The 71,145-nt window shown below is 48.2% G+C and overlaps 2 protein-coding genes across 3 annotated transcripts; both read left to right on the forward strand.

Moving 5' to 3' along the window:
- The first annotated feature begins 16,737 nt into the window (after positions 1–16,737).
- On the forward strand, positions 16,738–29,610 carry ATF3 (activating transcription factor 3). Of its 2 annotated transcripts, XM_006073089.4 has the most exons (4): positions 16,738–16,941; positions 23,155–23,398; positions 26,712–26,819; positions 28,174–29,610. In XM_006073089.4, exons 2-4 carry the CDS (start codon positions 23,159–23,161, stop codon positions 28,369–28,371), a joined length of 546 nt encoding a protein of 181 aa, XP_006073151.2. In that variant the 5' UTR covers positions 16,738–16,941; positions 23,155–23,158; the 3' UTR covers positions 28,372–29,610. The 2 variants fall into 2 exon arrangements, with proteins under 2 accessions (XP_006073151.2, XP_025141221.1); XM_025285436.3 differs by lacking the exon at positions 16,738–16,941 and having other exon boundaries at positions 23,137–23,398.
- Positions 29,611–33,608: 3,998 nt separating this feature from the next.
- Positions 33,609–36,691, forward strand: FAM71A (family with sequence similarity 71 member A). Its single transcript, XM_006073093.4, has one exon. The coding sequence runs from the start codon at positions 34,865–34,867 to the stop codon at positions 36,584–36,586; it is 1,722 nt and encodes a 573-aa protein (XP_006073155.4). The 5' UTR covers positions 33,609–34,864; the 3' UTR covers positions 36,587–36,691.
- The last annotated feature ends 34,454 nt before the right edge of the window (positions 36,692–71,145 follow it).

Genomic DNA, 71,145 nt, shown 5'->3' on the forward strand with positions numbered 1-71,145 from the left:
CATTTCCTGTGTCCCCTATCCTGAAAACCAGTGGTCAGATCTAGGGTATTATTAGATTCCTGTTCAGTTCCCTTGATGTGGTATTTGCTTCCTAGTACATCACAGCAAGAGGTCCATGGTGTCTGTCAGTCCCACTTCTAGGGATACCCCTAAGATCAGTGGGTTCAGGTGCTGCCAGCCTGACCCACTCATTGATAATATGGCATTTAAAAATTAGTGATTCCCTCTCAAAAAAGTTAATGTTCTCAAGTGTCTGTAAGTGATCTTAAGCATGCGTATTTATGTCTCTCCAAGTATGTGGTTTTAGTCACCAGGCTCAGCCTAGAGCTGTCGTTTACTTGTTCCGTAGATTCTGAAAGCTCCCCATAGTCCTGCTCACTCTATGATACCGAATAGCCACTCCTGGAACTCTTGAGCTCTCTGATTACACCCAAGCAGCTCTCTATTTCCTGTTAGTCCTTGAGTTGTCTACAAACGGGTACCCACTCAGAGCCACACAGACCTACCTGAAAGAAGTCCTCTCCCAACCGTCTTGATAGCCTGTTCTAATGGCTAAGCTCTCAGGAGAGTAAATGTTCCTTCTGTCTATTCTAGCCCTCTTTCCGGAGTTGAATTCTGTTTCCTCTAGTTTAGGGCTCAGTGGCACTGAAGAGCAGGTGGCCAGCAGACCTTGCAGACGGGAGCTGGGGAAATGATGCCCCGGGCTAAGACCCATCCCAGGTACATGAAGCATCTACATGCTTCACGAATTTAAGGAAAGAATGGCAAGGATTAGAATATGTTTTATTGTAACTTCCCAGCTTGCATTTGTTATTTTTCTTTTAAGTCTGACTGGTTTCTCCATCCACTATCACAATCGTTCTATTTGTTTTCAAGTTGAAAGGATATTTCAATACCATCCCAAGCATCCAGGGATGGTAAGATGAAACAAATGAGCTTCTTGCTCCCAAGGAACTCATAAGTTATTTTTTCAAAGTAAATATCCAGAGAATATTCTTAAACTAAAAAAAAACCCAAACAAACCTTGATAACTTTTCAAAGTTGATGTAGTGCTTATTCTGTGCCCTTAAAAATTAGTAGAAAGCAACAAGCATTAGGCTTAAAAGTCAGTCTGCCTCTTACACATTCTGTCTCATTAGGGAGGAAGGATGGAAGACCAAGGAGGGAGAAGGCAGAGCAGAGACAGTGGGGCAGATTAGCCTCAGATGAGGGTGGCCAGAGGAAGAGGAGAGCTTGAGTCTATAGATAGAAACAGAGCAGGAGCCAGGATGCTAGCTCTAGATCAGCTATCCAAAAGAAATAAAATAAGAACCATGGATGTGAGCCGCATAGATGATTTTTAATTTTTTAGTAGCCACATTAATAAAAGTAAAATTACATGAGTGACATTCATTTCAACAATGCATCTTATTTCACTCAATGTATTTAAAGTATCATTTTGATATTTGGCAAATCTAATACAGTTACGTAAAGTTTAAAAATAAAATAAAATTAAAAAAAAAAAAACTATGACAAACAATAACAAAAAAATAAATAAATAAAAATAAAAACAATGTTAAGTCCCCCCCCAAAAAAAAAAAAAAAAGTATCATTTTGACGTGCAATTAACATAAAAATTAATGTGGTGTTCTACATTCTTTTTTTTTTTTTTGTCCTAAGTCCTCAAAACCCAGTGTGCATTTTACACTTTCAGCACATCTTTATTTGAATTAGTGGTCAATAGCCACCTGCAGCAGGCGGCTATCGTATTGGACAGCAATGCTCTAGATTTTGACAAAATTGCCCAGACTCTTCCTTCAACTTCTTGTCTGTATAACAGAGATAACTCTCCCTGCCCAGATCCCTTCCCAGGGTTGTAGGGGACACACAGGGGCTAATGGGTGCAGGTCCTTCACAGGCCCCCACCTGAGGAGAGAGAAGACAGTGTTGTCGGCACCTGTGAGCAGAATTAACCCATCAACTTATCACTGGGTCATCTGGACTCGGCATGCACTAAACTAAGTGGAAATACGGCAGCACCACAGACATAGGCTTCCCTGATAGCTCAGCTGGTAAAGAATCTGCCTGCAGTGCAGGAGACCCCGGTTCAATTTCTGGGTCGGGAAGACCCCTGGAGAAGGGATAGGCTACCCACTCCAGTACTCTTGGGCTTCCCTTGTGGCTCAGCTGGTGAAGAATTGGCCTGCAATGCAGGAGACCTGAGTTCGATCCCTGGGTTGGGAAGATCCCCGGACAAGGGAATGGCTACCCACTCCAGTATTCTGGCCTGGAGAATTCCTTGGACTGTATGGTCCATGGAGTCGAAAAGAGTCGGACATGACCAAGCAACTTTCACTTCACTTAGATTTCACAACAAAAATCAGAGTAATAAAGATGAGGTAACCAACTGTGGTTTCTCCATCCACTATCACAATCGTTCTATTTGTTTTCAAGTTAAAAGGATATTTCAATACTATCCCAAGCATCCAGGGATGGTAAGATGAAACAAACGAGCTTCTTGCTCCCAAGGAACTCATAAACAGTGAGGGAATACATACAAAAATGTATAAGAACCAAATAGATGTGTTTCCCTGGGATTCTTGTTTGCAGGTGTCAGAAAACCCAATTCCAAATAGCTTACGCAAAAAGGAGGAATTTACTGGCTCAGATAACTGAAAAGTGCTTGGTACCTGTGACTGGAGGCCCACCTAGCTGCAGAGCCTCTCACATTCTCTATCTCCTGCTCCATGTGACAACCCCAGCAACCTCTGGCTCACAGCAGTCCCCCACGCCCGTCACTGACACATTCAAGTCTGGCAGGAAAGGGAGTGAGTTGCGTCAGTCAACCGTTCCCAACAGCTCCTTAGCTCTGATTGGGGTCCTGAGCCGGTTCCTGGACCAGTCACCGTGGTCCCTGGCAAGGGGCGCGGCTTTCCCAGAGGAAAACTGGGAAACCTAAATTGGGGTGGATGGATGTTGAATGGCCAAGAAACAACAATATCGACTAAGAATTATGGGAACACAGAATAAATGTTACCAGGGCTGGCTCCGTGAATATGTGATCTGCCATCCCACTCTTTAAAGGTCCCACGTTTAAAGCTCCGCTGTCACAGTTTGAAATTCTTAATCATTTTTGAACAAGGAGATTCATGCTTTCATTTACATTACAAATTCATAGCTCATCCTGGTTGGGACTAAAAATGCATACATGAGAAAGTGACTTTGGAACTGGATTTTGAAAGATAAAACACAATAGCAATTTTCCAGGCAGAGAGGGCTGGGTTGTGGGGAAAAGGAGGAAATTCCAGGCAGAAGGGTCAGCATAGGCAACAGCATAGTGATGTGAAAGGCTCAGTGAAAAGCTGAAACTGCTAGCCCCTCATGGTTGGGACGGATAGTGCTGGTGGGAGTGACCCCAGCTGAGCTGGAAAGAGGGGCCGAGAAGGACCTGGAATGGCAAGTCAGGAGGTTGGCACTCAATAAGTATTCCTTAAATGAATTAATAGATACAAGCCAAGTGAATTGCAACCTCAGAGAAAACGTATTTTTAAAACCTATATTATTCCAAATGATCCTTACAAAATAACTGCCCAATTTTTCACCTTTTTCTTCTGCTCCAGACTAAAGCTAACTTTTCACTGTGTAATATTAGCAATCTACTGATCCTTATCAACAGCGTGTTAGCAAGGTTAGCATTCCACCTCTGTGACTTCATGATTCAAGTATTTATGAATCAGAGAGATGTTTCTAAGAACGTGTTTTCCAATTGTTTACTTTATAGCAATAATAGTGTGCTTTAATTACAAAGATGACGTTTTTAAATCTAAATAGAACCAGTCTCAATTGTGTGGGAGTGCATTGCTTTGGTGATAAAGGAGAAACACAGACAGTGACTCAGGTAGAACACTGTTTCATTTTCATTTCGTGTTTCCCTTAGTTCTACATGTCAGGACATGTAGCAGAGCCAAAGCAGAGGTGCGCTGTGGGGAATGTGAAAATTAAAACTAAAGCTTTCTATGGAAGAGTGAAAGTACATGGTCCCCATTCGCCCAGCCTCTCCCCTTTCGAGGCCAAAATGAAAGGGGAAAAAAAGGTGTTGGCTTCCTTCCAGCACACAGACAATGAGCTGATAAAGGTCAGTATTTTGTTGCCTAATTCTTTTTAAAAAAAGTGTGACGGAGACAACATTGGTTCTTCTGAATTGAGAATCCTTTTGAGTTTCCACACCAGATTTTAATTTAAATTAAATGTAAGAAGATAAATCAATGTTCAGGTATCTGCTAAGTGCCAAATGTGGTGCCTTTGTCTGCCTTGTTCTTTCTTGTCTTCCTAGCACCTTGAACAATATATGGTATGAAGCAGGCATTTAAGAAATATTTGATGAATAAGTCAATGAATTTATTGCCCACAGTAATCTTATGTGGCAACTTTTCAGATCAGAAAACGGAGGCCAAGATTATGAGCTAGAAATTGAGGGAAAGAGATAATCTGTCTGGGCAGGGGGTGTGCCCCAGGCTGGCAGAGATAACATGAGGCTTCCTTGATGATTAACTTTTATGCAACCAGGTAGATATCTCTTCTGTAGACTTCTTGGTCAACAGAAAATGACATTAAGAGAAAAGGGGCTTTTAAAGTGTCACATCCTCATCTTGGTCATCATCATCGTCATTGACTGTAAACATAGAGCTTAAAATCAGGGAATTGAAGAACAGTTTAAAAAATTCAGAATTTATACCACTATATTTATATAAGTGAGGTAAGAGACCTGGGTTCAGTCCCTGGGTAGGGAAGATCCCCTAGAGAAGGAAATGGCAACTCCCTCCAGTATTTTTGCCTGGAGAATCCCCTGGACAGAGGAGCCTGGCAGCTACATGTAGTCCACGGGGTCACAAAGAGTCGGACACATGCAAGTGAAGGACAGCCCTCCAGATGGGATAAGTTCCACATGAATGAAGAAACTTCAACTTTGCAGTGGAAAGAGGAGACAAGCAGTGACTCCACTTTCAGTCCACATAAGAGCATTATGGTTCATGGATAATTTTTATTTTGGATGAACAACACACAAGAGTGGGTACCACCATCTCCTCGGTTCGTCTGGCCTTCCATCCTGACCAGTTGCGGCTTTCTGATGCCTCCGCCTGCAGCCTCCTCTCCCATCCAGTCCCCCCTGAGTCCTGTACCAGCAGTTTTCCTAAACAGCATTTGCCATGTCCATCCACTGCCGAAAAACCCTGCGACCCACCTCTCCCTCTTTGTCCTGGGACACAATCCGAACTGATTATTACAACGTTCAAGGCTGGTCACAGTCTGTTCCCCCCTCCGCACTAGCTCCCAATCCCCTTCCCCTCCGCACACATGCCTGCTCAACAGCTGCTTCACCATTCTCCAGACCTGCTGTGGGCTTTCACAATTCTGAGTTCTCACTCACGGCATGCACATCTACTGTGTGCCAAGACCGTGTCTGCAACAGTGCAAGGAGCTGGAGATGAATAGACAGGTGAGCAGGGCGCAGTCTCTGACTCCCTGGCACCCGCTGCCTCTGCCTCTGCTTCTCTCTATGCCTGGAATGCTCTCCTCCTCCCCTGTCCAGAAAATGCTCAGCTTCAACATTTGAGCTCAAAAGTCACTTTGTCTATCAGCCTCTGCCAGCTCTCCCAGGCAGAGCTTTCCTGCCCCACTTTAGCCCTTATGACATCAGCTTTACCTGTTGTCAAAGTCTGTCTCTCCGTGAGCTGTGAGCATCTTCCACGAAGGGCAGCAGCACTGTGTATCTGCAGCTCTCATCATACCACCCAGCACATCGTTAAGTATCCATTAAACGTCTGCTGAAATAAACAACTGCTATGTGCTGGATACAGTTTCAGGCATCTTCATTTGCCACCTAAACAAGATTTTAAACTCTTCAAGGGCAAAGGATACTCTGGCATTGCCCTTGTAATCCCAAGATGTCTAAACATACTGCCAAGCACATGATCTGGCAATAGCACAGAATCTGAAGGATTGACTGGTAGGTATACAACTCACCGGAATGACTCACTCCACCCTCAGCAACTCCAGTTTCAAGTACAAGTTCATCATCAGATGATTTCAGTTCATCATATTTTGGGAAACTGAACAAAAGTCTGAAAAGCCCTACTCAGTTTACTCAGTCAATAGCCGGGCTTATGTTTGTGGTTAAAGCAAATTATGGAATAATTGCAAATTTGGCAGACAGGATAGTATCACGAGGGCACAGGGATTTGGAATTTGTCACATGGGAGACTTCTGAGACTTTAGGAGTATGGTAAGGTCAACACTAGAATGTTCCAGGCATTCAACAAGACTTGGGTGGGTGGGTGGGGGGGGGAGGCTTTTCAACAAGAGAGGCAAGGCTAAAGGAAAATGAGCACATTTTAAAACTCTCTAAGATTTGGGGGGTAGTGGAACTTAATAGAAGTTTTGAAGGGAATTAGACCCGTGTTTGAGTCAAGTGCCTAAGATTCAACCTTTCTGAGCTTTGGTTTCCTCATCGATAAAGCTGAAATAATAATACCTGCCTCACGGGGTTAGTACAAGGATGAAAATAAGATACTGGATATTTTTTAAAGTGCTTACCATTGTGTCTGGCGTGTAGTGTGTGCTCAGTATATAGTAATCGCTAAATATGACCTAGCCTCCCATTGATTTTTTTATCTTTTAAAAATCAGTTAGTAAGTCGACCTGACAGATGGCGTTTTTCATCGGGCTCTAGACATTTCTGATGTATCAGGGTTCTTTATGATGTATAGGCTTCAAGAGGAAGGCAAGGGGAGGAAAACAGTGTAGGTCCAAGGTTCTCTCCACCATTCCTGCCTCCCACCCCTCTGCCACTCACCTTTCAGCTCTGGGGATGTTGCACATGGTCAGTCAGGATGCCCCCAAAAGGTTGCCCATCCCTCTGTTCTTTACCTTGACCCCATCTTAGCAAATGGAGCATCTTCTGGGGCAAAGGGCAAGCAGGTAGCTCAGAAGTCTTCTGTTAAGCTTCCTGTCAATGTACGAATTTATGATTCTGCACACTAAGTGAAATAATTCAGAGAAAGACAAATGCCATGTGATATCACTTATATGTGGAATCTAAAATACGACACAAATGAACATGTCTATGGAACAGAAACAGACTCACAGACACAGAGAATGGGCTTGTGGTTGCCAAGGGCAACGGGGAAGGATGAGGCATTTGGGATGAGCAAAGTCAAGCTATCATATATAGGGTGGATAAACAAGGTCCCACTGTATGGTGGCTCAGCTGGTAAAAGAATCTGCCTGCAGTGTGGGAGACCAAGGTTCGATCCCTGGGTTGGGAAGATCCCCTGGAGAAGGGAACAACTCCCAACTCCAGTGCTCTGGCCTGGAGAATCCCGTGGACTGTAAAGTCCATGGGGTCGCAGAGTCAGACACGACTGAGGGACTTTCACTTTCACTTCACCGTGTAGCACAGGGAACTACATTCAGTGTCCCGTGATAAACCCTAAGGGAAAAGAATATGAAAAAGAATATACATAACTGGATCACAACAGCAGATATTCAAACACCGTAAATCAACTGTATTTCAATAAAATAAAAACAATTTATGGTTTGTACAAGAGCCACTTTTCCTCTGTGAGTCCAACATCCCACCGCATCCAGTCTGGACACTGAACCTTGTCAGAGCTCCCCGAGTGTTCCTGTGAGCATTTGCTGAGAGGCAGTTGGCGTCACAGTCAAGCACCCCGACTTGGGAGCCAGCCTAAGTTAGGTGAAAGTCGCTCAGTCATGTCCGACTCTTTGCGACCCATGGATTATACAGTCCACTGAATTCTCCACACCAGAATACTGGCGTGAGGAGCCTTTCCCTTCTCCAGGGGATCTTCCCAACCCAGGGATCGAACCCAGGTCTCCCGCATTGCAGGCAGATTCTTTACCAGCTGAGCCACAAGGGAAGCCCACTTGGGAGCCAGCCTACTTGAGCTCAAATCCTGTTCTACCACTCAATAGCTGTGCAACCTCTGTCAATTATTTACCTTCTCTCTGCTTCAGTTTCCTCATCTACAAAACAGAGATGTCCACAGTAATTACCTAGTAGGGCTGTTATGAGGATGACAGTCACTAACTACATATAAAGGGCTTAGCCCAAAGTCTGGAACACTGTGAGTGCTACACAACAGCCTTTGCTCATATTACTTTATATTTAAGGGCACTTAAGAGAGGGAACTTTTCATACTGTTCATGCGGTTCTCAAGGCAAGTGTACTGAAGTGGTTTGCCATTCCCTTCTCCAGTGGACCACAAAGAATGCTCAAACTACCGCACAATTGCACTCATCTCACACGCTAGTAATGCTTAAAATTCTCCAAGCCAGGCTTCAGCAGTACATGAACCGTGAACTTCCAGATGTTCAAGCTGGTTATAGAAAAGGCAGAGGAACTGGAGATCAAATTGCCAACATCCGCTGGATCATGGAAAAAGCAAGAGAGTTCCAGAAAAACATCTATTTCTGCTTTATTGACTATGCCAAAGCCTTTGACTGTGTGGATCACAATAACTGTGGAAAATTCTTCAAGAGATGGGAATACCAGACCACCTGACCTGCCTCTTGAGAAACCTTCCTTCAGGTCAGGAAGCAACAGTTAGAAGTGGACATGGAACAACAGTCTGGTTCCAAATATGAAAAGGAGTCCGTCAACGCTGTATATTGTTACCCTGCTTATTTAACTTCTATGCAGAGTACATCATGAGAAACACTGGGCTGGAAGAAGCACAAGCTGGAATCAAGATTGCTGGGAGAAATATCAATAACCTCAGATATGCAGATGGGAGAAGGCAATGGCAACCCACTCCAGTACTCTTGCCTGGAAAATCCCATGGACAGAGGAGCCTGGTAGGCTGCAGTCCATGGGGTAGCTAAGAGTCGGACACGACTGAGCGACTTCCCTTTCAATTTTCACTTTCATGCATTGGAGAAGGAAATGGCAACCCACTCCAGTGTTCTTGCCCGGAGAATCCCAGAGACTTGGGACCCTTGTGGGCTGCCATCTATGGGGGTGCACAGAGTCTGACATGACTGAAGCAACTTAGCAGCAGCAGCAGATATGCAGATGACACCACTCTTATGGCAGAAAGTGAAGAGGAACTAAAAAGCCTCTTGATGAAAGTGAAAGAGGAGAGTGAAAAAGTTGGCTTAAAGCTCAACATTCAGAAAACGAAGATCATGGCATCTGGTCCCATCATTTCATGGGAAATAGATGGGGAAACAGTAGAAACAGTGGCTGATTTTATTTTGGGGGGCTTCAAAATCACTGCAGATGGTGACTGCAGCCATGAAATTAAAAGACACTTACTCCTTGGAAGGAAAGTTATGACCAACCTAGATAGCATATTCAAAAGCAGAGACATTATTTTGCCAACAAAGGTCCGTCTAGTCAAGGCTATGGTTTTTCCTGTGGTCATGTGTGAGAGTTGAACTGTGAAGAAGGCTGAGCGCCGAAGAATTGATGCTTTTGAACTGTGGTGTTGGAGAAGACTCTTGAGAGTCCCTTGGACTGCAAGGAGATCCAACCAGTCCATCCTAAAGGAGATCAGTCCTGGGTGTTCATTGGAAGGACTGATGCTAAAGCTGAAACTCCAATACTTTTGCCACCTCATGTGAAGAGTTGACTCATTGGAAAAGACTCTGACACTGGGAGGGATTGGGGGCAGGAGGAGAAGGGGATGACAGAGGATGAGATGGCTGGATGGCATCACCGACTCGATGGAGATGAATTTGAGTAAACTCTGGGGGTTGGTGATGGACAGGGGGACCTGACGTGCTGCGATTCATGCGGTCTCAAAGAGTCGGACACGACTGAGTGACTGAACTGAACTGAACTGAACTGAAGAGAGGGAACAAATCCCCCCCAGGGTCCTAGGAGTTTAATTTTTGGTAACCTATTCCAAGCCCAAAATGTATTTGATGTCTTTTTCCTTTCCTTAAAAATTCTTCTGTGACATATTTAAATTCAACATACCCACATTTGTTTCATATAAAAGAATATTTAAGGCACATATTAATTAAGACAGATGCCCTCCAGCAAGATGCCCTCTATCTACTGCCTGGCTCTGGTGCCCAAAAGTGAAGCCACGAATAAGTTCACGCCAGTTTGATGCAAGCCGATGATGTCCAGTCTTCTTGGCGCTGCTGTTTTGTAGTTTGGAAAATCAGTGTCACCAGACTCCAGGGACCTGCTCCAGTGGCCGCCTACCTGGCATCACCCATGTTTCCCATGCTGCCGAGCTGGCATAGATTTTACACCGGAGCTGAGGTGTGATCTGTGCCATAGGGAGCAATTGCCCGGAAGGCACAGTTGCTCCAGCTGTTCTGCCTCTGTGCCACTCACCCGTGCCACAGACCCGATTGTCTATTTTAAGGTGGATACACAGAAAATAAAGGAGGCTGGCAAAGAAGTGAGCGTGTGTGCATGTCAAGTCGTTTCAGTCGTGTCTGACTCTTTACGACCCCATGGAACATAGCCTGCCAGACTCCTCTGTCCATGGGATTCTCCAGGCAAGAATACTGGAGTGGGTTGCCATGCCATCCTTCAGGGGATCTTCCCGACCCAGGGATTGAACCTGCGTCTCTTACATCTCCTGCATTGGCAGCTGGGTTCTTTACCACAAGTACCACCTGGGAAGCCCAAAGTAGTGAGTGGAAAGATTAAAGGAGATGCTTCATGGGAAAAGTTCCTGCAGGAGTTTTTTGTTTGCATGCTTAAGAACCACGAAAAACGCACTGGTAATCACGATCATTCGGGATCCTTCCATCTTCCACTATGCCCTGTGTAGCTCTTGAAGATAGAAATGAAGACCCTTCTCTAACTTCGTGCAAGCCACCTGGATAGTGATGGAATCTGACACCTCTCCCCCTAATAAAGATTTAAATCTACTGCTAAATGTGTACAGCACTCTAGCAGCACTCTGCTAAAGGTAGGGGAATGACTAAATAAATCATATCACCACCACCGGCCATTAAAAATCATGGTAACAAGAGTTAGCATTATGGTAACAAGACAGGAGTGACCTCTGGGAGGTAGAGAGAGGCAGGCGTAATCAGGAATGGTGCCATGGGGCTTCAAGGACTTGATCTGGTGGGCTACTTCTTTACTCAAATGATAGGTCCTTGAAGTTTTACTATTAAAATGAGTACACATGTTCTGTAATCATCTGTATGTGTGCTACATTTCACAATAAAATGAACACTTTTGAAAAGAAATAATTATGGTAATGAAGACCATATTCAATTCAGAGTAATAAGCAAAAGAGCAAATTTCAACATTGCTTGCAATCCCAATCACAATTCTGTTTTTAAAAATCATAGGCATGAGAAAGAAGACCAGAGGGAAACACACCAAAATGCTAATAATGCTGAGATGATGGGTAATCTTTTTCTGTTGCTCATTTCCCAAATTTTCATAATGATTAAAAAAAATTATACTAAATCCTCCAAAGGAATCTTTAAAAGTACGATTTTTAAAATTATTTTCAAATGACTTTCACAGCTATTATCTCACTGCTTCTTTTGTAAAATATTTATTTATTTACTTTTGGCTGTGCTGGGTCTTCACTGCTGTGCAGGCTTTTCTCTAGTGGTGGCAAGAGGGGCTGTTCTCTAGTTGAGGTGCAAGGGCTTCTCGTTTCGATGTCTTCTGTGATTGCGAAGCACAGGCTCTAGAGCATCAGGGCTTCAGTAGCTGCAGCACATGGGCTCAGCTGTCCTGCCGCACGTGGGATCTTCCTAGCCCAGGGGTCAAACTCATGTTTCCTGCATTGGCAAGCGGATTCTTTACCACTGTGTCACCGGAGAAGCTGTATCTCACTACTTCTCGAAACAGTTTGGAGGGAGTCACTATTAAAGAGTCAATGAGTGTGTGTTAAGTCGCTTCAGTCATGTCTGACTCTGTGCTACCCCATAGACTGTAACTCACCAGGCTCCTCTGTCCATGGGATTCTCCAGGCAGAATACTGGAGCAGGTTGCCATTTCCTCCTTCAGCTGATAATTAATATGAAATAAATTTTACAGACCGGAACATGGAAGAAGCATTTATGGCTTGCACTAAGTTACGCCATTGGCTGGAGGGGAAACTTCGACTGGGTCCCAGGTCTCCTGAGTCCTGATAATCCCTTGACTTCGGGGACTCAGGTGTCCTGGGGCTCCAGGATCCCCACTCTTAGGTGCAAAAAGCTGCTACCTAGGCTTTGGTCCTGTGGTCCAAAGTGGGTGTCTATGGCACAGAAGCTGGACTACACACCAGAAGGTCCCCAAAGATGCAATCTCTGCCTTGGGTACTCCTCTCACAGCTCCTCCTACCTAGCAAGGCACCAAGTTCATGGGTAAAACTCTTTGGAAATACTCCTTGGAAATGTTAAGAGAGAGAAGGAGAAGGAGGAGAAAGGAAGGAAAATGTGTGGATGGAAAGTGGGGATTGCTCTCACTGTTTTCTTTGTGGTGTCCTATCCCCGCTCCCCTGATGATGGTCATTTCCTGGATGTAGCTCAACTTCATCAACAATTCTGCCACTGACTAGGCAGACAGAAGGGCTTCCCTAGTAGCTCAACTGGTAAAGAATCTGCCTGCAAGGCAGGAGACCCCAGTTCAATTCCTGGGTTGGGAAGATACCATGGAGAAGGCATAGCATAGGCTACCCTCTCCAGAATTCTTGAGCTTCCCTGGTAGCTCAGATGGTAAAAGAATCTGCCTGCAATGTTGAGACCTGGGTTCGATCCCTGGGTCGGGAAGTTCCCCTGGAGCAGGGCATGGCCACCCACTCCAGTACTCTTACGTGCAGAATCCCATGGACAGAGGGGCCTGGTGGGCTGCAGCCCACGGGGCCGCAAAGACTCGGACACGACTGAAGTGACTGAGCACACACACAGAATGGGCTCTGGGACTCAGGGGTTTCCCCAGAATGCCTCCCTTGATTGGTAATTAATGATTCCCCTACTGAAGACTGGCTGTGTGCCCCATCTTCAGGGAATCCTTATGTGTTAGATGCCATTATGAGGGCCGTTCTTCAGCTGAGGAAACTTAGGCAGAGAGTGAAATGACTTATCCAAGATGACACAGCTGAAGAAGTGTCACAAGATAATGGGCTGAATCCCGAATCAAAGCGCCACCTGCCACATTTCAGAGCCCATGATATGATGCCTCCTCGTGTTTCCGGAGGGAGAAGACTCATATTAGTAATTCCCCATGCAAATCCACTTGATAGAAAGTGTGGGTTTTGGAAAGCAGAAGAGAGAAGAACAGAATTCCCTTCCTGAGGTGCAGAAGTGGGCTGGGCCAGAAGGAACGGGCTCCAAGTGCTCTTTCCCTGGCGTTTCACTTGGCTCTCTAGAGCTGCGAGCGGATATAATCTGGAGGTTTGAAGAAGAATAATAGAGGGTGGGGGAAGGAGTGGGAAGGGACTATTCCCTGGACTAAGAGGAAGGGCTAAAACCTTTAAATATATCTTGAACTTTACCCCCCCCCCCCTTTTGGCTCCCTACAAATGTTTTGATGTTTAGATTCGGTTGCCACAGTGGGCTGTTTTTAGCTGCCTAGTTCCATCCCCTCCCCTTTTAACTTTTTCCCTTTCCTTTTGCACTTGCCCCAACATGAAGCTTCCAATTCTTATCTCACTCAGCAAAACATACTGGGGCTGGTTCTGAATGTGGATTTCCCAGGCGTTTTTTCCAGCGTAAAACCTCAGCAGTATTCAAGTCTCTGCTTAACCCTCTTTCATTGAGGATTAACCCCTGAAATAACTCTACCAAGGCTTCCTTCTCAGGGAGGGGACAGACATTCTTTGCCTTGTGCAGAGAAGCCCTGTGGTCTGGGAATCCTCTCCTGCCCCTCCCTTAGATGATACACGGGTTGGGGTTCAAAAGTCAGGGTAAACTGAGGACGCACCGAACTCAGGAATCGATCACCCCACCGGGGCACACACCCTGGGGCTGTCCCCTTCCCTGGCTCTTTCCCCGCTGTCTCTCTCCGACCTGGCAGGTTTCACAGTCCTCCTGGGGGCTGGGGGCAGGGAGGCACGCAGCAGTCGTTTTTGTTTTCCTTGGATAAGAGCTTCATTGACTAGGGGGTGGACTGACTTCTCTGTCAAGATTCTTATCGCTTTTCAAGTTTCCGTGGGAGGGCGACGCTCAGACTTCCGCGAACAGCTGACAGCGTTTCTACCCAGGTGTGACTTGGGTATTCAGAACCAAGAATGATTAGAATGAAGCAGGTTAAGGAGAGAAGCGGGAGGTACCATGGTAATAAAAAATAAACCGACCAGGGGTTGTGGACTTCTCTGGCTTAATTACCCTTCTGTGGTATTGTGTTGCGGAGGCTGGTCTGGCTGTTTGTTTACCTACGCTCCAAGCTGAATTTCCTCTTAACGACAGGACATAAACCTCCACACATCTGGCTTGGATGTATTAATGGATTCCTAGTTTAAAATGTAAACCGGTTAAAGATTTCTGTAGGCATTTCACAAAGGGGAAAAAAAAACTAGTCGGGTAGCCTTCACGTGTTCTCCCCCATCTCCTTGTTTCGCTTTATAAGGGTGGTGTTTACTCGAGGGCAGTGGACGAGCATCTAGAAAAGATATGTAGAGACGCTCAAATAACTTTCATGCAAATTTGCAAACGCCCTTCCTCCTGCTCTCGCGGTGTTCTATGGGTTGTTAGGACACGCCCGGGGTTTACCTGGCTGCCCCGGGTCTACCTGCCGGTGCGTGGGCAGGAGGGCGGGGTGAAGAGGCGTGGAGCGGGGTGTGAGGACATGGAGGTGGGGCCGGGAAGTCCGTTACCAGGGTGAAAAGTAAAGCAAAAACAACGGCCCCACGCTTCCCGCGCGACTTCGCTGCAAATTCGCTGAGGTCCTAGGCGGCATCCCCTAGGACCCTGCGTAGGACCTCCAGGCTACCCGACGGGCCGGGGGCGGGGGCGGGGGTGGGGGACGACTTCCCAGGCCGCTCTCCGCGGGGTCCTGGGCCCCGAAGCTTGGGGGGCGGGTGTGTGTCCCGATGAGGCTTGGGTTCTGGGGAGAGGAATCAGGGTGCTGGGGACTCAGCTTTACCTATAGCTCTGAGGGTATCTATCCCAGGCCGCTGGGCAATCGGAGAGGCTTGGGGAGACAGGCCGAGCACTCGAGGGTGCGGGACTGTGTGTGTGTACGGGAGGGAAACAGACACAGAGAGGCCCTTCCATGACGGCTGTTAACAGCCGAGTTGGGCGGGGCTGTGGGAGAGATCTGGGCTCCTAGAGCCTTCTAGTTCCTACCCCAAATTGCCACACTAGGACCCTGGACCGTCTCTCTCTCTCTCTAAAGGCAGGTGGAAGCAGGTACCCCTAAACCCCACGGGCGCGCGGGTCTCCCTCTCCCACAGGTGCCAAACAGAGCTGGCCACAGTCGCGTCCACCCACATTCGTCAATGAGCAGTTGAGACGGTCTCTGGTCCTAGACAGCTGGGCTCGGGGAATCGGAACTGGGAGCTCGATTTTAAGATTCAGATCCAGTTCTGATGAAGACTCGGCTCGAGTCTGGGCCGCGAGATCCCGCCCTTCCCGCCACACGACTTTAGGGAGAAAAGGATTTCTACTACGGGGCCTAATTTGCTATACGGTTAATGCGTCTCCAGCCCGGGCGGTCCGGTCCCCGCGCGATCCTCTCTGGGCGCAGGAAAACATGCGAAAGCCGAAGGTGTATTTTCCAGCAACACTGCCAGAAAGCCGGGCGACCCCCGCCCGGCCCGGCCCGCGGAGACCAAAGCACCTTCTCTTTACTTCTCCTCCTAGTCTCTAGGCTTCAATCTTACTTTTAGCCCTTCTCTGAGTTGACTCTGATTTTTTCCAGGTCGCTCATCTTTTCTCGGGCTTGTTCGTTTCACTGTCAATTTCAAACGCTTTGTGGCTGTTAAAAAAAATTCTCTCCCTGCCGCTCGCCCTGGCCTCAGCGTCGGGTTCCCAAGCCGCCGGGAGGCGGTTCCGCGTGTGCGCCTATGTGGGGTGTGCTCGAGCCCGGGGCGTGGGCGCACCGTGCCCTCCGATCGCTGACAAGTCTTCTCACGGTCCCGGCCACAGAGGTCACCCTCGGCGGTAACGGCGTGGATTCACCGTAGGGTGCCTCTGAGCTCTTCTCCCACACTGGGGAAATGACACTCCTCTTCGTACCCCGTCCCCTACTTGAAAAGGAGGCTTTTGACGGGGAAGCGGAAGGGGAGGGGGGGTGTGTGTGTACTTTCCCGAAGCTCCAGAAAATGACCACGCATTTTAGAGAAAGGTCGTTTCTAGCTTCCCAGTCTCACCTAGTCTGGGCAGCGTCCAGGACCCACCTCTCCAACCTCACCCCCAACCCCCCACCTCCCCAGCCTAGCGGAGGGAGAGATGCCAGCGCGGTGGAGTCATGCCGCTGGCTTGGGCACCATTGGCTCATGCCTGGAGTACGCACATCTGGCGGCCAGCCCGGGCGGCTCCGGTCCTGATATGGAGCGAGAGGGCGGGCGGGTGCGTGCGTCCCAGGAGAACACGCCGCGGCCGGCTCCTCCCCGAGCTTGCATCACCGGTCCCCTTTTTCCCCTCCTCCTCGTTGGCCCCTCCCCCCACCCCCCGCTCACCCCTCCCGCCCTCCGGCCCAGCCTAGTTCTGCTGGTTCGCCGGGGAAGCTATTAATAGCATTACGTCAGCCTGGGATTGCTAACCCAGAGTATACGGGCGCGCCGCCAGCCCGAGGGCTATAAAACGGGTGATGCAACGCGCTGCCAGCCACAGTCGCACGCAGAGAGGCGCGCACTGCACAGCGCTCACCCTGCGCCGCCGCCCCAGCGGACCCGCCAGCCCGCGCGCCGGTCGTGAGCCCCTCTGTGCTCGACAGCCGACCCCGCAGCCAGCCAGCCAGCCCGACCCCACCCCGACCCTGCCCGCCCTCCGGACCCTGGCCGCCCCGAGTGGATACAGGAGGTGAGCGCGGCGAGAGTGGCTTGTTTTGATTATCTTTGCGCCCCTCTAGTAACCAGTCCCCGACCCCCGCGCCCACCCCCCCGGCACTTGCCCCGCAGCCTCCAGCTTAGAAAGAACTCTGGCTGAATCTCTCTCCCAGCCACCGCTGCTCTTCCGCGCTTTAGAAACTTTCTCGCAAAGAACTTTCTCTTTTGACTTGGGGCGCGAAACGTTCCTGGTAACTGAGAGGTCGTCCGCCGGCGTCGGAGCACAGCTCCTCGCCGCCCTCGCGTTTACTTACTCCCGGGGCGATCGAGGTGCTCAGATCGGTGGGTGCTCAGAGTGGCCGAGCCAATCAGGCTCGCCAGCCGGCTCCATCCCTGGCTCGGTGCGCCGGCACTTGCTACTCCCGAGCCCAGCTTTCCCGGGAGGCCGGGGCTCGCGGAGCGGCTGCCCCAGGGGCGGAACGGAATGAATGGGGAAGGAATGGGCGAGCCGGGGTCGCGGGCGCTGCCGCTGGGGGTCGCCCTGCCCACCCCGGAGCGCTGGGCGGCAGGACCGCGCCGGTAGCCGGCGGCGAAAGTTAGTTAGGATAAGTTTTAAGAGGTGGCGCGCGCTCCTGTCGCTGCCCTGGGGCAGAAGGCGGAGAGAGAGCACCGGGGACATGTGCCGGAGACTTCTTGACCCAAGTTTCTCACACGCTTTTCTCTCGTACCTGTGAGTCCAGTTCTGGGCTCTTCCTCTGGTGGCTCGCGGATTTCTCTGCTTTTCATCCTAAGAGACCCACCGTTGGGGGTGGAGGGAGGGAGCGAGAGTGCGAAGCCAGTTGAGATATTTGAGAGACAGGATCTGTGATCCAGGAGCCGGGACCTGAAACTTGCACTGCCCTTAGTGGCTTGGAGCCTCAGCATCCCCAGCGGGGAGGTGTGGACATATAGAGGCTCCTGGCCGCTCCGCCTGTTTGCAAGCACAAGGTGCTGGTTGGGCCGGATAACCATTATGGGCCTTTCTGGACAAAGGTTTTCAGATTCTAGAGTGGTGTTAACTGAAAGAAAAGCGACCCAGGAGGGGACCTGAATGATGGGGCTTGGATGTAGCTGGCCGGCCTCTGAGGCAGTGAGGAGAAAGGGACTTCTGTACGGGGCATCTCTTCCCTTTCCAAGGTGCTTTCCAGTGGACGGTTCTCCTTCTCTGCTCCCCACTGCCCCCCCCCCCCACCCCATTTTCATCTCATCAAATTACTTCCTTTCCTCCTAACAGTTTTCTTTCCCCTAATTACCAAATCACAGTAAGCTGCCTTTCCTATGAAGGAGTTGCTCACCCCTTAATAGAGCCAGAAAAAAATAAACTGGGCACTAGAAAATGTGGGTGCCCTCTGAATGCATCTATTTCAGTGTGGGTGACAGTCACATCTGTTTGGGAGCCTCCTGCTCTTTCAGTTTGAATGAAGGAGAAATTGGTATGACTGTCCCCTTGTTTTGCAGTTCCCATTTGTTGTAGAATAACACTGCAACAGGTAAGCTGTTGCTGTAAGGATTATCTGAATGAAGACCCGGGTGGGTTGCAGTTGTTACTGTCTAGATGGTTTCAGAGACAGCACTGCAGGAAGCACACCAGGCACACAGTGTAAATAAAATACAGCACCCAGCACCTGTGGCAGCCTCTGGATCCTTCCTGTCTTAACCCCACCATTCTCTCTCTCCCCTTGGTCTTTTCTCTCCATTTTTCTCTTTTTTACCCCCATACTCCTTCCCTGTCTTAATCCCATCAAAGCCTCCTCTCTTGTGGGCATAGGCTCCTTGGACTGTTGACTGTTCATATACCTGGCCATTGGCTCTCTTCTCCTTTGCCATTGCCTTCTTGGGGATGGAGCAAAATGAACAGCAGGTGTGTGGTCAACAGTTTGGCCTGGGCTGGGCCACTCACCAGCTTTATGGTGACCTTGGGCAAGTCACTTTACCTTTCTGGACCCCATTTTACTCAGTTGCAAAATGAAGATCTGACCTAAATGACTCTAGTTTTGGATGTTGTATCCCATTGTACAGAGCTCATGATTTCTTCCTTTTTCAGTTGGGCTAGGCAGGGGACAGGGTCGGTGGTTCCAAGTGTTACTCGGCCCGGGGAGGAGGAAGTATGCAGCCAGGACACCACAGAAACCAGAAATGGCTTCATGTGTGAGAGCTGGCTATTTCTCAAGTACTTAAGACCAGTGGAGACGAGCTGGTGCCAGCAAAGAGTGGGGTGGAATTGATCTGTCAAGAGCCCTGAGGTCAATCAGAGTGCAAAAGAAGCTGTGACTGAGCTGAGTTTCTTGAGGGCTCCAGTTAACTTCTGATTAATAGGACCTAGTTTCATTAACAGGAAATTAGGAGCCTCCGCCCCCACACCCCTGAAATGGGGGAAAATGGATCCCATCACAGTAATAATGGCTTCCCAGGATGTGTGTAAATCCACCTTTGTGTTTGATCTTCCCGACAGCCCTGTAAAGGGACTGGGGCAGGCAGTACTGGTCTCTCTTTACAGACAAGATGACCGAGGTCCAGGAAGCATGTCACTGAGAGCTCAGCGTGTGAGTGGTAGTATAGATGCCTGCAAGCATTGTCTCTGTCCTGATGCCTAGTCTTCCACCTACACCTGGAGTGTCTATGTACCTCCTTCCAGTGGACTAGGAGAAAGACCAAGATAGGAAGTTAGTGAAAGAACTGGCTCCCTGCTATGTTTTACAAGTAGTGCTTAGTGGAAAAAAGATGAAAATTAAAAGTGAAAATTCAATGTAGTAGCAGCTACTAGGAAATAAAATCTGGGAGCTGAATTTCTGGTTAGAGACATAGATGAGTAAAGTTTCACTTTCTTGAAAATGATGAAACTACTGATGATATGACACGATTTTTGACTAGAGATAATGATGCAGAAGCCAAATGCAGGTTCTTTGTAACAAGTCTGGACAATTTTAAGATCAATATAGAAAGTCAGCTCAGAAAATCCTCTGAAATGTTTTTCTCCAAACAGAGATATTCAAAAGTCTCAACTTTCTGAAAAAACTGAAGCTTTACCTTCATTTTTCTTCTCAAGGACATAGCCTTGAGTCTAGGCTTATCACACTTTTAAGAGAATGAGGCAACAAATAACGAGAAAGTATCTCAGTTCAGGTCAGTCGCTCAGTTGTGTCCTACTCTTTGTGACCCCATGGACTGCAGCACGCCAGGCTTCCCTGTCCATCACCAACTCCTAGAGTTTACTCAAACTCATGTCGGTGATGCCATCCAACCATCTCATCCTCTGTCGTCCCCTTCTCCTCCCACCTTCAATCTTTCCCAGCATCAGGGCCACCCAAGACGGACGGGTCATGGTGGAGGGTTCTGACAAATGTGGTCCACTGGAGAAGGGAATGGCAAACCACGTCTATATTCTTGCTTTGAGAACCCCGTGAACAGTATGAAAAGGCGAAAAGATAGGACACTGAAAGAAAGTATCTCAAGAAACTGAATATTAGTCGAGTCCAGGAAAAGCCCATTTATCTACAGATACCATTGCTTTACTTTCTGAAAAGCTTTTAAACATTTTCACAACCAGTTTGCATCTTCAAGTAAGCCCACACAATGCTTTTCATAAAAACATTGCATACCACTGGCATTCTTCCGTTTCTTTCATCAGGACTGCTGACTTTACACTAAGATGGGGAGAAAAAATCCCAAAGAGCAGATGCCAAGCCCTGAAAGCTCATTAATAAACTTGGGAGGTGAAATGGAACTACACTCAACTGCAGTGGAATTCAAACTGCCTCTGTAGAAGCGAGCCGTGCAGTTCTCCAGACAAAGGCCAGCCCAGTGGTAGCTCTGAATTCCATTCCTGAACTATTGGGCTTTTAATAAAGTTGGAAAGGTAGGGAAAACACAAATGCCTGGGAGGATCTTAAGTCTTTCTGGCTTTGGAAAGCTGGCTTCTCAGAGTTTAGTACCTGCCAGAAAAGTCTCCTCCCAACATCCTAAGATTATGGGATTAAATTGATAGGAGAGCATCAGTTCTGATTCACCACATATGGCTTTGGGGAGAGAATTGGTCAATTCATACATTTCCTGGGTTTCTTTGAATAGTCAGCAATGGTGGTGTTTGTTGACCTGGAATTCTTGCCTCCATCTGTGGATCTTGGATCCACTGGGGGATGTAGAGGTCAGAGTGTTCTATTCATTAAGTGTTTGAGATCAGAGAGAGTGACCAGCCACCCATCTACCTGGACCCCCTCAGAGCCAGCCCTGGGCTGGAAAGATCCCTGGGAGGCCCGGTAATAACGTATTTCCTAGTTGCGTTATGTTTTTCCAGGGCATATTCAGGTATTCTTTCGTCAACACCTTGCCCAATTCTCTGGGAAAATAGGGTGATTGTTACTAGCCTTCTTTCTCACAGAGGAGAGAGAAGGCTCTGGGAGGTATAATGATGACAGAGGAGGAAATGGGCCCCTAGTCTTGACATTCTGACCCCAGTCTGGGAATTTTGTGGATAAAAGATGCCCTAACACGTACTCCCTGAATGCGGGGGGCAGCCCAAGTGTGCACCCAGGCAGAGAAAGCTCAGCAATTCATCTCAGAGTTCAAGCTTTCCATAGCCCTTTGTTTTGTCTCCTTGTCTATCCCTTCAGCTCCAGTGCCCTCACCCCCTCCCCACACCTGCTCCCAACCCCCAAGAAAACTGTGCTCTGGCTTTTTGTTTGTTTTTGCAACATAGAGAATCCTATTCTATATTCTGTAAAGTGGGGGCATGAGTTTCGGAGTCCGACTTCATTCTAAATCCTGATGCTGCCGCCTACTAGCTCTGTGACTTTGGCCAAATTATTTAGCTTGTCTAAATGTTAGTCACTTCGTCTCTACAGTGGGACTGGGACCTAAGTGGGTTCTTATGAAGGTGAAGTGAGATAATGCACGTAAGGTTTCTGGTATGAAGGAGGCACTTGTGAAACGTTCGCCGCTTGCCAAAGGGCTTCTCATCTGGTGGGATGTGGCTAATGACCGCAGCTTCCCACATGGAGAGAGGTACTCCAAGGGGACCGCCCACCCTGACAATTCCCACATTCATCCCCCCTGGAGAAGTGACTGCAGGGGTGAGGGGCTTGGCCACTCCTGGGGGGAGTATACGGCAGGGAGAGATTTACAGAGGGCTGTTCCAAACTGGAACCATGAAACCATTATTATCTCTGCTCCCTCCCCACACCTTTTCCCTTGGGGTTCCCTGGGCTGTAGAATGATAGAGATAGATGGGACCTCAGAGGCCATTTGATTTGACCGCCTCTCACCAATTTCACGTATTCAGTCGGATGGTCTCTAGCGGTCGGCAGGCATTGGGAGCAGCCAGAGCCAGGGTCAGGTTCTGGAAAGATCCACAGCGGGACTCTGCGCCGGTGCGGCAGGAGCTCCCAGACTGTCAGATGGAGGCTGAGCTCAGGTCTCACACCACTCCCTAATGCCAGATCCAGTCCCAGCCCCCTGTGCCCCCAGCCCACGCCCCTCCAACCATCATAGGGCTGAACACTTCCTCAAAAAAAAAAAAAAATCCATATTCTGTGCACCTCACTTTTCTTTACTCTGAGGTCTTTTGCTTCACCAACCTTAACCTTGAGGGGTGACCTGAATTCCCACACCCAGTCCCTCTTAAACTGGGGTGAAGAAACCCACCTGCGACTGTGACTGTCCTCATTCTCACTGACTCGGCTCTGACTTCCCAAGGGAGAGGCTTCAGAGATAGATTTCCTAAACTCAAGGGTCCCCACTCCTTGCTTTTACTTACCACTCACAGATAGATTCTACTTGATTTCAGATACCCTCTGAGTTTCTCTTTATAAAAGAGACTGCAAATGGGGTTACATAGAGTCTCTTCTGATTTTTTTTTTTTATGCTCTTCCTCTTTCAGACTGTTTGAGGCTACATTTGCATATATGCACACCAGCCAACACTAATAGCTCCTGTGAATTCAGAATAGCCTGAAACGCCACTCTCTATAAACTTCAACCAGGCATTTTATTCACATCACTGAGCTGGGTTTTTTAAGAACCTGTTTTACTTAAGACAGGATGGCACAAAATGAAAACAAAGCAGAAGCTGAGGGCTGCTGGGACCTTCCTCTAGAGGTGGGGAGGTGGGACTTGGGTATTGGAGGTCTCAGGCGCGGGGGTGAGGGTGGGGGGGACTTGATCCCGAACCCCCAGATCCCTGAAGTAGTTTGGGTTTCCATGTGTCTTTTCAGCAAAATGATGCTTCAACACCCAGGCCAGGTCTCTGCCTCGGAAGTCAGTGCCTCTGCCATCGTCCCCTGCCTGTCCCCTCCTGGGTCACTGGTGTTTGAGGATTTTGCTAACCTGACACCCTTTGTCAAGGAAGAGCTGAGGTTCGCCATCCAGAGCAAGCACCTCTGCCACCGGATGTCCTCGGCGCTGGACTCCGTCACCGTCAGCGGCAGGCCCCTCGAGATGTCAGTCACCAAAGCCGAGGTGGGTCCTCCCAGGGGTGCCCGTTCTTCCTGCACTTACTTGTCGCGCAGCTCGCCTGCGCCAGGCATGCTGCCGGCAGGGGGCCACGGTTGGATATTGGGTCTGGAGTTTAGAGAAGAGTCAGGGTTAGAGAGAGTGTTGGAAGCCATCAGAGTGTGGAGAGTATGGAAAGCCATGAATCTGTACGAGATCACCTTCTGCGCCCAGTTGTTTTGAAGAAGCAGAGAGTGCGGTGATGGTTTTCAACACCACAAGAACCCAGACTGTGGAACGAGGACCAGCCAGCCATGCTCACCACCTTGGTACAGGTTCTGACCGAAGTTTACTTCTGTCTGTGGCGCCTGTGTGGTTCTCCACTTGGCAACCTTTTATAAGACGCCTGGAGTAATAGGCATGCTGAGAAGTTTGAGAGGTGGTTGCTGGCGATGCTGGGGGCGAGGGGGGTGGCTCTCAAGGACTTCAGAGCTGAGTTCTCCACTGTTATGTTGGCCTTGCCCTCCTGGATGCAAGATGGGAGTGTTTCTGGCTCACTTATCTGACATGATCACTGCCTTTGGGCAAGAGGTAGTGGACCTAGCCAGAAAAGAACTGAGTTTAAAAGGAAGTTGTGGGGAGGGGGGTGAAATCTTTTATGATTCTAAAAAGGGAGGTGGAGGGGGTAATAATGTCTCCTCCATAGAATTGATCCAAGGGGTTAAATAAGATGGCATTTGTTAAGAGTCTAACAGAGGGCCTGGCTGAGAGTTAGCATCCAGTGAATGGGAGGCAGGATGATGCTGTATGAAGCTGTATTCATAAGACATCATTAGGGGCATTGGCTGTACCCTAATTAACCTCAGAGGAGGTCACTGGTGCCCAGTCCAACACTGAACAGTGTATGGTGAAACATGGGACCCTCAAGGAAAAAAAAAAAAAAAAAATCTTGTCTAAGTAAATATCTTAAAATAACAGAGGCAGCTATACTCCAACAAAAATTAGTTTATAAAAATACCTTGAGATAACAGGATGCCCTGGAAGTAGTGGGGCCCATGGAAAGAAGGAAAGCATTTCAGAAGGATGTGTGGAGGGCTCTTCTGAGGAAGAAGCAGGCCTCTTGCTTCATGGAAACATTCCTTAAAGCCACTCATCCACTCTGCTTCTGTGTTCATCCAGTGATCTTCAGATCTGTGATCAGTTTAACAAGTAGGCTTTTCTACAGGGAACAGGTTGCACCTAATGGTCTAATTGAGTGTTCTGGTCTCCTTGGTGGTGACTATAATTCACAACCCTGCAGGCATCCTGTGTGTCTGGGCAGTGCGAGCCTCCTCCCCAGATCCCGGTCCCCTCTGAGAAGGCAGCTTGGGGTGACCAGGCAGCTGTGACCCAGAGAGGATGTGGGATAAGGAGACACACTCCTGGCTTTACATCTGGTTTTGCAGCCTGCTTGTCTGGTCGCCATGAGCTGGTGACTCCTGGGCCTCCTTGAGCACAATACTCTTGGCCACTCTTTGCCTTACTTCCCTGTCCATAAAAGTGAGGGATTGGGACTTGCCTGGTGGTCTAGTGGTTAGGAAGTCACCTGCCAATGCAGGGGACATGAGTTCGATCCCTGGTCATGCTGTGGAGCAACTAGACTCAAAAACTGAGTGCCTGGAGCCCCTGCTCTGCAACAAGAGTAGCCCACACACTGCAACATTAACCCCTGCTCTGTGCAACTAGAGAAAGCCCGCTTGCAGCAACAAAAACCCAGCACAGCCAAAAATAAATAAATGAATAAATTCTTTTTAAAAAGTGGGGGGGTTGAACTACATGGCCCTTAGAAAGGCTTTCCCATGTCTGACAGTGTGTGACTCTTGAGATTTGCTCTACTTTCCAGTACTTCCTCTTATGAGAAAACTTTGAGTCCTTCCTCTACAAAAATATCTGCAGAGTTAGTTGCAAAGGAGATACTAGAGTGGCTGATTTCTTGATGAAGACATCTATGATGAAGTTACTGATGATAACTGAAGCCTTCCATAGCACTGACCATAAGCTAAACCTTGTGCAGGGGACTTTATTGACATTAATTTGACCCTCATCACAACCCTATGAGGGAGGTAAGATGATCCCATTTTATAAATGAGGAAACTGAAGCTCAGAAGAGCGTAATAACTTGCACAAGGGCTCACACCTGATAGGCAGTGAAGCTGAGATTCAAAGGCAGTTTAGTCTAAACCCAGCGTCTGCCTGTGTGGTTCTAGGATCTAAGACATAAAGGGTAGAAGTGCCTCTCATGTGTTTCCCCCTTGGGCTTGGTTTCCCTATGTTCCGAAGCCTCCACCTCAGCCTAAGCTAAGTCAGTGTCATCTAACCCAGAGTCAGATATGAGGTGATCATGGTGGTCCAGAATCTCTTCCATTTGAGGTGGGACTCCCATGCCCTTTCCAGCTGTCTGGAGCAGTGACAAGTGACATGGAGGCCTGACATTAGTAGCCTAAACCATCACCCACTCTGCCCACTGTGAGTTCACTCCAGCTGGACTCTAGTCTCTGAGTCAGTCCAGCAACTGGACTTTGCTGATTCCCCATCAGTCCTCAGACAAAGTCAGAGTGATTGTCCATGGATGACCAGATCCTAAAGCTGGACGGGATTTTCTTCTCCGAGGATCCCAGGGCTGACTCAGGGTGGGGCTCAGATGGAGAGATCAATATCATCATCAATAGTTGGATGAGTCAATGGACGGTTCTAGTTCTCCACCCACAGGTGGCACCAAGCCATGGGCTGATGATGCCTCTTTGATTGAGGAATGGGCTTGGGTTCCTGTTCTCTAGGAGTTGCGTGGGCTTCCTCTGAATTTAGGAAGGAGGTGCTATGATGATGCTCCAGGTGACGATGGAGATGGATAGAATGTGAATAAAAGAGGCAGGGGGAATGGGTGGCGAGGTGATGCTCCTGAGGTCATTCTAGGGGAAAGGTCATACTTACTGAACAAAATCTGTTTCTTGCTCTAGTTGATTATAGTTATTACCAGTAGTTATCACTTTGAGTATCGAACTCCAATTTTAAAATCCAAATAAATGCTTTTTAAAGGTAAAATTTTAGTTTACTAGTATTGCCAATATAATTTTAACAATTCTTTGATTTCCGTTATTCATTCTTAAGTGTGTGTGCGTGTGCGTGCATGTGTGAGTATGTGCACGTGTGTTAAGGTTTCATGCAAAAGTCTAGAGCTTTACTTCTGGATTCTTCAGGCCTGCCCTGGTTTGTCAGTTTTAGCTGGAAATAAAAGGCAGTGTATTTGAGGTGGGTTGAATTTCTGGCCTCCCTTTAAGCTTGTGCCTCTTGAATTTTACAGGTAGCCCCTGAAGAAGATGAAAGGAAAAAGAGGCGACGGGAAAGAAATAAGATTGCAGCTGCCAAGTGCCGCAACAAGAAGAAGGAGAAGACAGAGTGCCTGCAGAAAGTGAGTGCCTGTTTGCCTCGCCCCTCCCGTCGCTCACACCTGGCCCCTCCGACCTCACGCCCCATGGGGAGAGGAGTTTGAAAGACTACACCCAGAAGTGCTTTCCCAGGAAGGACATTGTAGCTGGTGGCAGAAATGCCAGTTGCAGAACGAGGAAGTAGTAAAGCTGTTAGTAAGATAAATGTCTCTGGATGTATAAGATGCAGGTGTATGAATTAAAAACGACAGGATCATCTGATGCCCACACTCATCCTCAGTTAGTCCATACATGTCCAGAAGCTTCCAGGCTGTCGGATAAGTCCGTCCAGTTCAAGGGGCTTTGCTGGCCCATTTTCCTGAGAAAAGGAAGCTGCCAGCTTTCATTTGGCTCACTGTGAAAAGCCTTTAATTAACGTCTTCCAACAAGTTATCTCCTTGCCCCGGAGGCAGAGGTTGCATTTGTTTGCATTCTTATCTGGTTCTTAACTCTGCAGCCCTTCTCCTTGGTGCAGCTGATGGTCTGTGCTCCCAGCTGCGTTCAACAGGCTCCCCTTCCAGAAAGGAGAAACGCCTGTGGGAGGGGTGTCTCCGTGCAGGTGGAGCAGGGCCCTGGCTCGGTCCTTGCAGCGGCTGTGTCCCCCTTCCCCAGGTGAGGACAGGCCAGGGCAGAGTCTTCACTCGGGTTCCCTAGGTCCCAGGTTCCTCAGGTTGCATTAAGGCGGGGGTCAATGAAAACTAAGACATTTTGTTTATTTCTACATACGTTCTTTCTGTGGAGATGAGCTTCTCAGTGAAATCAGACTATAAACATATAAGACTATAAACACCATTGAGTCTGGATTTCCTTCCAATCCCCAAGGTCCTTTCAGGTCCAGACGACCTGCCTACAGGCTATTTGATTCTTAGAAAGGAGGTCTCTGCTGTTGGTTCTACTGCTGTTCCATTACTATTAGGATCACAGCCTGCCTCCACCTTGAGTGGAGACTCAAGGATATCTCTGAAGGAGCTCTGAGTTCAAAGGCTTCTCCAAGCTCCGGACTCTCTCAAACCTAATGCTGCTCTCCCAGCTTTGTGGGGCTTCATAGCAGGGTGCCAACGGCATTCCCCTGCAGGCCATTCCCCACTTGATGAGCCCCGATGTGTTCCAGCTGTTGCCCCTGCCATCCAGGGGCCACCAGCAGGCCACCCCTATCTCACTGGACCTTGGTTCCTTCCCTTGTTTCTTTTTTGGCTGCACCAGGCAGCTTGTGGGACTTTTGTTCCCCAACCATCTATCAAACCCAGGCCCCAGCAGTGGAAGCAGAGTCCTAACCCCTGGACCACCAGGGAAGTTCCCTTGGCTCCTTTCCTAATACTTCTATTGCTTGTGCCCCAGGAGTCGGAGAAGCTGGAGAGTGTGAATGCTGAGCTGAAGGCACAGATTGAGGAGCTCAAGAACGAGAAGCAGCATTTGATATACATGCTCAACCTGCACCGGCCCACGTGTATTGTCCGGGCTCAGAATGGGCGGACTCCGGAAGATGAGAGGAACCTTTTTATCCAACAGATAAAGGAGGGAACATTGCAGAGCTAAGCAGCCGTGGTATGGGGCGACTGGGGAGTCCTCATCGAATCCTCCTTTTATATCCGAAACCCTGAAGCCATTGGAGATCTGACTTCCTATGCACCTCTTGAATCCCAGCAGCCAAGAACCATCAAGGCGGGAGTGCCCTCCATGACTCAGCCGGGCCTTTCCACTCCACTCCAGAGTGGACTTTGGACCGGGGCAAGGGCATCTTTTGCCTCCACTCCAGGATTTAAGGCTTAACATCCCGGCCATCCTTGGATTCTCCAGATGACTCCCAGTTAGGGTCCTGCCTCCCTCGCATCTGGATTCTGCAAAATTCAGAACTCCCACCGTTAGGATCCATGCAGAAGAAGTGTCTGTGACCTTGGGTGGGTGGGGTGGGGCCACCTCCTCTGCTGCTGCCGCCACTGTCACTTGTAGGGGACATGCAGTGAGAATGGCATCTTGTGAAGTTGTGCAATGGCCAGGGTTGTGCTTTCTAGCAAATACGCTGTTCTGTACAGGAACTGCTGTGTGCAAGGCATTCGTTTCAAAACTAGGCATTGTGCTCTACTGATGTGCCGCACGACACTGCTGTGACTTAGCTCAAGCTCTGCAAGTTTGGGGGGCTGTCGCCACATGCAGTGTCTTGCTAAGTGTTCAGGTGGCCAGAAGGGCTTGCCAGCCCTGGGAGGAGAGAACTGGGCCGGGCAGTGCTGAGTGCAGTTTTGTGCCAACAGAAAAGACGTCTTCCGCTTGGCTCTCAGGCGTTAATGCGGGCCCTCTATTGCAAACTCAGTTATAAGGTCACAGGAAGAAAGCAGAAACACGAGTCCAGCTTCCAAAGGCTTAGGAGTCTCTGCTCAGTGACTTAGGTCAGGAATTTTTTTCTAGGCCGGAAGAGCCAAAGAATATTCCACTTTTCCTGTTCTTGCGATTGAAAACCACATTCAGTGGACACGCATTTGAAGCCACATGATGCCCAGGCTTTAGCATTATTAGATGTTAATGGCATTGTTTCTGTCATGCAGATGTTTGTAGAAATCTGGCCCAGAGCATTTATAGCTGTGAGAAAGTCTACTCACACTGGCCAGAAGGTCTCTGGCTACTATCTGTTTAAATTCTGATGTTTCTGTGAAATCCTCAGAGTGTTTAATCCTACTCAGTAGTATCATTACAATTTTCTGTAAGAGAAAATATTATTTATCCTAGTATTCTTAACTTGTCAATATAATAAATATTGGAACCAAGACATGGTGAACTAAAGTGTGGTGCTGGTTTCTGTTCTTTTAAATCAGTTGTTCCTTGAGCGCTAACCATTCTCCTCCCTTCCCCTTTGGAGATGGTGATGTAGGGGGTGATTTGAGCTTTGACTATTCTTCAGGTGTTCTTTGTTCTCTGGGGTGCCACTAGGTGGGCTTTTTGACTTTCAATCCTGTTCCTCAATTTCTGGTTTCTAATGCTCAATCTCTCATTGACAAACACTAGGACACAGCAGCAAGTATATCCTTTAGACTTTTGGTACTAAGACAGAAATTTTATATAAAATCTGAATACCTGAACTTGCTGTTTCTCTGAATATACAAAGGCCTAAAATGTACACCTGTTGTTCAACTTGAATCTTACAATCTGTGGTAGAATTCGTGAAGGCTTCACTTGAATTACATTTCTTGTAATGTCCAAATGTGTGTCTCAGTGTTGCAAATAAGCATTTCAAATTTTGGAAAAGGACAGTGGGGAGGAAGAGAGAGTATAATTTCGGACAGGATAAGTGTGATAATTCAGAGGAAATAGTCCACCTAATCTTCTGGAATCTCTGGAGCACGTGACTCCTTTAGGTCTCCAACAGAATCACGGTCCTTTGCTCTTGCCCTGTGCGCACACCTGACACTCACAGCCTGGGAATAAAAATTGGCTCCTCTGTCATCAGCGCCGTTTTACAGAGCGATCCTGACTTTGTTGACTGTTCGTGCATGTGGATGGAGCCTGCTCCTTTGAACTCATCTTTGTTTCCTTTAAACTATCACCTGAGACACAGGTATCCTAATTTTGCTGTTTTAACTACATCTCAGGGGCAACTCCTAATCTGTACAGAGCATCTGGTGGAAGTACCATTCACCGCTTCTTTCAGGAGATGATCTGTTTTCTTTATCTTGGTGGAGGGGGAAGAATTTCCTTGCATTAACCTTCTGCTTGTGCCACCAATCAGCCGTTAGGAAACTCAAGACAGTTTTAAAGCTGCCACGGACGACAATGAATTAGAGCGGAAGGAAGGGGGAGGCGGCTGTTGCAAGAAAAAGTGATCTGAGAAGCGTGCTGTAAATCATCAGTGGAACTATAAGTTCTTTGAACAAGTGCATTAAAAATAGTTTTGTTGTCTGTCACCAAGTTTATGTTTCCACTTAAAAAAAAGGGGGGGTAATATGTATTTACCATCAAGTTGCGTAGTTCATCTTGTTTCACACTCAGCAGGTAGGGGAGGGGAGGTTTCTGAGAGGATGAACGGACGGGACCTCTGCTGGAGTCAGACGCCTGGTTGACAAGGTCTTTTTCTCGGGCCGTCACCTGCAGGGGTGGTAATGTCACACTGGCCGGCATGGAGAGCCCACCCTGCCCCGTCTCCTCTCTCATCCTGTCCCCATGTCTTTCCCTGAGATCTGGCCTGACACTTGCTTCCAAGTATAAGAGCCATAAGGGGTCTGGCCCAGGACAGGGTTTCTGGGATCAAAGCTTCCACTTTCTGCCAGCAGCTAAAATGCTAACTATTTTCCATCTTTATCCTAATTTCTCCCACGGGCTTTGAATAAATCTGAAACCCAAACCCACAGTAAGCTTTTCCTGTCTTCCGCATCCCCTGCTCTTCGGTGGGGTCCAAGTAGTTTCTCAGTGGAGTAGTGTTTTCGTGGATTTGCCTGAGGAAAAACCTCCGAGGAGGCCAGGTTCGCCCAGTGAGGATCCTTCTCAGTTCTTACCATGGCTCTAACCACAGAAGCTTCTCTGTCTTACCGAAAACTGCTGTCAGGAAGGAATTCACACCGAGGCTTAAAGGGCCAGCTGAGACTGATGTTAATAATAGCTGACATTTACTGAGAAATGCTACTCAATACTTTACATTATCTCATTTAATTCTCACAGCAACTATTATCTCCATTTTACAGATGAGGAAGTGGAGAGCTAAATAGTGTGCCCAAGGTCACACAGGTGACCTTTCTAAAGCTGAAAGCTATGTTTTTTAACTATAAAGCTTCTGAGCGGAAGTGTGTGTGTGTGTATGTGGTAAAATACACATGAAATTCGCAACTGTAATTTTAAAGTGTACAGTTCAGTGGCATTCACAATACCGTGTAACCATCACCACGATCAAGTTCCAGAACTTTTCATCACCCCCCAAAAAAATCCAATACTTCTCATTCTCCCCTCTTTCCAGCCCTAGGGAACCACTGACCTAATATCTGTCTCTATAGACTTGTCTCTCCTGGATATTTCATGGAAATAGAATCATTATAATACGTGATCTCTTTCACTGAGCATGTTTTCAAGGTTCATCCATGTCGTAAAATGTATCAGTACTTCATTCCTTTCTTTGGCTGAATAAGTATTCCATGGCATAGACAGACTACATTTTATTTATCCAATCATCTGTTGATGGGCATCTGTGTGTATTTCAATGGAAAGATAGCCCTTATCCTCAAGGCATGACTCCCTAAGGTGGGAGTTCAGGCATTGCATCAAACTTCGGATAAGAGAGTTGGGAGCAGGGGCCTTTCTCAGAACTTTCAAGCCACAATTTAGAAATCACTTATTCTGTGACTAGCTCTGTGAGAGTGGCAGTGAGGCAGAGTGTCTAACAGTACGTGTTCCCTGTAGGTGTCAAGGCTTCCAAACAATTTCTGCCCAGTAAAGAGAGATTACCCTCTAGGAGGGCACCTAGCAGACCTTTGGAACTGGAGCTTACATTTCAGGCTACCCATCCCCCAATTCACCATGGGAGGAAGTGTGCTGAGAGCAAAGATGTAGGTTTCCACGCAGGGGCTGTTTGCACAAGCATAAAGAAGGGCAATGCCAAAGAATGTTCAAATTCCTGCACAACTGCACTCATCTCACATGCTAGCAAAGTAATCCTCAAAATTCTCCAAGCCAGGCTTCAACAGTACGTGAACCGTGAAGTTCCTGATGTTCAAGCTGGATTTAGAAAAGGCAGAGGAACCAGAGATCAAATTGCCAACATCCGTTGGCTCATCGAAAAAGCAAGAGAGTTCCAGAAAAACATCTACTTCTGCTTTATTGATTATGCCAAAACCCTTTACTGTATAGATCACAAAAAACTGTGGCAAATTTTTCAAGAGATGGGAATACCAGACCACCTTACCTGCCTCCTGAGAAATCTGTATGCAGGTCAAGAAGCAACAGTTAGAATTGGACATGGAACAACAGACTGGTTCCAAATTGGGAAAGGAGTACATCAGGCTGTATATTGTCACCCTGCTTATTGACTTATATGCAGAGTACATCATGTGAAATTCCGGGCTGGATGAAGCACAGACTGGAATCAAGATTGCTGGGAGAAATATCAATAACCTCAGATATGCAGATGACACCACCCATATGGCAGAACATGAAGAGGAACTAAAGAGCCTCTTGATGAAAGTGAAAGAGGAGAGTGAAAAATCTGACTTAAAACTCAACATTCAAATAACTAAGGTCATGGCATCCTGTCCCATCACTTCATGGCAAATAGATGGGGAAACCATGGAAACAGTGACAGACTTTATTTTCTTGGGCTCCAAAATCACTGCAGAGGGGGATTGTAGCCATGAAATTAAAAGACACTTGCTCCTTGGAAGAAAAGCTATGACCAAGCTAGACAGTATGTTAAAAAGCAGGGACATTACTTTGCCAACAAAGGTCCATCTAGTCAAAGCTATGGTTTTTCCAGTAGTCATGTATGGATGTGAGAGTTGGACTATAAAGAAAGCTAAGTGCCGAAGAATTGATGCTTTTGAACTGTGGTGTTGGAAAAGACTCTTGAGAGTCCCTTGGACTTCAAGGAGATCAAACCAGTCAATCCTAAAGGAAATGAGTCCTGAATATTCATTGGAAGGACTAATGCTGAAGCTGAAAACCCAATACTTTGGCCACCTGATGTGAAGAACTGACTCACTGGAAAAGACCCTGATGCTGGGAAAGATTGAAGGCAGGAGGATAAGGGGATGACAGAGGATGAGATGGTTGGATGGCATCATTGACTTTATGGGCATGAGTTTGAATAAGCTCTAGGAGTTGGTGAAGGACAGGGAAGCCTGGCGTGTTGCAGTCCATGGGGTCGTAAAGAGTCAGACACGACTGAGTGACTGAACTGAAAGTGGGGAGGATCTGAGGCAATCTTTCAGATAATTCAATCCCAAAACCAGCCCATGTGCTGCCTTGGGTTCTCCCCATAATATATATACACACATAGAATTATGCAAATTCTAAAAACAGGTCTTCTCGTAAAGGTAGTTAAATCAGTCCAGTGTGAATACATGTGGCGGGCCCAAGCATTCTTTGTGAGGCTAAGTACTATACAGCATTCAGAACAAAGATTCTAAACAACCTTTAGAATCAGGTAGACCTGCATTCAAATACTGCCTCTGCTACCATCAGATCTAAGAGATGGCAACTCAGCTTCTTCACCTGTGAACTGGGAACAGTAGCAGCAGTACCAAACTCAGTGGACTCTTACGAGCATACGTGAAGAACACTGCATGGGTTTGGAGAAGCAATTTTTAATGTTCTTATTAAAATCACCATCAACATTTACTAAGATTTTATAAATGGACAGACTAAGGACTGAGACTGCCAATTCTACATTGTTCGATACAATTAAACCATGAGCTCGAATGGCTCAAATGCATCCCATCCTCTGACATTCCTATAGGCTTCATCCAGTTGCTGAATTTGGGGGAGGGTAAAAGAGAACCAGATAAAACTTTCCCATTTGTAGATATTTTTATTTTGGTACCTGCCTGAGTCCCTGGCAGGGTGGACCTGTCCTCTGTGCGGGGCAATGGGGTGGCCCTGCCTGGAGGGGGTGGCTGAGGGATGGGACAAAGGCGTGTGTGAACAGTGGCAGGTCACAAAGGGCAGCCAGGATAAATATGGCTGCACAGGGGGTTTAGGCTGAGAGAGTGGTCACTTCTTTCACTAGGACTGCAGTTTCACAGCCTCTCGCAGAGACAAAAAGCCAGAAGCAGAAGTGAGGTGAGGTTGAGGGGGTGCCTACCATACCTCTGCAACACCCTTGAAGAGACTCAGCCTGGGGTCCAGGCGCCCTGCAGCATCCTCACGGCAATCACCCACACCCTTACCCCCACCCCTGCCTCTGGGAGGCTCTGTGGGGTGTGGTGGGGTTGGGGGACCTGCCGTGGAGCCGTCTGCGTGACACAGGAGACCGCGGCTCCCTCTTCTGCCAAGGAGGCCAAGGAAAGGAAGACCTAGGGGCCCGCCTCGCCAGAGCAGCTTGTTGTGATCACAGCCAGCCATGAGCCGGGAGTCTCTGCTACCGTATCACACGGCCCAGAGCGGCGCCGGAGCAGGCCTGTTCAACACCACCATGGGCAAACTGCAGCGGCAACTGCACAAGGGTGAGTACGACATATTCAAGTATGCCCCGATCTTCGAGAGCGACTTTATCCAAATCACCAAGAGGGGAGAAGTGATCGACGTGCACAACCGCGTCCGCATGGTGACCGTGGGCATCGCATCCACCAGCCCCCTCCTCCCCCTCCCAGACGTCATGCTACTGGCCCGGCCGGCCACCAAGGCCAAGAGCCGCAAGGCTGCAAAGACCTTAGAGCTCACCAGGCTCCTTCCCTTGAAGTTCGTGAGGATCTCCATTCATGACCGTGAGAAACAACAGCTGCGCCTGAAGTTCGCCACCGGCCGCTCCTGCTACTTGCATCTGTGCCCCCCGCTGGACTCTCGGGAAGACCTCTTCACCTATTGGGAGAAGCTCGTCTACCTCCTCCGGCCGCCGGTGGACAGTCAGAGCAGCACCTACGCCATTCCAGCCGGGGACATGATCTGCATGCCCATGTTAGAGGAGGACAGGAGGAGCCTGACAGCCATGGATTTCCAAGGCCGGGGCGATCAGGACCAGGTAAGCGTCAGGAGCCTCCACGTGGGCTCCGAGGTGGCCGGGGCCACCTCTGCAGCTTTTGCCGGCGGGGAGGGCCTCCCACTGGACTTCTACAATCCCGATCCTGTGCCCAATGGGGCCATGGCAAACACCAAACCCAGGGAGCTTGATGAAGAGTCAGCAGCAGGGGCAATGATGCAGGTGGCTGCAGCAGATGCCACAGAGGGCGATCTGAACATGACCAAGTTCCATGCCTCTGAAGAGCAGAGCATGGCCATTGAAGTCACCGTCACCAAGGGCCCAGAAGGAAACAAAAGCAACATAGCCATGGGAGGCACTGCCAAAACCTCCCTGAGGACCAGGAAAAGGGCCTTGGCACATGGTACCAAAAACTTGGAGTACCCTTCCAGCACGTCCACCAGCCTCTCCCCAGAAGCCAGCATGTCTATGGTTGGAGTGGAGGCCACCAGGAAGACCACCAAAGGAAAAACCTATCAGGAGGATGAGGGGACCCTCATCTCAGCCTTGCCACAGGAAGACCAAGAGAGTGAACAGGAAGACAGGCCCCAGAGAGTGTCCCAGGCCCGCAGGGGAAGAAGGGAGAGGAGGGAACACCGGCAGAAGGAGCGCGTGCTCAGGGGCTCGCATCCCCGCAGGTCAGCCGAAGGCCGCCACAAGACTGTGGGGGACAAAGTGATCCGGAAGACAGCCGACCGGTCCTCAGGCGGCCGGAGAGCTACGAGGGATGACAAAAAGGAGAAAGGCCACGGCAGCCCGGGGGACAGCAAGCGGGGCACTGTGCACAAAGGTGTCAGCCATGCTCCCATCACCAAGGAGTCCAGGACCTCGCACAAATCGGCCAGGAGCTTGTCTACGGGGAGTTCATTCTCCACCAACAAGAGACTCAGCAGGATCAGCTCTTTCCTGAGGAATGTTCGAGCCAATCTCACTACAAAGACGGTGGCCTTGTCACACGATAAAGATGTGGACATCTTGGCGAAGGCAGTGGAAAGGAAAAGAATGGAGGCCATCATGGAGACGGCAGAGAGTGGCCAGGGGCTGGAAATCACTGGGAGTGTGACATCCGAGGCCACGGAGACAGTGACCGTTGCAGCTCATCAATAGGACCTAGAGCTGGAAGCTGCAAAGGGGACCAGGGCTCAGGGAAATATCCCTGGCAAGTGTATGCCAGCTTCCTTACCGCGGTTTAAATAAAAGAACCATACAACCTGAGAATGGCCTGCAGCGTTCTCTCTGCATTTCCAGGTCCCGAAGCCTGACCGTGACATCACAGTGGATTCTGTGATGTCAGCTGAGCCGCAGCCTGAGACTGGTCCAGTCGAGGGCAGCCCCACCTCACACACATGCCCAGTGCCAACGGCAGTGGCCCATCCGGCCTCCACTCCTTTCTGGCTTTGCTGCTCAGGGCCATGGCTGAAAGTCAGACTGTGGCCTGGGAAACTCTCCTTCACCATCTCCCTATCCTTTCTATAAATGTTTATTACTCCTGCAGGTCTGTAAACAAATTGAGAACAGAACTCCCATCCCTTCTGGCTGTTCAGTGGACAGAAATAAGGTGCAGCAGTGTTTGCTGGCAGTCAGAACAGTGAGCACTCTCATCTAGACTTAGCCACTCCCCTCCCAGGTATATACCCAGGAGGAACACACGTGTTCTAAGAAACAACTATGAGCATGTTTATAGCAAAAGAATTTAATAGCAAAACACTGGAAACAGCCCAAATTTCCATCAACAGGATTAATACTGTAGGATAGGAAAAGAGTGGGATATTCAATAGTGAGAAATGGAGCTATACACATTATCACTGATCAACTTCTCATGATTTTTAAAGACATAAAAGAATGGGATGTAATCTACTTACAGAACCATTCAGAAATAAGATCAATGTATTGCATAAGGGGTAGGTTTCATAAAACTGTACCAAAAGTGAGGGAATAGTAAATGCAAAATTCAGGACAGTTTTCTCTAGGGTGGACAGGCTAGATCAAGGAGGTGGGTCCAAGGCTGTCAGTGTTGCTGGGAACTGTTCTGTCTTAAGCAAGACAGTGGGTACACAGGTGTGTTTTTCACATTGTACTATCTCTGAAGTCGGATCACTACAATCACTGCGGCAGTTGTGCAATTATTGCCAATGCGTTTCCCTTATGTTTTCACTTTCATATATGCACAAAAGTGATCTGTCTGAAATGCCTGGTCTCTTCACATTGCATTTATTTAAGGTAAATTACAAGAAGTCTGGTTATTAGAAAAAGAAAGAACGATGTGCCTATTTTACAGATGAGAACACTGAGGCTCGGAGAAGGTAACCTGCTCCAGTCGCACAACAGGATCTTTGCAGAACAGTGATCTACCAGCCCACTTTTTTATGCAAAGTCCTGTCTAAAGTATGGGAAGGAGGCAAGCAAACAAGCCTTAGACAGAACCAGCACAGGAATCTGAGGCACCAGCATTCTTACCACTGTGTTCCAAAACCACAGAGAGGAGCATCAATTTTACTGGGTTGAGAAGTGGGGGCTTGGGGACATGCTGTGAATCAGTTGTTGAACTTCAGTAAACCCACAGCTGGCCTTATCTCCACGGCTGTGTCTGGCTCCCAAGCTTCTGGCCTCTGGCGTGACCTGCATTGCAGCCGTAAACAGGCTCCTGCCTGGAATTCCAGGGTCCACTCCTGAATGGAGCTGCCTCTTTCTGCAATCCAGTCCTTCTGAGCTGCTAATTAAACTCTTGAATGCCAGGCTCGGAAGGGTTTCTCCATACACAAGCTTCAGGGACTTTTTTCTTCCTGGGGTTCCAACACCAAATCCTTAAATCTCATATGAGGGAGATTATTTGTTAGGCGACAGCTTCCTTGTTGACTGGACCTTCAGTCTGTGACTTCCACAGATAGCAGCGTGGGGAGTGGGGAGAGGGGAGGTCTCTTCTGTTTGCGGGGGGATGGTAGACTCTTGGTGATGGTGGGGCCACCGATGAGAAAGGGAGACAGCCTGAGACCTACGCACACGCACTGCATTCCCCGCCAAAACAAGTTTCCTGACCCCAGCATGAGTCAAGTTTTTCTTAAGAAAGAAAGGACACGCCATGCCAAAGATTAGATACAAGTTGACCCTGTAAGGAAAACAACCTCAGAATCATTAACCCAGGGCTTCTGAGAAGACTAGGAGCTGCTGGAGGGGACAGAATTAATGGTTTACCCTTCACCAGCTTTCCCCTGGACTCAAGGTGGAGAAACTACAAAAAAGATCACATCCACATTCCTTTGATCTTATGATTTCCACACAGGCGTGCGCAGGTAAACACTAGTCTGGAGGAAGAAAACGCAACAAAACCACGTGCGTAGCCCTTAACTGTTTATTAGGTTCTTTCACGTACGTGCCCCCTTCCGAAGCCCACATCTCTTCATTTTTCAGATCAGCAAAGTGGAAGTTCAGGAGTATTTAAAGGACTTGTTCAAGGTGGGAGGTAATGGTGCAGAGAGCCAGCTACCTAGGTGCTACAGCTTTCAGGCAACGTGCCACCCCGCTCCCATAGGGAGGTCCAGAGACGGGGAAGGAGGCCAGACAAGCCACAAGGAATTATCACAACTCTGAGCAACAGACACAATGAGAGAGGTGTGTTTGGGGGACAGGATCTATTCAGAAGAGGGGTGCTGGGGCATGGGAAGAGCTGGGGCTTAGGGCAGGCCTCGCAGGGGCACTGGCAGCTTTGAGGATGAACAGGGCTCCGCCAGGTGGAAGAAGGATGAGGAGAAAAGGTAAAGGTGGGGGAGGCTGGGAGAGAGGTGGGTAGACCATCAGGCCACGGGAAAGATTGCGGGCAAAGTACAAAGGCTTGCAATGTCACTTGTGTTGAGCAACCACAAGTATTTCAGTGCAGCTGGTTGGAGGGCGAGAGAGGAGGGTGGTGAGGCTGGAGAATCGGGCCGCTGGGTCTTGGGGAGTCCTGGGGTACTGTCTGAGTGGCTGAGACTTGGGGGACCACTGAAAAGCCATGCCTGGTGAGAGTTACATCTCTCTGGCTCCTGGGTGGAAAGCGGATGGGCAGGGGGCAGTCTGGAGACAGGAAATCCTCCAGGAAGCCATTGCATTCATCCAGGCCAGAGTCGGGGAGCCCCGAACTTGGGGGGCAGAAGCAGGCAGTGTGGGCAGAAGTGGGCAGGCAGGAGGTGTTGAAGAGACGGAACGGGACAATTTCCTAGCCCACATCCTGAAAGACAGGGAGCTCATGGTGTAGGTCTGGCTCTCATTTAAAGGAAGAGGAACTGACAAGAGTGGAGGTGACTTCCCCCTGTGGCCGCGATCAGTAGAGGGGGTGCCCAGAAGAGAGGCTCATGGGAAAGCAAAGAGTACTGGGTTAAGATAGAAGACAACAGCTTACAGATGGCTACAGGTAAAACATCAGGATGAGGCAGCCAAGAGGGATGGTGGGGCTTCAGCACTTGGAGACCCTGGAGCCAGGAGACCCCCTAAGGCTTCATCAGGGAAGAGCTGCCCACGAGTGACCTCCTCCCCTGGGCGAAGAGGCACCTCCAGAGAGCCCCTTGTGGCCACTTGATGGTATTGCAGGCTGGCTCCTGAATGAGGGGAACCAGGACTGAGGCTGAGTCACTGGGACCCTTTCCCTTTGTACAACACAGTTAGCCTAATGCCAATCCCAGAGCTGTGAGCTGGAGGAGGTGAGGGGGCCTGGGCAATGAAGATGTGTCTCATCCAGGCAGCATGGCTCCAGGCCCCTGGCAGTGGAGGGGCTCTGCTGTGTGCTTGGTCACCTAGTCATGTCTGACTTTTTGCGACCCGATGGGCTGTAGCCCGCCAGGCTCCTCTGTCCATGGGATTCTCTAGCCGAGATTACTGGAGGGCGTTGCCATTCCCTTTCTCCAGGGGATTTTCCCGACCCAAGGATTGAACCCAGGTCTCCCAACTCCAGTCAGATTCTTTACTGTCTGAGCCACCGGGGAAGCCCAAGAACACTGGAGAGGGTACCCTATCCCTTCTCCAGGGGATCTTCCTGACCCAGGAATCAACCCTGGGTCTCCTGCATTGCAGGTGGATTCTTTACCAGCTGAGCTACCAGGGAAGCCCAGTGGAGGGGCAGAGTATGAAATGGCTGAAAGACAGGTCTGAGAGGCTGGGGATTTGGACTCATGGGGACAATGAGTGACCACCAAAAACAGGGGTGGAGTTAGTGTCAGGTCCCTCTGCAGCCTGGAAGTCATTTGAGAAATAATTATTGATCACCTACTGTGGGCAGGATAGGAAATCAGAGACCACAAGGATGTTCACAAAGACACACACACTTATAAACACAAATCACAGGATGGTAGTGGCCTCAACGTATAGAAAGAGGCTTTATGAGAAACTCCTGTATAGCACAGGGACCTCTACTCAACGTTCTGTGGAGACCTAAAGGGGAAGGACATCCAAAAAAGAGGGGATATATGCATATGTGTAGGTGATTCACCTCACTGTACAGCAGAAACTAACACAACATTGTAAAGCAAGTATCAGTTCAGTCACTCAGTCGTGTCCGACTCTTGGCCACCCCATGGACTGCAACACGCCAAGCTTCCCTGTCCATCACCAACTCCCAGAGCTTGCTCAAACGCATGTCCATCAAGTCGGTGATGCCATCCAACCATCTCATTCTCTCTCATCCCCTTCTCCTCCTGCCTTCCATCTTTCCCAGCATCAGGGCAACTGTACTCCAATAAAATTTTTTTTAAAAAAAGAATGAAAGAAAGAGGCTTCATGGAGAAGGGGAGGACTTAGCAGAGAGATGACAGGCTGAGCACACTGGTGGAGGGAATAGTGTGATGGAGAGAAAGAATCCTAAAGGAAGTCAGTCCTGAATATTCACGCTGAAGCTGAAATTCCAATACTTTGGCCACCTAATGTGAAGAACCAACTCACTGGAAAAGACCCTGATGCTGGAAAAGATTGAAGGCGGGAGGAGAAGGGGATGACAGAGGATGAGATGGTTGGATGGCATCACCGACTTGATGGCCATGAGTTTGAGCAAGCTCTGGGAGTTGGTGATGGACAGGGAAGCCTGGCGTGCTGCAGTCCATGGGGTCACAAAGAGTCGGACACGATTGAATGATTGAACTGAACTGAGAGAGGAGGACTGAAGAGATGTTCACAGATGACAGACAAGTACAGCGTGCCCAGGGTGTGATGTGCTTGGGAGAGAGGGTGAGGTGTGGGATGAGGGTGCAGTGGAAAATGAGGCTGGAAATAGAAGTGAGGTCGCAGCGTAGAGGAGAACCCAGAATGTCGCTCAACCCCTCTGAACCCCATGATATTCATTACTGCAAATGGGACCTGAAGTGCAGGGGTGAGGGCTATGCAGAGCTGGTTTCTCCAGGAGCAGAAGGGCCATGGAAGCCCAGACTCTCCCCCTTTGCCAGTTCAGAGCATGTGAAATGAATAATGGAAGCCAATGGCTTCCCACACACTCTCTAGAGGATGTTACCCCCGACAGGTGTGCTGAGGTACTGATACCCCTTCTCCTGGGAGCACGTGGAGGACCAGGCCAGTTGGCTTCAGCCGCCAGGAGCCCCACCTGCTACCCCAGTGTGCCATTCCAATGTTGTCATCTTCTACACATGCCATGGCCTGTGAAAGGCTGGGAGACATCTTTCTAGATAAGCATGCACATGTAAGTGAAATAGCTTGAGTGTGGACTGTGAGTGCAGCAGCCAGGAGCTGCTGAGATGTACCCCCTGAGAGCTGGCCTGCTCCCCACAGCTTTGGTTGATGTTCACCATGTCACCCCTCTTTCCTCTTCGCACTGACGCTGTCACATTCCCAGGACCCTGCCATAACACAATGCTGGTTCTAGGAGGAATTAGAAAAACAGTAACAAATACACTGCTTTTCATAAAACTTCTTATAAAGCTAAATTAGCGTTTTGAAGATCTATCCTTTGCTTTGAGATCATGTCCTGCCTCCTTGTTTTTTAACATTTTATTTTGAAGTGCAGTTGAGCTTTACACAACATGAGTTTGAATTGCCCAGGTCAACTCAATTTTTTACTGAATACATACTATAGTACAACACGATCCACAGTTGGTTGAACCCGCAGATATGTAACTGTGGATTCAAAGGGCTGACTGTAAAGTTATATGCGGATTTTCACCTGGAAAGGGAGAGTGGGATTCCTAACCCCTATTGTTCAAGGATCAATTTATAACATTCATACAAAAAAGTATGTCGTCGTAAGCATTCCACTCGGTGAGGCTTCATAGATGAACAATCCCATGAAACTACCACCTGGTGAAGAATCAGAGCATCTACCTAACCCTGGACATGCTACCCTGCAGTCCCTCAAGGGTAACCACTACCCTAGCTTCTAACTCCATAGATGAATGTCATCTGCTTTTCAACTTTACATCAGTGGAATCACATACTGTGTACTCTTTGCATCTGGTTTCCTTCCCTCCACATCATATTTATGAGGTTTGTCCATGACTTTGCTGGCAATCATCCATTTATTTTCACTGCTATACAGTATTCCATTGTGTGACCATAATTTACTCATTCTGTGTTGATCTGAGTTATGATTAGTTTTGAGCTATTGAAAATAGTGCTACTATGAACATTTATATACAGATCTTTTGGTAAAAATATAAACTTCTGTTGGGCATAAACTTAGGAATGGAATTGAATATATGCGTATGTTCAGCTTTTGATTATACTGCCAAGCTATTTTCCTTCCAAAATGACTATGAAAATAACAATTTCCACCAGAAATGTATGAAAATCCTGGTTGTTCCATATCCTTGCCAATGTTGGATACTTTTTATTGCTTTCATTTTAGCCATTCGGGTGGGATATAATGCCTTTTATCCCTTTTTCATGATAAAAATATACTTAACAATATATAATATGGTGACCTACAGAAAATGGTAGTTTTGTTGTAATGTCCTTAATAGGTAAAATTCAAAGTTGGTTTACAAATTAATTTTGAAATTTCACACATCTCTGGACTCTTAAAAGTCTTGTTCAGACATGTAAAAGGATTTTTCCCAAAGGATTTTTCATTTTGAGGGGGTTTATTTATTATGTATTTATTTACATTTGGCTGTGCTGGGTCTTCATTGCCACCTGTGGGCTTTCTCTAGTTGCAGCAAGCAGGGCTACTCTTCACTGTGGTGCAGCTACTCTTCTCATTGTGGTGGCTTCTCGTTGCAGAGCACAGGCTCCAGGCTGTAGGGGCTTCAGTAGTTGTGACCCGTGGGCTCAGAAGTTGCAGTCTGCAGGCTCTAGAGTGCAGGCTCAATAGTTGTGGTGCACACACTTAGTCGCTCCATGGCATGTGGCATCTTCCTGAACCAGGGACTGAACCTATGTCCCATGCATTGGCAGGTGGATTCTTAACCACTGGACCACCAGGGAAGTCCGGGACTTTGCATTTTTAAACATCTCCTATCATCTCATTCTAGTACCTTTTGCCTTATAACAAACTACCCCAAATCTTTGTGGCTTGAAACAACAGTCATTTTCTTATATCTCATAGATTCTTCTACATGAGGAGTATGGGCAGGGCTCAGCAGGGTGAATCTTCTACTTCTTGTGATATCAAGTGAGCTTGACAAGTAGTCTGGCCTGGAGAGTAAAAGGTAGCACCATTCACAAGCTGGTCAATGGGAATGCCTACATGTGGCCTCTCCAGCATGATGGTCTCGGGTAGTCAGATGGCTTCCCTCAGATCAAGTGCCCAAGATACCCAAGTGGAAGCTACTTCTGAATGAGCCTCAGAAACAACCCAGCCTAACTTCTACTACATCCTGTGGTTACAACCAAGTCATAAGGCAGGCCAGGTCTAAAGGGAGAGCAACCAGACTCCACCTCTTGATAAGGAAATGGGAAGCTCACAGTGAAAAAGAACATGGGGGTGGCAATATCACCGTGGCCCTCTTTGGGAATTAGAGTTTGCCACTCCCACCCCACGCCCATCCCAACAAAGTAAACCTGCTCCTCAGGCACATCCTGCCTGAGGAGCCCTGAGGCCACTGTGGTGAGACCACCTATCCCCTCCTCTTATGCTCTTCCCCCTGCCCCATTTTCACTTGATTGTCTTACCCCCTTCTCTTCCTTTCCCCTTTCAGTTACTGAAACTCACAAGGACTCCTGCTGGACCTTTCCTAGTCCCTTCCTCCCTATCTCTCTGCACATGCCTTAAAGCTCTTTGGCCTCTGAGGGACAGATTACTGGAGCACCTAGAGCCACAGCAGGTCAAGCCCAGAAGGAGCTTGGCTAATCCCATGTGCGCTTTACAGATGAGGAAGTTGAGGCCTAGAGAGGAAAGGGACTTTCCCAAGATCCAACTTCAAGTAAATAGCAGAGTTCTGGCTAGCACAGCACAAAAGATAGCCTACAATGGGTCTCAAAGAATGGCAACACTTGCTTTCCATTTCGGACTTCCTGAAACTAAAGTCGCTGGTTTTCTGTTTCACATTCAGTGCCTTACCATCACAATGTCCTTTTTGCCTCTTGGTTCAGGAGTGAAATCAATGCTGGCAGGTCTCTGTGCCCAGAGAGAGCTGTCCCAGCCCTGGCCTGGGTCTCAGTCTTTAGAGATTAATGGGGAAGGGGGGATCACAGATACAGCATGTTGGGATCCACACAACCAGCTTCCCTCCAACCACCGCCTTGTACTCCAGACGTAAGTAGCCCTTTTTGATCCCAAAGTCCAAGAATTCCCTGAATTCAAGCATCAACTAGCAGCCAGTTTTGAAATTTTCTAGGCACCCAGGATCTAACTTAGGCTGACGATGACTGAAGTCAGGCTGAGGATAAATCAGAAATGACATAAAACAAGAAGCCTCAACTCTTAAGGCCAGGCCTGAGAGATAGCAACTCTGTTACACTACAGTCAATTTCCTCTGTTCACTCCAGACAAGAAGAGTCTGGGGCCTGGAGTATGGATCCCAGGCAGGACCACCAGATATCCCATAGCATATTAGCAGCTGGATATTGAGAGAAGAGCAAGAGCTGGGGAAAAAAAGGGGGCTGGCACACTGCTCTGGCTTCTGAATAGTAATGACATGGAGAACAGCCAGCTAGAGACTTTTTGTAACCCACCAGTCCAGTGCTTTGGGCCACAGAGAGCAGCTCTGTGAGTCAGTGAGAAACTGAGAGTGAGAATGGGTGTGCTGTCAGGGAAGTCACCTTAGGCAACACCTAATGACCTAAGTCACTTTAGGTCAACAGTGAGTCACCCCCAAGGCCATTTGTGTGCCTAGAACGGAGGGAGAAATGGTATCTGTGCAGTATTCTGTCAAGAAGTGTCAGTCACTCAGTCGTGTCCAACTCTTTGCAACCCCATGGCCTGTAGCCCGCCAGGCTCTTCTGTCTATGGAATTCTCCAGGCAAGAATACTGGAGTGAGTTGCCATTTTCTTCTCCAGGGGAACTTCTCAACTCAGGAGTCAAACCCAGGTCTCCCACATTCCAGGCAGATTCTTTAGTGTCTGAACCACCAAGGAAGCCCGTTGAGAAGAAGGATTAAACTAATCCTTTTAATTGGTACAACCTGTAACCTCCTTTAGGGAGGTGGCCAGTCTTACTGTTTCTGGGTCCCCAGGTACAGCACAGAGCTTGGCTCATATGAAGGGCCCCAGAAATGTTTGTTATAAAGATTTACAGTCACCACTCCATTCATTTATTGTTGTTTTTCAGTCACCCAGTCATATCCAACTCTTTGCAGCATGTCAGGCTTCTATGTCCATCACCATCTACCAGAGGTTGGTCAAACTCATGTCCATTGAGTCGGTGATGCCATCCAACCATCTCATCCTCTGTTGTCCCCTTCTCCTCCTGCCTTCAATCTTTGCCAGCATCAGGGTCTTTTCCAATGATTCATCTCTTCGCATCAGGTGGCCAAACTATTGGAGCTTCAGCTTCAGCATCAGTCCTTCCAATGAATATTCAGGGCTGATCTCCTTTAGGATGGACTGGTTTGACCTCCTTGTTGTCCAAGGGACTCTCAAGAGTCTTCTCCAACACCATAGTTTAAAATCATTCATTATTTTCCTGCATCCAAGCACAACGGTGACCTTCCATAGTCCTTCCACCCATCCTCCCAGCAGCTCTCTGCCAACTCTCACTGATGGGAGGCCCAGGACATGGAGAGACACCACTAATATTGTGGTGTCTGAGATGCCAGACCCTGCCCAGGGGCCCTCTACTAAGAGTGGTAGGCACAAGTCATGGAGGGTCCCATGTCTTTCTTTTTTGCTGGGGTCCCTTTCTCCAGTCCATGTCTCCTTCCTGCCAAACAAATAGAAACAGTTTCCTTTCCTCCATACCCACCTCCTGGAGAGAAAAAAAGGGAACCATCATCAGCTAACAGTGTCATTTCCAAGCCCGTGGTTGACCAGAGCCCGTGCCTGGCCCGCGTCCACATGGTCTGCTGCTGTGGCTGGGTAGAACTTTTAGGAGCAGCTGCTGCCCTGGGCATAAGGCCAAGAAACTGGGAACCCACTCCATGTTTCCCTCCAAGTTCTGTAATCTTTCTCGTTGCATCTTACTTGGGGCTTCCACGGATAATAATGGTAGGATTGCTTGAGTCCTTCCTCTCTGGCAGCTGCTGTTCGAAGGACTCTAGGGATTATTGTGTTTAGTTCTTTATCCACAACTCTATGAAGTAGGCAATATTATTCCCATCTTTCAGATGAAGAAACTGAAGCACAGATGAGTTCAAATAACTTACCGAAGATCCCCAGTGGTGGAGCCAGGCTTAAATTCCCAGGAGTCTGATCCTGGACTCCACCATGGGCTAACTCCATGGAATGTATGGCCTTGAAGATACCAGACCCTCCACTGTGGAGTGGCCAGCCTAGAGCCAGCAGTCAGTGAGCTCTGTGGCTTAGAACAATCCCTGGTGCTTAGAACAGTGGGTACTACACCAGGGACCAGCCTCCCCCGGGCTCTGGGGACAGTTCATCTCCCTCATTCCTCTGTCACTGACAGCACCCTTTACTCAGGCTCAGGAGTGTTGGGGGCCCCTGGGGAGGTGAGTGGGTGGGGTAGCATGTTCCTTCTAGAAAAACAACCCCAAATCCTGTCCTGCTGTCGTCTGCATTTTCAGGCTGTGACACCTCCAGCCCTCAAGGGATGACTTTCCAGACCCCAGCAAGAAACCCCAGTCCAACGAGAAGACTCCTGAGAGTCCCCTGGACTGCAAAGAGATCCAACCAGCCAATCCTAAAAGAAATCAGTCCTGAATATTCATTGGAAGGACAGATGCTGAAGCTGAAACGCCAATACTTTGGCCACCTGATGCGAAGAACTGACTCATTGGAAAAGACCCTGATGCTGGGAAGGATTGAAGATGGGAGGAGAAGGGGACGACAGAAGATGAGATGGTTGGATGGCATCACTGACTTGATAGACATGAGTTTGAGTAAGCTCCAAGAGTTGGTGATGGACAGGGAGGCCTGGCGTGCTGCAGTCCATGGGGTTGCAAAGAGTCGGACATGACTGAGCGACTGAACTGAACTGAACACCTTTCTGGCAAGAGAGGAGGGAAATGGCCCCTGGGAAAGCCGCCCAGCCACATGCTCTTAGGACCGTTCACTTGCTACATAACAAAAGTCCCCCATGAACCATTCTGACTGGCCAGGCAGCACTTGCCACCAACCTGCCTGCATTCACTCACCCACTCTTGCTCCTTCTTCCTCTCCTCTTCGTCCCCTCCCCATGGGCTGGCTCCATCTCCACTGAGAAGCTCTGTCTCTCTGCTCCCAATTCCTGCCCACAGCTTCATTCCCTTCTGCCTTTATTCATATCTGAGAATCCCTCCTCCCACTGGCCAGCCACTCGCGTTATGTGACTTGAATCCCCTCCCTTGGACACCAACACGTTTGGGAATGAAGCTTCAAGGTCCAGGAAACAAGAAAAACACTGATAGAGCTCTCGGTGGGCCCAAGATGAGGATCTGCAGACCTGCGAGATGACAGGACTTCCTGCTACAAGTCAGGGCTGCTGAATTCTCTCAGGGGAGGTGGCTGCCTTTGCCCTCCTCTGCTCCAGGGGAGTCCTTCTGCATTGATTCCCTGGGTTGCTTTCGGTGGCATGCTAATTTATGCAAACCAAATGCAAATGAATATAGAAAGCTATGTGACCCTGGATTTACTGGAAATCAGCGGCTCCCTGACGAGAAGATGAGAAAACCGTAGGGAAATTTTGGAATCTACTTCCCAAGGGAAAATTAAAAATAGAGTGTCCTGAGTTGGGGTTTGGGGAGGGGTGCAGCTGGAAGTCATTCGGAGGAAGGAGCAGTCTGGGTTACAAAGTGACCCAGCAAAAGTCAAAGGAAGAGAAAGCATCTAGCTGCCAAGCCTTCCCCGCCTCTCCTCTCTTGGCTGCAAGCTCTGGTTCAGCCCCATGCCCTGCCAAAACCACTCGATGCTGGAGGGCATGGCACCCAGGGCATTACAGCATCTTTGAAATGAGGCATTATTTACATCCCACTCCCCCTGACAACAGTCTGATATTCTCCTCTCTTCTTGCATCTCCTACGTTGACCTTCTTCTACTTGTCCTCGTTGGGTATGGCTGGTCAAGTGAACAGAATGTTCTGGAATCTGGCCAGGGGGGTTAGGCAGCAGTCTGGATGTTCCTATAAAAAAGGCCTCAGAGGATAGCTCTGGGATAGGTCAACTCAGGCACAAAGCCTTAGGTACCTCATTTACAGGGAGAGGGAGACCCCTCCAAGAAAGGACAGGAGAGAAGAAAGTGGCCCCAGAAGCAACAGCTTCCATTCTTCTGGCCCTAGGCTGGGATGTGCTGAGTAACTCCAAAAGGTAGAAACCGACGTCTTCTTGAAAGATTTCAAGATTTTTTTCCAAAATCTTTCCACCAGACTGCTAAGCTTCATGAGAATGTTTTCCCGTATATTAACATAACTGTTTGATGCTGCCATAGAAGTCATTTTCTTCTGGTTCTTTCCTCCAGGTAATTAGAGTACAAATGCTTCTGGTTGTGAAGGTAATACTCCAGCAAATTCTTAACACATGTTGTGAAAAGACCTTAAAACAAGATTCAGGGACCACCTCACTGCTTCCCTGAAAGGAGATAACCCAAACTGAACCCTCCACTCCAGGAGACAGGAGCTGTGTTCTCTGTGTGCCCCTAACTAGGTAGGAAGTTTGCTGAAGGCCAGCTTTCAACCATTCAGTATTTGGGGTTACTCAGAGAAAAGAAAACATGCTCTTCCGTATATTTAAAGGGGAAGACCACAGTGTGTATCAAGCATGTTATGTGCATCTTTTAAGCCTTCAACTGTCCCAGTGGACATGCATCACTCCCATTGTACAGATGAGGAAACGAAGGCTAAAAGTTCCAGGATTTGTCTAAGGTCACACAGCTGATGAATGGTTTTGGCAGAACTTTCTACTGCTCATGGGTATCCATTTTCTCTTTTTATTTCTGCTGCTGCTGCTGCTAAGTCGCTTCAGTCGTGTCCGACTCCGTGCGACCCCATAGACAGCAGCCCACCAGGCTCCCCCGTCCCTGGAATTCTCCAGGCAAGAACACTGGAGTGGGTTGCCATTTCCTTCTCCAGTGCATGAAAGTGAAAAGAGAAAGTGAAGTCGCTCAGTCGTGTCCAACTCTTCGCGACCCCATAGACTGAAGCCTACCAGGCTCCTCTGTCCATGGGATTTTCCAGGCAAGAGTACTGGAGTGGGGTCCAGGTAAGTCTTAAACTATTTTCCTTGGTCATCTTGCAATTAGGCTGACCACATCACTGAATTCTGGCCAGTGAAATAGGGACAGAAATGATTTTGCCACTTCTGGTCCTTGGTCTATCATGCCCTTTCCCATCACTATCTGGATGACCCAGGGCACTGGGAAGCTGTGAAAATGGGAGGAATTTGCTCCCTGTGTGACTACATGGAGCAGAGCACCCTTCGCCCTGCCCTCTGGCTTGGGCGAGGTAAACATTTGCTGTGTTGATCCACTGAGAGCTTAGTTTGTCCTGACAGCACAGGCAAGGTTAAGATCTGAAGCCCAGTCCAGCAGATTCTAAAGACTCTCTGCTCTCATTAAGCCATACTGCCACAAGTCCTGCAGAAATAACAAAAATCCAACTATAAAATATTACCTAATCACCTCTCTCCCGCCATGTTTCTCCCACTACCAAGAGCAAGATTCTTGTTTTGTTTATTATTATTCAACACTTTGCTTATTATTATTCTTGTTTGTTTATTATTCAGCTGTATCAGGTCTTGGCCGTGGCACGTGCTATCTTTCGTTGCAGCCCATGGACCCTCTGGTTGTGGCACGTGGGGCCTTAGTTCCTTGATCCGGGACCAAACCCGAGTCCCCTGCCTTGCAAAGTAGATTCTCAACCACCGGACCACCAGCAGAAGTCCCAAGAACTAGATTCCTAAAGACTTTAGAGGAAACTGGGTAAGCCAATACATAAATTCAAGCAGGCAACTGACAAATATTTGTTGACGGCATACTACCTGCCAAGCTGAGACACAATTATTAAGGTCATGAGCTCTGCCCTCTGCGCTCCTGGATGGGAGTGGGTCAGAGGACAGGGTGGGAGGTAGGCATAAGCCCATTCATTTTTTAGCAATGATGAGGTTAATGAATCCTTGATTCTCCCTTTGCGTTAATGAGCTGCCTGGGGAGTATCTGATTTTATATTTGAGAATAGACTTTCAACTGAGAAACATCTTTCAAATTCGAAATACATTATTTTCCTGAAGTTTCACATTTTACAGATGGGCAGACTGAGACTCAGAGAAGCTTAGATAGGGCCCCAGGCCACAGAGGTAGCAGTTAAATTTGAACTCAGCTTTGTCTGATTCCAAAGTCCTTGTTCATTGCACTCTGCCTTGTTTCTTAAGCCGGGCGCTCTTCAGAATCACCAGGGGAATAGTTCAAATACAGATTCCTGGGCTTGGCGCCAGACTCCCAAGTCACTGACCCGGGGCTGGCCTCAGCATTCTCTCTTCACACGCACATCCCAGACAAAAGCGAAGACCAGCCAAGCTGGGGGCTGGTCCTCTGTGCCTTGCAATGGGGAAGACCAAGAGGGTACATGGATGCCTAGGGAGTGGGGTGAAGGAAATAGACAAGGGCCTTCTATGGCTTCGTCCAGGGCTGGCCCTGCTCACAGTCGAGATCCTGGCCGGGAGACCCGGAGAACAATGAGCAAAATCAGGAAAAGGCCATTCTTCTCGGCCGTTTTCCTTGCGCCTCTGCCGCAGGGAGGCCCGCTGCTGCACAGTCATCTCTGGACCTTTTTTTTTTTTTTTTTTTTTAACTTCCCCTGGGATGAAGAAAGAAAGGTCTGTCAAGGTTCAGAAAATGCTAGTCATTCTCCTGATTCAGAAAACTGCCTTGATTTAGTGCTCATTGCATCCAGGACTGTGCTCTGAGAGGTGCTGGAACGAAACTGACTGCCATGCCATCATGGAAGCCAATTCATGAAGAAAGGAGCCAAAAATGGCAGGCAGGTATTGTTTAGTGGTGAGGACCTGAATTGTTGCCTGAAGAAACACTGTAGCATATTTGCGTACATCAGTAGGCACTACAGGAGCTCTGCGGCCAATTTTCGAGCGCTTATTTTGTACAGGTTCACAATCCCCTATCCATAGGTTGACCCTATCATTTACCATCCAAACTGGGCAGTTGTGAAAGTGAAACCTGGGAGAGCTGTTAAAAATGTCACCAGGACAAGGGTAAACCAGAATGTCCCAAGCACACTGGAATGTGTCCAAAACCCTGAGGCCAAATGGGTTTCAGATTGAGACTTTTCAAAGATTTAATAGATAATACTGTACATCTCTGTGTCCGTGTGTGTGTGTGTGTGTGTACCACCTGCGTGTGAGTGTGCATGCTTCAGTTGTGTCCAACTCTTTGCAACCCTATGAACTGTAGCCCCCCAGGCTCCGCTGTCCATGGGATTCTCCAGGCAAGAATTCTGGACCACTCTAGGCCCTCCTCCAGGGGATTTTCCCAACCCATTTCTTATGTCTCCTGCACTGGCAAGCCAGTTCTTTACCACTAGCACTACCTAGGAAGCCCCTACACATACAAATACCCTAGAGGGCTCTAGGGCAGCTCCTCATGATCAAGCATTATATTCCTGCAGCAAATATATGAATATTCACAAGTGGGATAAATAGATATGGATACTTGAGGTCAAATTTTGCCGTCTAATGATGCATGAAAAACTCTTGTTTTCAGAAAAATTTGGAGATTTTTTTCAAATCGTGGAAATGGCTTGTGGAACTGTACCAAGAACTCTAAGTACCTTTCATGGTGTGACCAAGACGCTAGCTGCTGCAGTGGAAAGGCCCTCCCCTTCTTTGATAGTGGATAAGTGGACCCCTGGCCATTTGGATTTTCCCAGTGTTCCTTGCAGCTAGGTGTGGTCATGTGACTGAGATCTGGCTGATGAGGTTTCCAAGTGGAAAGATGTGATCAGGACTTAATGCACACGTACAGGTACAGATGCACCGGTTGTTGATAGAGGGCATCCATTCTGATTAGTCAAAATCCATGTTGTAAACACTTTGAAAATTACTTCTGGTGTGAAACTTCTAGGAAGTCTCTTTAAAGAGATGGGTGTGCTCTTCTCCCCTCCTCCCTCCTGCCCGGAGTGTGGACAGATGGTTGGACTATGAGTATCCACTCCACTTTGGACCACGAAGCTGAAGGCCACACTCTGGAAAGGAAGAACCAGAAAGTAGGAAGGATTTTGGGTTCAGATAACTCCCTGGATGGCCTACCACTGGAATTTTTATGTGAGAGAATAAAATCTTATTGACTTGTCACAATTTCTTTATATTTTCTTGTTCAGTCACTAAGTCATGTCAGACTCTTTGTGATCCCATGGACTGCAGCATGGCAGGCTTCCCTGTCCTTCACTATTTCCCAGAGTTTGCTCAAGTTCATGCCCATCAAGTTAACGATGCTATATAACCATTTCATCCTCTGCCACCCTCTTCTCCTTTTGCCTCTGATCTTTCCCAGAATCAGGGTCTTTTCCAATGAGTTGGCTCTTTGCATCAGGTGGCTAAAGTATTGGAGCTTTAGCTTCAACATCAGTCCTTTCACTGAATATTCAGGGTTGATTTCCTTTAGGATTGACTGCTTTGAGCTTCTTGCAGTCCAAGGGACTCTCAAGAATCTTTTCTGCACCACAATTCGAAAGCATCAATTCTTTGGCTATCAGCCTTCCTTATGGTCCAGCTCTCACAACCGTACATGACTACTGGAAAAACCATAGCTTTGACTATATGGACCTTTGTCAGCAAAGTGATGTCTTTGCTTTTCAATACACTGTCTAGGTTTACCATAGCTTTCCTTCCAAGGAGCAAGCATCTTATAATTTTATTGCTCCTCTGTCCATGGAATTCTCCAGGCAAGAATACTAGAGTGGGTAGCCATCCCCTTCTCCAGGGGATCCTCTCAATGCAGGGATCAAACCCAGGTCTCCCTCATTGCAGGCAGATTCTTTACCGTTCAAGTCACCAGGGAAGCCCAGCTTTCAAAGAGGCCTTTTAATCCCTATATCTTAGCTGGGCTGTCTGGTTTTGTGTTGGCTGTGCTGTCTGCAACTCCTCTTTCCTATTGGATGAGCATCTCCCATTGCACAAGGTCTTGGTAAATGGCTGCTTTGAAGACTGAACAGGCCAGGTGGTCCTTCTCTGTACCCAGGTGTCCTGGTTGAATCCCAGCCTGATTCAATATGATCCTTTGGCTAAGACTTCGGTTTTGAACAAGTGATGCAGAGTGCAGAGGTGCTAGAATTCTTTCCCAGTGGTGAGGGGTCCAAACTAGGCCATTCTGGCTGAGAAGCATTTATTTCAAAAGTCTTCTGCTATTTTCGGCCTATTTCCTCAAGGCCCCACCCTACATTTTGCTCCCAATCAATTCCGCTTTTGGTTGCAACAACCAGACAACTGTTTCTTGCTGCTGAAAGCCTTCCCCCAGTTGGACAGGCTACAACCATCAGTAGCCCACCAAACAGCTGTTCCAACCCTTTCTTGCTAACGGAATCTCATGTTTTCATGTGTTCATCAACGAGGCTCAAGTGGACAAATCATGATTGGTCAGTCCCGTTCCTTTGTCCTGTGATTGGTTTAAAATTAGACCAGGGACCTAGGTCTGACCAGGGAACCAAGAAGAAGTTGCTAGTAGCTTCTGAGAAAGGTTTTCCTCACTGAATGCATCATTACCCCTTTTCTTCCTGCTTGAGAAGCTGCTACATGAGAAAGGAAGCTTGGAACCACTGCAGCCGTCTTACCACCATGAGGGAAGACAGTGGCAACTGTGAAGAAGACAGAGAAGGTGGAAGAGCTTGAGTCCTCGATTATCTCTCAGAGACATCACCCCAATCCCAGAACCGCCTCATCTGATCTGCTGGTTTGTCATGATGAATGAGTCCCATCATTTAGTTCTTTATTCCAAAAGTTTTGTTATTTGCAACTGAAGCATCCTGATATACTGATTTACTGAATTTCACTGTTTTCAAAATTATTAATCACATGTTGTTGAAGTTAGAAGAAAACCTGGGCAATCAACTAGCTTTGAGTTGCTTTGAGCTGCTTTGTGATAGACGAACCTGAAGCAGATATAGAGACGGAACCAGAAGGAGAAGCTGGGCCACCTGAGTCTTACCCCTCAGCAGGTGCTCCAGCACCCCAAGGAGACTGAGTGTTCAGGGCAGGACAGTGGTGGGAGCATCTTTTCTGTAACATCTTACAGAAAAACCCAAATGAAGTTTCTGGCCAACCCAATAATTAGTTTTGTGAGCACAAACTTAAAGCAATTATATTTAAAATTAATGACTTTAAAAGGATTGGATACTAAATCAGATTCTCAGGATTTTTTTCCCGTTTGTTCAGTTTTGTAGTTTTTACTCTCAGAAAATAAAATTCTCGAAATCATGCAGCTCCTTGTTTTGTGTTTGAGTGATTCATTCCTGTTTTACCTACTTTCTGATCACTTGTATATTTGTTGTGTAATAAACCACCTAGAACTTACTGTCTTAAAAAAAATAATAGCTTACTAGCTACAGCCCAGGATTGAGCTGCATTACCTTCCATTTTCTGACTCAAATTCCCAGCTTTTTTAAATTTTCTAATCAAGACTTCTTTTCTGGTTGAGTCACAGGCAGAAATCAGAAGCAAAATCAGGATGTCAGGTGCAGAGGTGGGGACAGGTCAGGGGAGCCACTTTAGGGGTCACTGTTCTTTGCTGGAAACAGAGAAACAGGGAAGAAAGGCTCAAGTGAGCTGGGGCCAAGAAAGCACTTGCCCTTCCTACATCCTTGCTTTTATCACCCAGTGTCCCCACACTGGGCTTCTCGACTCTCTTTCCATCTTCTCAAAGAAAAGAAACTCAAGAAAACACTAAGCTGAAGCCAAATTGATCTCTGCCCCATCCAAGACAGTTCTATGGCCACAACTGTCAGTGGTACCCTTGTCTTGGTCTCCCAGCACTATTTTCCATGCCTCCTCCTTCCTCATCCCACATTCCAGCAGGAGCCAAGTCCAGTCCTCAAACTTATGCTTCATTAGGCCTTTCCTGAGATGCCCCCTGAGACTTTATTTTCTTGGGCTCCAAAATCACTGCAGATGGTGACTTCAGTCATGTAGTTAAAAGATGCTTGCTCCTTGGGAAAAAAACTGTGACAAACCTAGACAGCATATTAAAAAGCAGAGACATTACTTTGCCAACAAAGGTCCGTCTAGTCAAGGCTATGGTTTTTCCAGTAGTAATGTATGGATGTGCAAGTTGGACCATGAAGAAAGCTGAGCGCTGAAGAATTGATGCTTTTGAACTGTGGTGTTGGAGAACTCTTGAGAGCCCCTTGGACTGCAAGGAGATCCAACCAGTCCATCCTAAAGGAGATCAGTCCTGGGTGTTCATTGGAAGGACTGATGTTGAAGCTGATGCTCCCATACTTTGGCCACCTGATGCAAAGAACTGACTCATTGGGAAAGACCCTGATGCTGGGAAAGATTGAAGGCAGGAGAAGGGGACGACAGAGGACGAGAAGGTTGGATGGCATTACCGACTCAATAGACATGAGTTTGAGCCAACTCTGGCAGCTGGTGATGCACTGGGAAGCCTGGTGTGCTGTAGTCCATGGGGTCACAAAGAATTGGACATGACTGAGCAACTGAACTGAACTGAGACCCCCCCAAGAAAGGAAGTGAGCTTTGAGAGCCTGGAGGAAAGCTCCAACTCATCAACCCCCACCCTCACTCAGAACCTGATTGGGGCAGATGATGGGGGAGGGTCACCCACCTTCAGTCTCTCCCCCTTCAAATCTGTCTCCCTCACCTGGTCCTGTGTTCCCAGGGCCCAGCACATCCTGGGTTCCTGAAAAGTGTTTGCAGAATGGATTTATGCAAATTCATTGAAACATGCAAATTAATTCATTGCAAATGAATGAATAAATGAAGGAAGGAGCAGGGAGTGGAGCAGATAGTGCTGGATAGAAGAGCCTCCAGTCTCTCTGGCTGGCAGAGCAGTGAGTCACACAGCTCTCCATACCTCTAAGGCAACGCTCTGAAAACCATTAGCAGGGCATTAGCTCTGACTCAGGCCCAGCTGGCATGGAGTGGGCTTTAGTCACTCAGCTGCAGGGTTCACACATGGGGTGCCCATCCCTTGGACCAACAACCTCGCCTCCTGAACCCAGCACCTCCGGCCAGACCAGTCTCAAGGCTCCTGCCATTGTCCTCTTTGGGCAAAGCCGCAGGGTAGAAGCTCCTGGCAGGCTGGGGCTTTGTCTCACAGCCTGTGTATCCCCAGGAATAGGCTCACCAAAGGGGTTATTAGCTGCTCATTAGGTGCCAGCAGCTTGAACACACAGATATCTTTCAAGCCACACAGTGGTTCCATGAGGCGGGTCCTTCTCAGCCCTTTGCAGATGAGGAAACCAACGCAGGCAAAGAAGCTATGACTTCCTTAAGACCGCGCAGCTATTTTGGTAGCAGAGACCCAGGGCTGGGTTTAGATCACATCTTTTCGCTTTCAAGGCCTATTCCTTCCAGCAACCAAAAACACTCAAACGCATCTGGAGCCTGGAGGAGAGAACCCTGGCGTCCCAGAGTCCGGGCCGTTAGTGCCCCTTCCCTGACCCACGCTGAGTGGGGAGGGGTCACCACTGAGGGTCCCATGGTTGGGTCCCTGCAGCATCTAGGTGCCCCGGATGGAGAAGGGAGGACTCTTTCTGAGACCCGCAGGGCCTGGGTGAGGTGTGACGGCCAAGGGTAGTCCTCCTGGTTCTATCCCAAACCCTGAGGACTTCCTCCTTTGCTGAGAGTCTTGGGCCCAGAGTAAAGAGCCGGGGGTCAGGACACAAGCCACACTCTGGAAGGAATGAGTATCCTGGGAGTGAGAAGAGAGTCAGAGCCAAAGAACCCAGCAAGGGTGAGATGATTCAGCACTTGACCCCAGAGCAGGACAATTGATTAAGAGAGTGCGCTCGTGATGGGAATTCAGACAGGACAGAAGCCATCCGAGGGCAAGACGTAAGGCAGGTTCCCAGGGACCACCTGAGAGTGGGCTTAAAAGGCCCCTGACACAGTCAGCTGACTCCAAACACCTGGGCTCTGCCTTCCAGAGCTCTGCGCCCTTAGCAGTCACCAGACGTCTCTGAGAACCCCTGCCTCCTGATCATCACACACTTCAGAAGCCTAAGATGAGCATCAAATGAGATCGCGCGTGTGAGCAAAACACAGCCCAACAGAGCACATGGAAGAAATGGAGAGAAGTATTCAATTAATACTTGTTAAATGAAACTGTTCTTGAAAAAAATGTGTTAGTCACTCCGTCTTGTCTGACTTCTTGTGACCTCACGGACTGTTGCCCATCAGGCTCCTCTATCTGTGGAATTCTCCAGGCAAGAAGACTGGTGTCAGTAGCCATACCCTTTTCCAGGAGATCTTCCCAACCCAGCGATCAAACCCAGGTCTCTTGCATTGCAGGCAGATTCTTTAGCATCTGAGCCACCAGGGAAGCTGGAACCATACTAGCTAGATGTTGGGTTTGCAGCTTTTGCTTGATTGGGTTTGGGGTCATATTCCCCCATATCTCCTCATTCTCCCTTTTGATTTGTACTTTGGGTGGTTGGGAAGTCACAGTGAACACTGAACTGAACTGAACTGAGAATATGCTAGATGAGTCCTTCTCAAAGTTTGGTCCCTGGGCAGATTGTGGCACCATTTCGTGAAATGCAAATTAGAAATGCAAATTCCTGAGCCTCATCCCAGCCACACTGATTCAGAAACTCCGGGTGGGGCTCATTGACCAGTCTTTTAACAAATTCTCTGGTGATGTTAATACATGCTAAATCCACTGTGCTAAGTGTTTACAAGATACCTCATTCAATCCCACAAAGACTAAGGAAGTGGGAATTAAGATCTCAGACTTACAGATGAGAAACAGGGGTTTGGAGAAGTTGGTGACTTGCCCCAGGCGCTCACCTGGCCAGTGAACTCTGGGTCTGTGGGACCCCCTGCACGATTGCCTTCCCCTCACTACAGCAATGCCTCCCAGAAGTGGAATGTATTTGCCCTCAGGCAGATGCGGGAGGCAAAAGTAACTGGTAAAGACGGAGCACTCCCACAGCTTGCTGAATAGACCTGTTATTGTTTAGTTGCCAAGTTGTGTCTGACTCTTTTGGGACTCCATATGCTGCAGCCCACCAGGCTCCTCTATCCATAGGATTTCCCAGGCAAGAATACCTGAGTAGGTGACCATTTCCTTCTCCAGGGGATCTTCCCAAGCCAGGGATTGAACCCTCATCTCCTGTGTCTCCTGCATTGGCAGGCAGATTCTTTACCACTGAGCCACCAGGGAAGCCCGGTGAAAAGTTTACCTAGCTAATTTTACATGGTTTGCAAGAACAATTGCACTGTTGTCTTTTATGAAAAGAGGCAAGTATTTAGCCCTAGGGCTATCCCACTATTAAGCTGGCACTAAGAAGCCATCCCAAGCAGTTAGCAATACACCCAAACACCATCTGCCAAGTATGAATCTCAGCAGCGCTGAGACCTGTGGGCGTGACCGAGGATGATGGCACTCTCAGTGACACACTGAGCTCCTAGAGCTTGAAGAAACTGTCCTAGAGGCTTTGTGATCTCTCTTTCACCCGATATTATTATGCTCCTTTAACAGATGAGGATACTGAGGCCCAAAGAGGGTGGAAGATAAAAGCTCACAAGCAAGGGGGCAGCGTTCTGGCCTGCCTGGGCTCTAAGGAGCATCCCTTCCAATATGCTATCCTCTGAGAAGCCGGTCCTCAGAGCCAGGCGGTCTTGTCCCGGCCTCTGCCCGCAGGCCCACTTCCCCTCTCGGTTCCCTGCCTCAGAAGATGGCCAAATGGAAGCCTCCCGCACAGGTGGGGAGAGCGCGGGACACCTGGGCCGGAGGAGCCCCAGAGGGACCTGCGAGTGGCCACACGATGGCGCTATGGTTCAGGAGACTCGGGGCGCTGCCCGACACCAGCTCCGAGGACCTGGGACCCTGGCAGGACGGGGCCCCCCGCGACAGAGCTGCCTCTCGAGAAGGACTCGACCCCGAGCGAGCAGCAGGGTTGTCGAGGACGCTCTCCCAGGCCCGTGCCACCGGAATGCCTCTCCCCTCCCTCCTCCATCCGGGCTGGGGCACAGAGGCCTCCTCCGGGAGCTCAGCGCCCGGAGGCGAGCCCGGGACTCCGCAGCGGCCAGCAGGCAGCGGCCAGCATCGCGGCTGCTCGCTCCCCGCCGGCCCTTCCTCCTTCCCCCTCGGCTCCTCCCCTACCCGGCCAGCCAGTCCCAGCCCGCTGCTCTCAGCACAGCCTTTTTTTCTTTTCTAGCAATTGAAGTACAGTTGATTTACAATATCGTGCGAGTCTCAAGTGTACAGCCGAGTGATGCACACATATTTTTTCAGATTATTTTCTATGATGGGCTATTACAAGATACTGAATATATAATTGAAAAGGATGCTCGCAAGTTGAGGATTTTAAATATTGCAAAACGAGGCATCAAAAATGATCTTGTCACTGAGATTCGGGTGCTTATTTTAAAACCCAGCCATCGAATTTCCCTGACTTCCCCAAAATAAGTAACAAGAGTAGGAGTCAGAATCTTGTGCCTTCTGTCACCTCTCATTCCCAAACAGGTGAAAAACACCACACCTCTTGTGCAGGTGGAATTTTGTGATCAAATCCTGGGTCGACCGACAAAAACGACGTGACACCAAGAGTTCTTTCATCTCCTTGAGCCTCACTTTTCGCATCAAGAAAATGTGAATAATACTAGTACCCACCTTATGGGTTATTCAGTTCAGTTCAGTTGCTCAGTCGTGTCTGACTGTTTGTGACCCCATGGACCGCAGCACACCAGGCCTCCCCGTCCATCACCAGCTCCCGGAGTCCACCCAAACTCATGTCCATTGAGTCGGTGATGCCATCCAACCACCTCATCCTCTGTCGTCCCCTTCTCCTCCCACCCTCAATCTTTCCCAGCATCAGGGTCTTTTCAAATGAGTCAGCTCTTCATGTCAGGTGGCCAAAGTATTGGAGTTTCAGCTTCAACATCAGTCCTTCCAATGAACACCCAAGACTGATCTCCTTTGGGATGGACTGGTTGGGCCTCCTTGCAGTCCAAGGGACTCTCAAGAGTCTTCTCCAACACCACAGTTCAAAAGCATCAGTTCTTCAGTGCTCAGCTTTCTTTATAGTCCAACTCTCACATCCATACATGACTACTGGAAAAACCATAGCCTTGACTAGACAGACCTTTGTTGGCAAAGTAATGTCTCTGCTTTTGAATATGCTATCTAGGTTGGTCATAACTTTCCTTCCAAGGAGTAAGCATCTTTTAATTTCATGGCTACCGTCACCATCTGCAGTGATTTTGGAGCCCCCCAAAATAAAGTCAGCCACTGTTTCCACTGTTTCCCCATCTATTTGCCATGAAGTGATGGGACAAGATGCCATGATCTTCGTTTTCTGAATGTTGAGCTTTAAGCCAACTTTTTCACTCTCTTCTTTCACTTTCATCAAGAGGCTTTTTAGTTCCTCTTCACTTTCTGCCATAAGGGTGGTGTCATCTGCATATCTGAGATTATTGATATTTTTCCCGGCAATGTTGATTCCAACGTGTGCTTCTTCCAGCCCAGCATTTCTCATGATGTACTATGCATGTAAGTTAAATAAGCAGGGTGAGGAAATAAAAGTAAAAATAAACAAATGGGATCTAATTAAAATTAAAAGCTTCTGCACAACAAAAGAAACTATAAGCAAGGTGAAAAGACAGCCTTCAGAATGGGGGAAGATAATAGCAAATGAAGCAACTGACAAACAACTAATTTCAAAAATATACAAGCAACTCCTGCAGCTCAATTCCAGAAAAATAAACGACCCAATCAAAAAATGGGCCAAAGAACTAAATAGACATTTCTCCAAAGAAGACATACAGATGGCTAACAAACACATGAAAAGATGCTCAACATCACTCATTATCAGAGAAATGCAAATCAAAACCATAATGAGGTACCATTTCACGCCAGTCAGAATGGCTGCGATCCAAAAGTCTACAAGCAATAAATGCTGGAGAGGGTGTGGAGAAAAGGGAACCCTCTTACACTGTGGGAATGCAAACTAGTACAGCCACTATGGAGAACAGTGTGGAGATTCCTTAAAAAACTGGAAATAGAACTGCCTTATGATCCAGCAATCCCACTGCTGGGCATACACACCGAGGAAACCAGAATTGAAAGAGACACGTGTACCCCAATGTTCATCGCAGCACTGTTTATAATAGCCAGGACGTGGAAGCAACCTAGATGTCCATCAGCAGATGAATGGATAAGAAAGCTGTGGTACATATACACAATGGAGTATTACTCAGCCATTAAAAAGAATACATTTGAATCAGTCGTAATGAGGTGGATGAAACTGGAGCCTATTATACAGAGTGAAGTAAGCCAGAAAGAAAAACACCAATACAGTATACTAACGCATATATATGGAATTTAGAAGGATGGTAACGACAACCCTGTATGCGAGACAGCAAAAGAGACACAGAGGTATAGAACAGTCTTTTGGACTCTGTGGGAGAGGGTGAGGGTGGGATGATTTGGGAGAATGGCATTGAAACATGTATAATACCATATATGAAACGAATCGCCAGACCAGGTTTGATGCATGAGACAGGGTGCTTGGGGCTGGAGCACTGGGATGACCCAGAGGGATGGTATGGGGAGGGAGGTGGGAGGGGGGTTCAGGATGGGGAACACATGTACACCCATGGTGGATGCATGTTGATGTATGGCAAAACATCAAAAAGTAAAAAAAATAATAATAATTAAATAAATAATAATAAAAAAAAAAGGCAGGGTGACAATATACAGCCTTGACGTACTCCTTTTCCTATTTGGAACCTGTTGTTCCATGTCCAGTTCTAACTGTTGCTTCCTGACCTGCATACAGGTTTCTCAAGAGGCAGGTCAGGTGGTCTGGTATTCCCACCTCTTTCAGAATTTTCCACAGTTTATTGTGACCCACACAGTCAAAGGCTTTGGTATATGGGTTATTGGAAAAGTGAAATATGTATAAAGCATTTAGAGTAGTGCTCTGAGACATAGGAAGGACTCAGTAAATGTTACTATTATTATTTCCCTCTGACGCACTGAGCACGTCGGTGATTTGGCACTGAATACAGACAGCCTCGGGCTTTCGGTTGACTTTTCATATAGGATGTCCCAAGGCCAGAGGGCCGTCTTATGTAACTGCGCGCTCCGGGTCTGTGCTCTGTGCTCCTCGCCTGGCACATGTAACTAGAGTGGATCATGGGTCACCACAAACCACAGCCTCCAGCTCTACCCCTGAACCCATCTCATCTCCTCCAGCGGGTGTGTTCTCACATAAATCTGCCAGTGCGATTGCTGAGTGCTCCCATTGTCTGCTGTGGGGCACATGGTGCCCAGTTTTGAGCAATGAGAGTCTTTTTTATATATCATTTTATTCATTATGCTTCCCACGTAGTTCAGTCGGTTAAGAATCTGCCTGCAATGCAGAAGACCTAGGTTCAATTCCTGGGTCGGGAAGGTCCCCTGGAGGAGGGCATGGCAACCCACTCCAGCATTCTTGCCTGGAGAATCCCATGAACAGAGGAGCCTGGCGGGTCATAAGAGCAATGAGACACAAGTAATGAGGGTCTTTATATATTTATATAATTTTATTTATGTATTTAATTTTGACTGCGCTGGGTCTTTGTTGCTGCATGCGGGCTTTCTCTAGTTGTGGAAAATGGGGACTATCCTCTAGGTGCAGTGTGTGGGCTTCTCCTTGAAGTGGGTGTTCTTGTCATGGAGCATGGGCTCTAGGGCACTCGGGTTTCAGTAGCTGTGGCACATGCCCCAGTGGTGTAGGCTCCCGGGCTCTAAAACATGGGCTCACTGGCTGCAACATACAGGCTGAGTTGCTCCATGCATGTGGGATCTTCCCGGCCCAGGGATCGAACCTGTATCTCCTGCATTGGCAGAAGGATTCTTTAACCACTGAGTCACCAGGGAAGCCCCGGGAGTCTTTTTTAATGTTTATTTTTATTTATTTATTTGGATGCACTGGGTCTTAGTTGCAGCACGTGGGATCTTTCACTGAAGCACAAAAACTCTTAGTTGTGGCACATGGGATCTAGAGTCCTGACCAGGGATCAAACCCGGGCCACCACCTGCCTTGGGAGCTCCAAGTCTCAGCCACAGGACCACCACAGAAGTCCTGATGAGACACTTCTATTCTCCTCTAGGCCAGGAAGGCTTGCCTGCTCCCTGGAGCTGGGGAGATGTCTATAGTGGGTTGGCGATGGTATCAGACTTGTTTCCACTCAGGATCGGAGAGACGAGATGCTCTGCAAAAGGCCTGCTTGGGCAGAGAGGAAGAGGCTGGCTCTAGAACCTTGGCTTCTAGAACCTTAGCCAGGTTAAGACAGTGTGGTGCACTCGCCTCTGCTGGGCTTGACCACACAGGGTAACAGGTCAGGTTGCAGATGTTTGCGTCTGGAGGTCTTTGGGGTTTCTCTTCATATTCTTCCTGACTTCGCCATCTCTAGAGGTCAGGTCTTTAATATCTCTCTCTGCTACTGCTGCAGCTAAGTCGCTTCAGTCATGTCCGACTCTGTGCGACCCCATAGACGGCAGCCCAGCAGGCTCCCCCGTCCCTGGGATTCTCCAGACAAGAACACTGGAGTGGGTTGCCATTTCCTTCTCCAATGCATGAAAGTGAAAAGTGAAAGTGAAAGTGAAGTCGTGTCCTACTCCTAGCAACCCCATGGACTGCAGCCCACCAGGCTCCTCCGTCCATGGGATTTTCCAGGCAAGAGTACTGGAGTGGGGTGCCATTGCCTTCTCCCTGACATCTCTCTCTGTCTTGCAGAAATCAGAGCTTGGTAAAAGGCCTTGCTAGAAGTGCCTGAGCACTCCACGTGTATTGACTGACTGACAAATTGGCTCCAGAGGGCTTCAGCCAGGCTAGGCCTCTAGCAGATCTTTTAAAAAGCTGCGATCAGACTCATTAGATTCCATTAGTGGGCCTTGCTGAAGCTGTTCACAGAGCACCCTCAGATGTCAATAAAATCTAACCACATTTGCATTGCAAATGAGGGTGTTGGAGGTGTGGGTGACTTGGGGTGGAAAGGGCTCCTGGTTCATATAGGAAGGCTTCCTGATTATTGGTAGGGGATGGGGGTGAAGCGGTAAGTAAAACGGATGCAGTTTGACAAAGTGAGAGGAGGGTGTGGTTTCGGGCCATAACCTACCCTTTCCTGGTTCAGATCAGTACTTGAGTCATTCCAGAGTTCCCCTGCCAAGCCCCTGGGAACCTTCCAGTGTATGACATCTCTCAGGAAGCTAGCTGAGTTTCCTGGAAAACCTCCTCCACGGAGAACCAATCCACCACCTCCATACCACCCCTCAAATCTTTCTTAGAAATCCTACCTGCCTGCATCTTGGAATGAATGGAATAGAATGAAAGGAGAATTAAGCCATAATAATCCAAACAAAATACTGGGTTTGGAGGGCCCTGGTTTCTACCTAGTTTCTCATCAGGGCCCCTTAATGGCATCTACTCTCTGGGAGAGTGTTAGTCGTTAAGTCGTGTCCAATTCTTTGCAACCCCGTGGACCATAGCCCACCAGGCTCCTCTGTCCATGGAATTTTCCCAGGCAAGAATAGTAGAGGGGTAGCCATTCCCTGCTGCAGGGGATCCTCCCCACCCAGGGATCAAGCCCAGGTCTCCTGCATTGCAGGCGGATTCTTTACCATCTGAGCCATAGCCTATGTTCAATGAGAAAGGTGAATTGAGCCCAGGGGAAGGATGTCTGAGGGGCTCTTGGACTTCTGATCCCTTGTTCAGCTGGCAGAGCTGGGCTGGCACAGCCAGCCGCTCTCTAAAGTTCTTGCTTTCCTGCTTCTCTCTTTGGACTTTGAGAGGGAAATCTAAACCTTGTGTCTCTGATTCATTTACTGTGAACTCATCAAGTTGGTGTTTGGCAAGAGTTCTTGGATGTCTCAGAAAGGGCTTTTGGTTTGGCTTCATTTATTATTTTGTGTGTGTGTGTGTGTGTGGTGCTTGCTTTTCCGTTGAAATAGGAAGTCTTTTTTTTTTTTTTTTTTTGCCAAGAATACAAGGAAACACTAGATTTGAGGTTGGATCACAACACAAGACTTTATTTTCTTGGGCTCCAAAATCACTGCAGATGGTGACTGCAGCCATGAAATTAAAAGATGCTTGCTCCTTGAAAGAAAAGCTGTGACAAACCTAGTCAGCATACTAAAAAGCAGAGACATTACTTTGCCAACAAAGGTCCATCTAGTCAAAGCTATGGTTTTTCCAGTAGTCATGTATGGATGTGAGACTTGGACCATAAAGAAGGCTGAGCATTGAAGCATTGATGCTTTTAAACTATGGTATTAGAGAAGACTCTTGAGAGTCCCTTGGACTGCAAGGAGATCAAACCAGCCAATCCTAAGGGAAACCAGTCCTGAATATTCATTGGCAGCTGATCCTGAAGCTGAAGCTCCAATGCTTTGGCCATCTGATGAAAACAACTGACTCATTAGAAAAGACCCTGATGCTGGGAAAGATTGAAGGCAGGAGGAGAAGAGGGTGACAGAAGATGAGATGGTTGGATGGCATCACTGACTCGATGGACATGAATTTGAGCAAGCTCTGGGAGTAGTGAAGGACAGGGAAGCCAGGCGTGCTGCAGACCATGGCGTGGCCAAGAGTTCGACACAATTGAGCAACTGAACAGCAACAACAATCCCTTGTGTTTCCCTCTTTTTAATTGTGCAAAACAAAACAAGTAGAATCTAACATTTAGTTTTGCATATTGGGTCCTATTATTATCCTCATTTTACAAATGAGAAAACTAAGCCCAGAGAAGTTGAGCAAATTGCCCAGTCTACATATGCTAGCAAGCAGTAGCCTTATATAACTGCATAGTGCAAAGGGCCCACAAAACTTTGGGAGGCTTACCAAAAAAATGTATTTTAATCAGAAGAAAGTCTCAAGAAAATGTTGCATATATAACATTAATACATTTGACTGTATACCAACATGGCCATGAAGGTTTTTGTTATTTTAGAAGCAGATGCTGTGCTAGGTACCAGGCAGAGGCAGAGCCTAATGGCGGCAGCGAGGCTGACCACTAAGTGCAAAGTGACTCAGACCCCAGACCTTCCCCTCCCTGGGGGAGCCAGGTGCGTTGCCTGGCTCAGAGCAGCCTGCTTGCTCTAGCCCTCTAGCCCTAGTAGGGCTACAGGGTTTGGACGAGATAGATCACAGAGGCTTCATGGAGCTGGGAGTTGAGGAGCAAGAGGGTTAAACAGGAAAGTGGGGAGACAGACAAGTGGAGGCATCCGGGAATTCACTGGTTTGCAGGAGATGGAAGCAGTTGATACAGATACAGCTGATACAGCTTGTGTTCATGATCGATTAACACTGTTCCAGCATGATTTTTGAATTTTTTTTCTTGTATATTTTGCACCAAGGAACCACGGTTCAACAGTGACATTCCATCAGTAAGGTGTAAGACCGAATTGTTACTTAAAACTCACAATGATTATTTTTTATGCTAGAAGAGTGAACAAGACTTTGTTTTTGTTCATAGTTCTTTTCTGTTAGGTATGAATGATTATTCTTTAGCATTCCACCAGTAATTAGCAAGTTGTCCGAAAGGTCATGCAGTCATCTCACTTCCTTATTTTTTTTGCCTCAAAATGACATACTGAACGCTGCGGCATGGTTTCCATGGAGCCAACTGGTGGTTTACAAACAGAGCTCCCCAGAGCTAAGGCTGGGGAGCTAAGCTCAGGAGAAAGGGGACAGACAGAGCCTGGGGACTTGGAGCCCTTTTCCCGCTTTAACCTGAGTAAGACATAAATATATTCACATATTTTTTATTGCACTTCACTTTCTTTTGCTTTGCAGATATTATTGTTACTTTTACAAATTGAAGGTTTGCAGCAACTCTGGGTCCGGCAAGTCTATTGGCACCATTTTTTCAATGGTGTTTTCTCACTTCATTTCTCTGTGTCACACTTTGGTAATTCTCACAGTATTTCTAGCTTTTTTTGTTATATTTATATTGGCCATGGTGATCTGTGATCTGTGATCTCTGATGCTATTTTTGTGGTTATTTTGTCACTTTTCAGCCATCAAGTATTTTCAGTATACTTTTTTTGGACATAATCCTATGGCACACTTAATAGACGGCACTATAGTGTAAGCGTAGCTTTTATACACATTGGGAAACCCCAAAACTGTGAGGCTCAGTTTATTGCAATATTCACTTTACCATGGTGGTGTGGAGCCAAACCCACAATACTACACAAGGTAAGTATAATATACGTTTGTAGAGTGTCTGTGAAATATTTCATTTTTAAAAAAAGGATTTCTCTGGAAAAAAAAATAAGTTTGAAAATCACTGCTAAAAAAAAAAAAAAAGAAAATCACTGCTGTAAAAACTTCAAGAAAGCTAAATGAGAACTCCAGGAGTAAGTTTATTTATTTATTTTCTGCCTGTTCTGAGAGCGACCTGAAGCGAACTACAAAACTAGGTGTGACACAGCAAGGGTTTTTTGTTTGTTTAAGTAAAGAAATAAAAGGAAAGAAGGAAAAATCGTGGTCAGGAAAGCCAGATGTCAGCATGGTAAGGTTTAGGCACCCAGGCCAGGCTGAAGGGCTGCTGGGGGGTGGGGAAGCACAGCTGTGGCAGGTAGGCATGGAGGATCATGCAGACACAGCCATTCTCCACCTGCCAAAGGTGGAGATGACTCCTTGGGCGGGTGTCACCCAACCTCCACGTGGATGTTGCTAAAAATAAATCCGTGAAAGTCCATTAGAGGAACTGTTTGGCCTTGGACAAGCAGCTCCTCCTCCTTCCTGGCAAACATCCTATCCTCTGCTTCCCTGAAGACCTGGGCGAGGGGAGGGCTCTGCCTGTGCACCTGGGCGTCCTTGGTCCACTGGCCACAATTCCCGCTCACACTACCCTACACACGTAAGTCACCTCCCAAAAAATGATCAGACGAGGACAAAACCCAGAATTTCATACCCAAGGATCTCTGCTCAATAAGAATAGCTAAGGGACTTCCCTGGTGGTCCAATGGTGACCAGCTAATGCAGGGGTCCTGGGTTCGAGCCCTGGTCTGGGAAGATCCCACATGCCATGGAGCAACTAAGCCCGAGTGCCGCAACTACTGAAGCGTGCCCGCTCCAGAGCCTGTGCTCTGCACCAAGAGAGGCCACCACAACGAGAAGCCCACACATCGCGCTGGAGAGTGGCTCCCACGCCACAACCAGGGAAAGCCCACATGAGGCGAACCCAGCCCAGTCAAAACCACACTTTCATCTCTTTGGGCTTCCCTGGTGGCTCAGATGGTAAAGAATCTGCCTGCACGGCAGGAGACCTGGATTCAATCCCTGGATCAGGGAGATCCCCTGGAGAAGCGAATGGCAATGCACTCCAGTATTCTGGCCTGGAGAATTCCACAGACAGAGGAGCCTGATGGGCTACAGTCTGTGGGATACCAAAGACTCGGACGCAACTGAGTGACTAACACACACAAATAAAAAAATAAGACTAGCTAATACATCGTGTTGACTCCCTGCCACTGTTCCAACCCCTTTGTATGTGTTAACTCCTCCGATTCTCACAACACTTTGAGGTGGGTACTATTATTATCTCCTTTTGATGGATCAAGAAACAGAGGCGCAGCAAGGTGAAGGTCACTTTCCCAAGGGCATAGGAAGAGTGACAGTGCTGAGATCTGAATCTGGTTTGGCCCTATGCTCCTAACTACTCACCACATAACCTCTTAGTCCACCAACCTGTTCCAGCCCCACCTGGCTGCGAGTGGGAAGCGAGTTACACTCTCTACCCCTGAGGCTGCAGTCCCGAGGTTTACCCTCTCAGCCTCATTCTGGTCTGTCCTGTTTGGTAGCCACAGATGGCACTTTGCCCAGCCGTTCATTCATTGCTGGTGTAGAGTCCACAGAAAACCCAAGCTTTGAGGATGTGAGGCTCAGGGCAGGCCTTCCTCATAGTGGAAAACGAAATACCCAAGACAGCGTCAGGGTTGGCCCGCCTGTGACGGGTGATGGAGTTGCGTGGAGTTCCGTCCTATTGACAGTCATGATGACTCTGACATTGGTCTCTCGGAGCAGAGGCTGCTCCAGGCATTTTATATTCATTATGGCATTTCCTCCTCAGCACAGCTGAGCGGGTAGGTGTAACTGTCTCACCCACCGTAGGAGGGACACTACAGCTTAGGGAGTTTCGTAACTCCCTGGAGGACGCAGCAAACTCTCCTCTGCTTCCCCTGCCCCCCAGCGCTCCATCACCTTGGTTCTCTCCTTGGTCACCACCCTGGGCCCTTACACTTCCTAAACCCATTTACACAGAAGTTCTTTCATGACTTCTCAGGATCTTACTTTGCTTCTCTTCCTGCCTCTGACTATTAATTCCTCAAAAGCCAGGGCCGTATTTATCAATTCTACATCCCCTCCCCTCCAACGCCAAGGGCCCCACCTGAGGCGCTGCTTCATAAGGCGGACCCGAGTGAGACGCTGAAGCTTTGTGGCTCTGACCACATGAGCAGCTGGCACTGCTGGTAGAAATGCCTGCGTGAGAAATGCCCACCTGATCCTGCCATCACTCCAAAGAACTCTTCACTTGCATAGGTATGCAGAGAACATGTATCTGCCTAAACGTTTCTGAAAAAGACCTACCCGCTACTGTCTAAGACCCAGCCATGTAAATCATGATGCAAATGAGGCAGTAGCCACATGGGTGGGGGGTAGGTACTGGTTGCCAGGCTGCAGAGCCAATTGCATCCACTCACACCCAGAAAGATGGAACCCTGGCAGGAAAATCCCGCTTCTCCAAGCTCATTCTTGCCCTGATGACTCAGAGGGAAACCGTGCGGCAGCGTGGCGGCGTGCTCGGCCGCCTCTCGCCTCTTGAGGCAGCTCTTAGCTTTCCTGCCTGCCCTCCTGCACCTTTACCCCCACACGACGTAGACATTGGAGGTGAGGGATAACAGGAGAGAGCTGCTACTGGCTGTCCTTGCAAGGCAGCAACAGTGATCGTTCAGCCTTGCTCAGGAAAACACATTGTGTAATCCTGAG

Source organism: Bubalus bubalis, chromosome 5 (assembly GCF_019923935.1).
Source record: "Bubalus bubalis isolate 160015118507 breed Murrah chromosome 5, NDDB_SH_1, whole genome shotgun sequence".
NCBI lineage: Eukaryota > Metazoa > Chordata > Mammalia > Artiodactyla > Bovidae > Bubalus > Bubalus bubalis.

Coding starts and splice junctions, on each gene's coding strand:
- ATF3 (XM_025285436.3), top strand. CDS start 23,141: ATGTGTCTTTTCAGCAAAATGATGCTTCAACACCCAGGCCAGGTCTCT. Junction 23,399..26,711: donor TGTCAGTCACCAAAGCCGAG/GTGGGTCCTCCC, acceptor TGAATTTTACAG/GTAGCCCCTGAAGAAGATGA. Junction 26,820..28,173: donor AGACAGAGTGCCTGCAGAAA/GTGAGTGCCTGT, acceptor CTTGTGCCCCAG/GAGTCGGAGAAGCTGGAGAG.
- FAM71A (XM_006073093.4), top strand. CDS start 34,865: ATGAGCCGGGAGTCTCTGCTACCGTATCACACGGCCCAGAGCGGCGCC.